The sequence below is a fragment of the Balaenoptera physalus genome (genome assembly GCF_965194825.1).
Source record: "Balaenoptera physalus genome assembly, chromosome: 5".
In the NCBI taxonomy this organism is placed as follows: Eukaryota; Metazoa; Chordata; class Mammalia; order Artiodactyla; family Balaenopteridae; genus Balaenoptera; species Balaenoptera physalus.
In genome coordinates, this window is record NC_138884.1 from 150243462 (window position 1) to 150314072 (window position 70611).

Consider the following 70611-nt stretch of genomic DNA (forward strand, 5'->3'; position numbering starts at 1 on the left):
ACAGTGGAAAGGATGCGCTGCCCCTGCCCGTGGGCGAGCCACCCGGGGAGCCGACAGTAGGGTTGTTTTCACCGAGTCTGAGAACCGCTGAGCCACTCTCACCAAGAACCACCGCTGCTGGAGCACTCGCCTGGGAAGGACCTGGGGGCAGCCCTGAGGGCCCGCTGGCCCTCGGGCCACACGCACGAGCACGCGTGCAGAAACTCATCCTCGTGCGTGTGCTCAGTTAAGACCTACTTCTACAGAAAGGAAAGGGCAGGAAGGCAGGCAGAGAGGATGGGGATGGGGCCAGCAGAGACCCCCGCTGCCCCCTCCCTGGGTGCAGGCGGCGGCAAGGAGCCCATCGTCCCGCGGACAGCTCTGCCCCGCACCCCTGCAGAGCCGGGAGCCCACGTGTGCGCCGGGCCTGACTGGTGGCAGACGGGCACGGGGAGACCCCACTCAGACGGCGCTGCCATCCTTGGCCCCCACTAAGCAGAGCACACAGCGACGACCTGGAGACCGTGGTCTCTGGGATGTGGACCCAGGGCACAGGGGTCGGCGTGGGCTCCTGGCAGAAGAGCAGAGAGCTGGGACCAAGGCGGAAGCCACAGCGGCCAGCACCCAGCAAGAAGCCCGGGCGGGCCAAGGGTCGGGGAAGCACAGCAGTGAGGCCAGGAAGGAGGCCAAGGAACCCAGAGGGCTCGGCCGACATGGCAGAGAACAGGCGTGAGGGAGTGGTTAGCAGGGGCCACAGAACCCAGCGTCGGTCCTAGCAGGAAATGTCTGCAGGAGCGACAGGGGACAGATTCGCAGCACAGAGCACGCCTGCGGCCAGGCGCTGGGGACCTGGGGGAGCAGATGGCCCTGCCCCGACCAAGCCGGAGTGGCCTCCAGCTGCTTCTGAGCCCCGTTTGGCCACAGTGACAGAAGGTGTGCGAATTAAGAAGAGGAATTTGCCAAAGGGAACTGGGCAGCTCCTGGACCGCAGGGGGCCGAAGCAGTGGGCAGGGGGAGGCCCCTCCACCAAGGCACGACCTGCTAGGCAGAGAGGCTCACGTGGTCGCCCGCATCCTAACCCTGAGCCCCTTTGCCGCGCCATCCCTGCCGAAGTTCAGCGGGGAGATCTGAGCAGTGGCCCCTCCTCCCAGCCTGGCACCTTCTCAGCAGGAGACACGCTCTGCTTCAGGTGCCTCAAATGACCCCCGAGGGACCCCCAGTTACCTGGTGCTGCTCGGGGGGCAGCGGTGAGGCTGAAGGGGCCCTGGGGCAGGACTCTGGGATGGAGCTCACGTGGGTGCAGCTCTCCACCAACCCAGGCCCCACCCTGGACCAGCGGCCAGGTGGCAGACACCGCTGGCGGGGTGGGATGTGCACGCGGAACAAGAAGTAGAAACGCTTTTATTCGCGTGTCTTACATTTACATTTTATTAGCTAATCAACATCAACATGCAAAAATAAGCGTTGAATACAAACCTCTACGATACGGTTTCATGTAAACTACAATGGTTCATTTGATTTGAAAAGTCATCGGTGGTTACTTCAACTGAACTATTGGCTTCTGTAATGAATAGTGTTTAGAGCTAAAGTTACGGAGCCGTCGGCAAGGCCTCTGCAGACCCCGGTCCAGTGGATTTCCACGGATACATTCTCAGGCAGGAGATAAGGCGGCACGAGTGACATGACACTGAGCCTACACACATCCTAACACAGCCCCGTGGGCGCGGCTGCAGGCAGGCGGCGGTCCTGGAGGCCGGCCCCACCCGCGGCGCTGGCGTTTTGGCAGCAGCTCTACAGAGGAGTGACAGGGTCCCTCGTGGCACCGAGTCGCCGCAGGTCAGTCTGGCATGGCCACCAACGCTCCCGGGCCACGGCCGAGGACTAGCCCGTCCCCGGGGTTGCTCGTTAGCAAAAGGGAGGGAACTGTGAGAACACGGGGAAGGAATCAGTTCCTATGGTGAAAGGTTCTAGCCTCCCTCCGCGTGGTCAGTCTTTAAAGAAGTTTCTCTGAAAGGTGAAAGCGCTTCCGAAGCGTCGAAGAGCTGACTTGTTACAAAATCAAGTACGAGCTTGTTAAATCTTATTTCTTCTCTTCCCAAGAGTGTTTGTCGTTGCTCACTGATCTTTGGTCGCAAGAAACAGAAAGGCAGGCAGGCAGGGGCCCGCAGCCGCCCGGGCGCGGCGACCCGCCTACATGATGTACACCTTCTCGGCCTGGGAGAAGTGGAAGACCTCTTTGGTTCTCGGGCAGACGACTTTATCATCCTGCCGGATAGAGAGCAGGGACTGAAAAGAAAGACCAAGCGCATTAAGACGGGCCAATATGGTTTAAATCAACGTTTCCGTGAGAGAAACCCACACAACCAAGTCTCGGGAAACAAGTCACTGCATTTCGCAAAAGCTACTTCCGGCAGGTACCCCTGCCACGAAGCCCTAAGCCTTCAGGGCCCAGCCCTGCTAGCCCCGCCCCACCCTCTGACCCCGCCCACTCTGCCTACAGGCCCCGCCCTCACGTTGTAGCCGTAGACGTAGCCGTTGGGCAGCATCATGGGCGGGTTGTTCTCGTTCATGACGTCCCCCGAGATCTTGCAGACCAGGCGCGAGTTGGCGCAGTGCGCCATGGGCAGGGGCTGCGCCAGCTTGTTCAGGGAGCGGCTGCACACTGGGCAGTCGGGGCTCCGCGAGCTGCCGTCCTCCTTGTAGCACTGCCTGCGCGCGGGTTAAGGAGGGCGGGGGCCGGCCGAGGTTCTGGGGGGTCCCCCGGGCACCACGGGGAGGCTGTTCCAGATGGCTCGATCCCTGGAGTTTGGGCAGGACCTGGAGACGGCCCGGCTCAGGGCAGGTTTCCACTGGGCACCCCCTCCCCCAGTCTCAACACCGTGGGGCTGCAGCCCAATTAAGGCACGGCTCTGAAGTCGGGGGATGCAGCGCCCGTTCCAAGGTGGAGGACGAGCGTGCTAAGGAGCGGGGTCTTGGACGCCAGCCCCACACTAAGAGGGGCACACGGGGAGCCGCTCCCAGCGCGAAGGATACGGTGTCTTTATGGCCGAGAGGCCGGCCTGCAGGGTGAGGGTGAACACGGAGTTGTTCCCCAGCTGGTGCAGCCGGTAGTTGTCGTACCGGAACTGCTGGATCAGCATCCGCCACCGGGCCGGGTCCAGCAGGTCCTGGAAGAAGCGGGGCAGAGTTGGGGTGACCACGGCAAACAAACGCGAATCTTCTTCCCTACAGATGAAGGTGACGGGAGGAAGTCCCCCCACTAAGCCGCAGGCGGGCGGCTGGAGGGCAGCCTCGACTTCCGGCCCGCGGCGAGCCCACTGCCGACTCGCTTCCTGGGACACCGACTTGTTGGGAGGGGACTCGGACGCCCTGGAGCATGTGTCCTGTGGCCTCGAGACACGTCAAGGGCGTGGGGCTGAAAGGACAGCTCGGCACGGCGCGAGCTCCAGAGCCTCTTGCTAAGAGCGTTAAGGGCTGAAAGGAGAAGCCTTATTCCAGGAAACCACTTATTAGAAGAGAAGATTAAACCATGTCCATCCCTAAAACCACCCAGGTTTAGACTCAAGAAGAGAGCGCAGGGAGGGAGGGAGAGACACACAAACAAAAGCACAGTCAGAGGTTCTGTGTGAGCTCCTCAAGGGTCCTGGCGTACGGTACACATCACACTCCAACGTTTAAGAGATGCTTTTAATATTTCTTTTATCAAAGTCCACGGAGAATGAGGTCCACACCCAGGGGCTGGCACTGCCCAGTGCCAACTATGAGGCCCTGCGCAGCCTCTGCTACAGCCGCCTCTCAAAGCACTTCGTGCCGTTCCCGCCGTGACCCGTAGGGACACGCCTGTGACTTCCCACCACGAGGGACAAGGGTTTCGCTCCCTTAACCAGGCTGCTCTAGCACGTTTCAGGAGTATCTGGCCCCCTGCTCCTGCTTCCAGGACACTCCACTGTCCCAACTCTGTTTCTGAGTTTCCCGCACCCAAGATCCCCCGCTTGCTCTGAGCCGAGGTTCTCCTGTGTCATCTCGGTCTTCTCTGTTGTGCTGCTCAATCTGTCTGACCGACCTTCAGAGGTGGGAGGCTGTGTCGGCGCCAGGTGGAGAGCTCTGCCCCAGGGAGGGGTGGCCCGCCCTGGCGGCTGTGGCTTCCGCCCTGGCCCGGAGCCCATTCTGAGGCTCGGCCCCTCCTGTTCCACAAGGCCATGATGGCAGCACTCGCCTGGCTCTTTACAGCCCCTGCAAGGCCGCATCAGGAAGGGAAGGGATGCACGCCACGCCCTCCTGAGCTGGACATCTTGCCCCCAAGGGCAGGCGGGCCTTTCTTGCACTTCTAACAAATCTCCAGAGCAGGAAGAGCAAACACTGTGACTTAAAACCTGAGTTTAGACCTGAAGATCTCTGTGACCTGCTGACTTACATTCCCAAACACTTTAGAAGGTGTGAGTTCAGTCAGGGGGAGAAGCTTCCAGCCACCTCCCGAAGGCCTGCGCCACACACTCTGGGCGGCAGGGGCCGGGTCTGCCAGGGGCCCCACAGAACTCTGCGGGGCAGGCAGGGCTGCAGGGCAAACACTCAGGGCCTTGGACAGAGACAAGCTTCGAGGCCCGGAGCACAGGGCTGGTTCACCACACAAAGAAGGGGTTTTACCCTCTCCCTGCACACGCTGAAATGCTGAGGCCCAAGGTGATGGTCAGGGAGGCCCTCTGGGAGGGAATGAGGTCACGAGGGTGGAGCCTCATGAACGGGATTAGTGCCCGTCTAAGAAGAGCTTCCAAGGGGCTCCCGACCCTTCCGCCACTGGAGGACACAGCAGAAGTCGGGAATTGGATGAGGGCCTCACCAGACCCCGCTGGCACCTGATCTTGGACTTCTAGCCTCCAGAACCGTTAGCAATACATTCTGCTGTTCACAAGCCCCCATCTGTGGTGTGTTGTTGCAGCCGCCAGAAGGGACTAAGACACAAACCGGCTACCGGAAGTGGATGCCTTAGGTAACAAATACCTAAACACGGGGGCGTGGGTTTGGAACTGAGCAGTGGGCAGCAGCTAAAAGCTTGGAGGAGATGCCAGACTGAACGGACCATTAAAAGGTGGGCCCAGGAGGAGAAGGGGAGAGCGGCAGGGAGCGCCCCAGGCTCCGCAGAGAGACCTAGGAGCTGTGGACCGTCAAGGCCACTGTGATGAGGCCTCAGACGGAACGAGGATCATGTTAGTGGGAACTGGAGGGGGGGGCTCCTTGTTACGAGGTGTGCCGAGCCCGGCCGAACTGTGCTCGTGGGCGTGGAGCTGTGGGTGACGAGCTGCCTCTGAGCAAAGTGCTGAAGGTGTAGCTTGTCTTCTCTTGAGTGTTTATAACAAAAACCAAGAAGAGAGGAATGACTTAAAGACAGAATCGTTCATCAAAAGGAAGCACAACTTCAGGATTTGCAAAACCCTGTTCACATTGTGAACACTGAGAAAGGCTGTTGAGGAGAGGAGACCAGTGGTGGGCGGCACCCAGAACTCAATGGGCCACCCCCAGGGAAAACAGCCAGTTTGAACCTCAGGGGAAGGAGACAGGAAGGAATGAAGGGGGGCTGTCAGACTTCTTAGGTTTTACAGGACGGGACTTGCGGTGTTTTTCCAAGAGAAGGGTCAAAGGTCATTAGGGCGGCCCCCAGGTTTCAAAAGGACCACAGCTGTGGGGGGTATGCCCCTGCCCAGACCCCACATGGACCCTCAAGGTCAAGGAGAGCCGCCCAAGGGGGAGGGACCGAGGGCAGATGTGCCCAGTGATCCTGGCGCAGGGAAGAGAAAGCAGATCAGGAACAAGCGAGGTCGGGAAAGACACTGGCAGAGCCGCGCAGAGGCCCCGGCCTGTCCAGCCCTGACCAGGCACTCCAGAGAGAGAGGCGCCCCCAGGGAGGGAAAGGGAGCGGTCAGGCACTTGGAGCTGCACTTTGCAGCTTTTCTGATTTAAGTTTTTTTTTTACCAGCATAATGGGAACAAGACGGGAAAAGTGACCCTGGGTCCCACGAACCAGGCCCAAGATGGGAAAGGAACAAGTCGTGCATGGGCCACGCTCGACTGTGGCAGTGACTGCAGACCAGACCTTACGAGCGCCCAGGGCCCCCAGGCGCACCCTACCTTGTAGGGGGAGATGTGCGTGTCCGGCGGGAACGCCAGCATGCCCATGACCTGGCGGACCTCGTCCAGCTGGCTCCCTTCGGCCTGACTGAAGTGCTTTCTCGCGTGTCTGGAAAAGGACAGCGCGGCCTGTTGAAGTCTGCGCTCCCAGCGCCGGGAAGCTCCCAGCGCCGGGAAGCTCGGCTCCGCGGGAGCTGCGGGATCCTGGGCCCCGCCCCCCACCCAGACACGCGGAAAGCCTCGGTACTCAGGCACCCCCTCCTCAAGGGGACAGGGACGGGCTGCGAGGCACCAAGTACAGAATCCCACCTAGAAAACACCCAGAGGCAGTGCCTGAACGCAAACGGTACCTGCCCGAGCCCTTCCAGGAGACCCTGGCTGCCACGAACCGGGCGCAACGACATCCATGGCACCTGGATCCGACCCGCCCCTCCTCCCGCACAGCCCCTGGGGCTCCAGAGAGGGTCCAGCCTCGCGGCTCTGCAGTGACCCCCATAACAGCCTCACTCGCGTCCACTGATCAGACCCCGGGCGCTGAGCCCTGGCTGTGCGGGTGGAAACAGGAGGGGGCGGGGACCCCTGCCGCCACGCCTGCACCCCAGCCTCCTTCCCTGAGGTTCCCCGTGGAGAGCAAAACTGGCCCCGCCCACCCTCTAACCACCACATCCTGGGCTGGGAGCCCCCCAGCCCGGCGCCCCATGCCTCCAGGAGACGGAGCTCGGGGCGCGAGGCTGAAGCTGCAGCCGCGGGAGGACCGACACAGCTGCCCAGGGCCCTCTTGCCCTGGGGACGCTGCGCTCCCTGCTGCCCACAGCCTGACCTGGGACGGCCATTTGCTCCAGGGGCCACGACGGGAAGAGTGCGGTAGAGGCCTGGCCCTGTCGGGGGCGCCCGCGGCCTCACCCCCGCTCAGCAATGGGAGAGAAGCGGCCGTGCGTCCCTGGGCAGGGCCCAGCCAGCCAGAGAAGACCTGCCAGACACCCGCCCTGCCTGCCCCAACCCAGACCGGGAGGGGACCCGAAACGCCCGCCCCGGGAGTCAGGAGGAAGGCCTACCTCACGGCATCCAGCCTCTTGTTCTGCCGGATGAGCTCAATGAACTCCTGGATCCTGAGGCTGAACTCCAGGCAGCTCTGAGGGTGAAGACAAGACAATGGACAGCTTAGACGGGGTCACCGGAGCCACGTGCCAGCTTGAGGCCACGCGCACAGCGACAGCCGCTCCGAGTCGCCAGGGAGGCAGGGCTGCCACTGAAACCGCGATCTCAATCCGCAGCCGTGGCTTTCTGGGCTCTGACGGGCTGGGGCCCGGCCCCTCCCAACGCAGCCTCGGCCAAATGTGCCCCCGAGTGCGTCCCTGGGGCCAGGCCGGGGAGGGCAGGGAGGGCCGGCAGGCGGCGCCGGGGGCGAGAAGCAGCGTGGGCCGTCGGCAGCGCAGGGGGCGGCGGGTAACCGCACAGACACAGCGGCCCGGTTCCTGTAAGTCAGCGAGCGCGCGCCCTCCTCTACCCCCAACCTCGCCGGCCGGCAGCCCTCAGTCACACGGGGCGCCTTCCACCGCCAGGCGGCTCTGGAGCCAGGCCGCGCTGAGGCCTGGGCGCCAGGTGGGTGGGAGGGAGCGCTGGGCGAGGACCCTCAGGGTGGGGGCTGTGAGAGCTCCGGGAGAACGCTCCAGGCAGAGGGATGCACCAGTTCAGAGGCCCTGGGGGGCGGGGCCGGGCGCCTGGCCAGGACCAGGGGAAGGAGGCAGAGGTAGTGAGAGCCGGTCGGGGGCCGGGTCCTGGAAGAGGCAGGAGCCCCAGGATTTGCCGAGGGTGCGGGGGGGCTGAGGCTGGGGCTGCTGTGCCAGGGGGTGGCCGTCTCCCAAAGGCGTCACCTGGGAGGCGTCAGTCCCAAAGCTCCACAGGAGACTCTGCGGGCGGCTAACAGGGCCCCAACCAGGGGGGTCGCTTGTATGGAAGCCCAGACTGACTTTGAAATCTTAGCGATGTCAATCCAATTGGGGCTAAAACCCCTGCGGTTGGGGGTAGAGGGCGAGCAGGCAAAATGAATTTCGTGACCTAAGGTGAAAAACCTGGATTATTTTACAAAAGAAGTAATTTAGATGATCACATCTTGAACATGGTTTCCACCAGAGACAGAATACGTGGAGTTAACAGAACAGGACGCAAACCTCACTGTCACTGCCACAGCGCCCAGGTTGCAAGATGGCGGGAACGGTGCTCTACGCCTGACGCTTCAACTCAAGTTTGCCTACCCCGCGACTCCCCACCCAAGCCCCGGCGTGCACACTGCGTTCTGGGGAAGCGCCTGGGTCGGACCCTGGGAGGACACCCTCCACAGAGCCCCCAGCCCCGCCCCCGGGACACAGGGTGGAGGCCGGGCTGACTTGACCGCCGGACCGCGCTGCCCAGGGCGTCCGAGGCACGGCAGAGATGCAGAGAGCCACTTACCTGGTGCCCACACATCCACCCCACAGGTGCTCAGGGAAGGCGGTCTCCCAGCCCGAGCCCCCCTCCCTGCCCTCTGCACGGGGGACTAAGCCCTGGGCAGCAGTCTGTCCTGACCCCCGACTGGGTGGGGCAGGGCGCGGGCGGCCTGGCAGGTGCCGCACAAACCAGTGAAGAGGACACGGCCCCTTCAGAGGCCAGACCCGCAGGGCCGAGAGGGGGAGCAGGGGGGAGAGGCCCCGCCTGCCTCCGGGGGCCCGGTGACTGCTTCTGCTTGGGGCCGCCGGTGGATATGCAGCCGAGGAGCGTTACGGGTAAACGCTGGGTCACAGCTTTACACAACTGACACGTGGAAATGTGTTTCGTTATTTACGGTGGCTCTTTGCTCTCCAGGTTAACCTTCAAACAGTCCGCTGAGAGGGAGGCACACACGCAGGCGTTCACACTCGCCAAGGACGGCTACGATCTGGGTGACGTCATGTGCTGCTGGCTGAACACGCCCCGTGCTGTCTGAGAAAGGCGTGGCGTTCTCCCATTTATGACCCCTTCCGAGTTGGCAGACACGCAGCACACACGCTGCTGCCTCTGTTAGCCTGACGTGTCCAGAGACCCAGGTCAACTCCGGAGACTTTCCTTGCTGCGCCTACCCTTGGAAGTATTTCTCAACTGCGGGAAACGTGGGTCTGAGTTTCTTTTCTCGTCTAGAATCTCATCACTGATCTGAGGGATCCCTGGCATCTGGCACGGGCACCCCTGACCCCCCGCCCCAGCTCCCTCCCCTCCGCGGCCTGCAAGTGTGATCAAGTGCAGGAGCTCATGTGTGCCCAACACGTGTACGAACTGTACACTGACCGCGTACTGACTTGTGTTCAGACGCTCTTTTGTACTGAGCACGTTCTGGTGTCGTCAGCTTGTCCTCCAAACGCACTTCTGGGCGACTACGTATGCTCCTTCAAGTTACATGGCGAGGTCACAGGCCTGTGCCATCCGTGGATTCGGTCCCTGCCAGCCCACCCCCTGGTAGCTGCAAGGCCCCCGCTGTGACCCGGCCCACGTGGTGTGCCCTGGCCAAGCAGCAGTGTTCTCTGGGAGGGAACAGGGCTTGCAGAAACCGCCTGTCGCGACCGAGGCCTATTTTCCTTCTGCCCGGGTTCCCAGCGAGCGCACAGCCGTGGGGGTGGAGCAGGAGAGCGGGCGCGTGTTACATACCAATTCTGGCTTTCCTTTTATGCTTTCCATACCAAGGTCCTCACTCTCTTTAGGGGAGCCACTGGCCACTCTACTTTTCCGTCCCGTCTTCGCGTCGTGCTCGCTTTGGCGGCCCTGAGTGGCAGAGAGTGTCACCCTTGGCTGGTGACTACGTGCACACGACAAGCTCAGCGGGGCGGGGTTAGCGGCACTCAGTTTAGAACACAGAAGACAACGTTTTTCTGACAGAGGCAGGAAAGGTTAATACAATCAAGCATTCCTGCAAGCCCTAAGGCAATGACACCTTTCAGTAAGCATGTTTAAATTCTGCAATTTATGTTTAAGTGCCTATTTTTGAAGCTGCTTGTGGGTCTCAAGAAAGGCTGTATTGGAGAATACCCCAGCCTGGAACTCTGCACCCTGGGAGGCGGGTACCCACTCCCACCGGCTTCCCCACGTGTGTGGGGGCCGACCCGGCGCCAACCCCCCGCAGCGGCCACGCGCAGCGCGAGCCCGGTCAACACCTCGTGCCTTTAGAACCTCGTGCTCAGAACTTCTGTCCAAACCATAATGCAGAGGGGGTGCACTTTTCAGGGATTTTACCTAAAACCCAAACGCCACCCCCAATAAAACCCCAAGACCCACACCAAACCCAATAACCCTCCACTATGAATCAGAACCCCAGAACTCTGAACCGACAGGTGAAAAAGCACTTTGGCTCTACTGCAGGTGGTGAAGCTGCCTCCCCACCCTGCAAGCTCTGCCCAGGCGCGCCTTGCCCCCTCCAAGAGCCCTGTCAGGTGCAGCCCCGCCCCTCCAGGAGCCCCGCCCAGGCGCAGCCCCGCACACCGCACACCGCACACCTTCATCTTTCGCAGCCGGGACTTGTTGTCGTGGCACCAGGCCAGGCAGGTGGCCGTTTCGCGCCTCTCCAGGGACTCCTCCACCTCTTTGGCTGTCAGGAACATCTCAATGTTCACTAAGTCCTGCAGGGAAGGAAGCACTGGCTCAGAGCACGGGACCCCGGACCGGCCCAAGGCCGGCCCGACACAGCACCCGCTGCCCAGCAGCCTCACCTTATAGGAGCACCCCCGCCCCTGCCAGGGCAGCCCCTCCGCGGGCCGGGTCTGCACAGCAGGCAGGCCTGCGCCCCAGTTAGATGCTGGCTCCCAGGCCCCCCGAGAGCCCGGGCCCTGAAGGGCAGAGGTCTGCCCCCCGTCACCTCTCAGGGCAGACACGGAGACCCCAGCAGTCCATACTCTCATTTTCTGTGTTTTGCTCTGCAGATTGATTTCAAGTTTAGATTTTTGAGAAGGGGCAGCAGGGTGGTTAGGGGCTGCAACTCTCTGCCCTCCGTTGTCTGCTCCCCTCTCTCCGTCCCTGAGGCCTGGCAATCTGGGAGGGCAGGCCAAGTGCAGCTGCATCTGCTGGGCTGGAGGATCCCAGTAGGGCCAGGGACCCGCGGTAATGAACCCACCAACTCAAGTGCACACCTGCTGCAGTCAAGGGGGCTCTGTGTGGTGCCAGGAAGTGCAAGGCCCCCAGCAAGAGGCTGGGTTACAGCCAGCAAGAAGGACCTCCCTGGTCACACACGGCAAGGTGAAGAATGCTCAGACATCACAAAAGGAGGGGGGTCATTAGAAGAAAACGAAAATTTCAAAAGGTAAATTTCTCTTCCATCTGGAACAGACTGGAGCAGAAAACGTCAGTGAAGATCGTTTTCTCAGTTACCAGGTGAAACACCCAACACAAACATCCCTGGAACCCCGTGTCTCCAGAGTCCCCACTCAGGCCTCACGGGCTGCTGGGCACTGCAGAGCACAGGACAAGAGAGCTTTCTCGCCCACACTCTCTCGACCAAGGTCTACCACGGCAAAGCAAGCCAAGAGCTTGCCACCGAACTTCCGTACCCAGGCACCAGGGCCACGTCAAGCTCCCTGCGGGAGCTGTGCTGCAAAAGGACAGAGTCCTACTGGTGGATGCAGCGTTAAGGTGCAAGCTTTTAAGTAAGAGACACCTATTCTATTTCAAGAGAGTCACTGAATGCATACAGCTAATGATGCTGCAGTGAAAACCAGGCACTTACAGCAAAATTAACAAGAAGAAATAATCGAGTACAGTTACTTGGCAACAAGGCGGCGCCCATGGACCAGCTAGTTCCAGAAGCATCTCCTGCGGAACCAAATGGGTCAAGGGCAGAAGAGCAGCTGACCAGAGGGCCCGGGGTGCGCTCCTGTTGCGGGGGGGGGGGGCACACTGGAGATGCCCTGTCAGCTTTCCAGCTCCTGCACAGCCGCTCCAGACAGTGGGCAGGTCAGGGCGGCCACGCAAGGGCGGCTCTACTCGCGTCCTCAGTAGGGACGGCGGCTGGGCCCGCAGGAAGCGCCCCCAACCTCCCCGTCCTGACTGCCGATTACGGAACAGGACCCGGTCAGACAGGGCTGGGAGTGTGGCGGGCCGAGCGCCACGGCCACTGCTCCTCCCGGCTGCCACCTGGCGTTGCCCTCCTGCGGGGAGCTCTGACGAGGAGATGCCCCGTGGCTGCTGCAACCAGGACTCACTAATCCAGTTCTCTGCTCACCGCCCTCACTGGAGAGGTGGGCTGCTTTCTCGTGCCGCTTCCTTGGCCATTTCTCCACTGTCTTCTTTCTCCTGAACCCTTCCGACTGGGCAAAGGCCAGGCCCCCAGACGACAGTCTAGTCTTTCTTCTCTCCCATTTCCCATCTTTTCCAGTTCTGCTCTAAATTCCAAGAAGTGGCCTCTCCTGCCTGCACCCCCCGGCATCCCGGGTCTTTCCAGGTCTTTCTTTTCCTGCTGACGGTCCTCTGACATCCTCGGGCCCTCAGTTATGGGAGCCACAGTGAAGATGTTAAACCAGCCGGCAGGAGGTGGGCCACAGTGAGCGCCACGCACAGTCTGCGCCCGGGAGGCGCAAGCATGGAAGCTGCTGACGCAGGGACCACAGCGGACCCCACCGGGCGATCCTCCCTTCTGGGCCGTCTGCGTAGCCCGCACGCCCCCTCCTCGTGGTGTCTTTTGATGAAAAGAAGTTCTTAACATTAAGGAGCCCCAGCTGCAGCCTCTTCCTTGGAGGCCTCGCCCAACCCCAAGGCTACGAGGATGTCCTCCTGCATCTGCTTCTGAAAGAGACTTGGATTTCTGCGCTCTGTGTGAAGCTGGGGGCTCCTGTGGCAACCCCCTTCCAGGACTGTCTCCTCGACGAGGTGCATGCCAACCTTCTGGGGCTGCGACCTTCCTCTGAGGACCGCCAGCCCCTCCCCCGCCGCCCTCCCATCCCTCTTGGCACCTCTGCAGACACGTCACCTTCACCAAATCTCGTCTGGCTTCGTGCTTCTCCCCTCTACGAGGCGCACGTTTGGGGGCCAGGAGGCATGGGGAGCTCGTGCCTCACCAGCCACCGCAGGTGTGTGTGGCCACGCCCTCGCAGGTGCAGGGGAGGGGGCGCGCGGGAGTGAAGCCTGACGCCCGCCGCAGATGGACGGGCCGGGCCAGGAATGTGAGGCTAGGAGAGCCCGGCGGTCAGAAGCTGGCCGTGCTGGGCCAGGGAGGAAGGGGTGGGGAGAGCAGGCACCAGGGACCACTGGGCACCGAGCTGAGACCGGTGGCCCTGCCGCCCACAGCAGGAGCCTGGGCACGTGGCACACGCAGCTCCAGGGAGCTGCCCGGGGCTGGGGTGCAAGAGTGAGGAGCCCCCGTCCCCAGCCCCGCTGCACGAGTGTGTCAGCCACGTCGAAGGAAAGGCCTGGGGCTGGAACTAGACAGGGATGTGGACACAGCAGGAAGTGGGGCCAGGGCGCACAGCCAGGACCTGTGGATGCCGGCGTGGGGGTGACAGCACGATGCTGTCAGGGACCCAAGGCCACCTGCCGGGACGGGGGGCATGGCTCAGGCTGGGGTTTCGAGCCGCCAGGGCTGAGCCCCTTGACCCAGCGTGGGAGCCACGCACACACGGGTGACATTTAAGCCATGCCAGGGGATGGGACTGGCGGGGGTGGGGGCAGGTGGGCCCCAGGTGGCCAGCAGTGCTCAGACTGAGAACTTAAGGGTGAGGAGGGGCGGAACCAGTGGGTCCCGAGCGTGTGGCAGAGGAGCAGGCTGAGACGGGACCCCATGTGGCGACGAGGGAGACACCGCCGTCCACACGGATTCTGCCGCCAGAGGCTCCGGTGAACACAGGACGCGGACAGGGTCGGGTGGCCACGCACTCTGGTCTGAGCAGCCCGAGCAACTGTTCCTTGCCCCCCTGCCCCCCCCCAGTGAAGGCTGCCCTCGGGACACCAGGGTACCACTTCCCCCAGCCACGCCGCCCCAAAGGCCAGAGAAAGGTGCAGGCCGGCCTGCAGAGGCCCGGCGGGGGGTGGTGACAGCCCCCTTCGCCACTGGCCAGCAGCCTAGGGTATCGAGCACTTCCACACGTGCACCCCCGGGGCCACCACACACGGACAGATGGAAAACGTGCCTGACCCCAGAGAAAGGCGTCACCCCCAGGAGAACGGTCACGGGACGCGCCTGGCGGCAGGAAAGCGGGCAGCGGTGGGGGGAGGGGTCCCTGTCCACACTCTTGCTCCTCGCAATGCGTGCAAACCACTGCGGCAGGTGCAACGCACCCCTAGAGCCGTCACGGGCGGGAGGGGCCCTCCCGGCTCAGGACGCACGAATGGCCGAGTGGAGCCTCCACGCAGGGCTGGGAAGCCCGTGGCCCTGGGAACCCGCAGCCCCGCGCCCACCTCGATGCCACTCTGGCGCGCCAGCTTCACAGCCGTGTTGTAGTAGCCGCAGCGCAGCAGGTGCTCCACCATCATGCGGTCCATGCGCTTCCTCTTCCACACGCTGGCCGCTGCTGGCTGGCCGCTGCTATGCTCCTTGAGGTGCTCGATCCTGCGCTTGCACAGCTTGGCGCTCTCATCCTCTGCCTGGAGGGACTCCACCGCCTGTGACACGTGAGCAGAGGGGGCGCTCGGGACGGGCGGCGACCGGGCACCCCACCCCGACCGCCGAGGACCAGCAGGCAGGGAGGTCGGAGGGGAGCTGGGGCCCAGGGCCACGAGCAGCAGGAGTGTGGGGGCTGCGGCTACCGAGGGGACGGCAGGGTCTGTCCACCTCCTCAGGGATGTTACTGCTTTACATACGCTGGGGCTGTGCTGCCAGAGGCGTAGAACTTTAAATTTGTCATAGCTTCCTGGTTACTGAAACTACTCATGCAACCCCAGCAGTGAATTCTTGATTTTATTCCATTTAAATGTTAATGGGCACAGGTGGCTGGTGGCTACACACTGGACAGCAGGTCCAGAATCCTGGTCGGCCCTTGTTTCCTTCCAGCACATTCCACTATGGTTTGGCTTCCAACTGCCATCAAGAAGTCAGCTGTCAGGATATTTGCTGCTCCTTGACAAGTGGATTTTCCACTACCTGCTTTTAAGATTTTTCTGTCTCTCTTTTCTTCAGTCTCACTATGTGAAAATCCTAGTTACGTTTACTTTTATTTAACCTGTTTAGGTCTCCCTGTCATTCTCCCTGCACATCTCTGCTTCCGCCCGCCTCTGCTGGACTCTGGCCCACTGCAGAGGCCCTGCTCTGTTCCCTAATCTCTCACCCTCTCATGTGTTCTCGTCTTTTCATCCCTGTGCTGTATTCTAGGTAATTTCCTCAGACCCACCTTCCAGCTCACTAACTCTCTCTTTAGCTTGGTCTGATTGTTAAGTGTTAAAATGTTTGTTGTAAGCAAACATTTGAGTTTTTCATTTGCTATTTTTCACTTCTTGTATTTTTACTTGGTTCTTTTTAACTTTAAATGACATACTTTCTATTCCCTGCAGATATTTTCAAGCTATTTTTTCATCCTTTAAGCACAGTAAAGTACGGTATTTGATAGTTTCTGTACCTGAAGTCTGTGCAGATCTCTTTCTAGTCCTGCGGTGTCGCAGTCGTGGTGTCTTGTGTACCTGTGCTGGTTACTGTAGTTGAACAATCTGATGCTCAGATGGAAGGCATCCTCCGCTCAAGAGAACTGCATTTACTCTACCTGGAGCCTGGAGGCAGCACCCACTGGGACCACTCAGACCAGGTTGAAGGAGGGGGTGGGCGGCAGTGCTTCGCCCGGCAAGTCCACTTCTGTGCACCCTCACCTGAGGTGTAGTGCTGCTGGGTCCTGCCATCAGGCCCCCCACTCTAATGGCCCTGAGTCACTGGCCGGAAAGGCCCTTGCTGGGGGCTCTCTCTAGGCAGCAGGGGTCCCTTGCCTTCTAGCCCCCCGACACCCTGCTCTCCAATTCTGATGAATAAAACGTTTTCAAATATTTTATCTCACTTTTTAGGGCCTATCAGTGGGCATACCTACCACTCCCAGAAACAAGATACCCTATGTGCTGTTTTGAGGTGAAATTGTGAAAATAATAAATCAATCTACTACCCATCCTGGCCTCCCCCACCTGGGCTCCCTGGGACATCTGGAGTCAGGATAAGCTGGCCCTACAGGAACAGGAATGTGGGCCGGGAAGCCGGCCTTACAGCTGACATAGACTCCAGAGCGCAGACAGCAGGGGAGGGGGGCCCCTCCACCGCAGCTCCCCCAGGAGGCAGCCCCTTCTCAGGACAGCTGGGTGAAGGGTGCGCCCATGGGGTGCGTGCAGCCTGGGGGCAGAGCAGGCAGCATGGCCCGGAAGCAGCACTGACCTTCCTCTTGAGGACACTGAGCTTCTCCACCACACCATCCAGGAGGCTGACCACAGAGTCCACGGCCGGACAGCTGCTCAGGGTCTTCTCCAGCTCAGCCACTACCATGGTGACGTGGCTCGTCTCCCGGTCGATGTTCTTCTGTGCGGCACGGAAGCGCTTGTTCAGTGTTTCGTAGGGCACCTGCAGAAGACAGAAGGCCACTGAGTCCACACTGTCGGCGGGTGGGTGCCACCCATCGTCCACGCGGGATGTGCGGGCCTCCTTCGTGGCACTTTTTGAGGCAAGAGGCTTCGGCTTCTCATTCTCTAAAAATGCATCTCCTCTAAAACCTGCCCGAGCTCCACAAAAGGCCCATGTGAGCGAGGGTCACCTGTGTTCCTAGACAAGGACACAAAGGCTGAGATGCACCCTGACCCACATCTAAGATGTAGTGCAGCCTCCACTCTTCCCAGAAGCCTCCACAAGTCAGCGGACAGAAAGATCACCAAGTTCATCTAGAATAACACAGTTAAGGAAATGACCAAAAAGGAGAGCAGTACTTTAATCGGTTGGACGTGAAAGCCCACGATGTGCAGCAGAGATGCTGATGAGCCCGGCGGGCACCAGGTTGAGGCCGGACAGAAAGCAGCACCGCAGGTGCACCTCAGGGTTAGGAAGGGGACGGCATCAGCACCCGTGGGAGATCACAGGCACACATTTAGCTGATCTCAACAAGAGGACGCCCATTCCCGAGTCATTAAAGACACACCCATTCCCTCCAGAGCACGGGAAGATAGAAAACCCACAAAGCGTCACTAAGAAGTCTGGAGAACTGCTGTTCACACACGCGTCGGCCCGTGAGGTCATCACAGCGCAGCAGGCAGGGTCCAGCACCGCACCCCGGGGACCCCTAGGGAAACCCACCGAAGACAGGGACTCCCTGCCAGCACTCCCTGCTCACACGGTGGGTCTCCGTGGAATTCTGCGATGGCTGCCACAAACCGCCCCTGTGAGCGCTTCGTCTTCAGACCTGCCCAGCAGGGAAGCACCCACTCCCGGGGCACTGCTGGCTCCACCGACACTTGCTAAGCACCAGCCGTGTGCCAGGTACCGTGCCTGGCAGGGAGGAGACCTGGGCCTGGCTCAGAGCCTGGGCTTCCCAGCAGCAGACACCCCGGGGTGATGGCAGAGATGGGCAGGGCCAGGCCGGAGGGGCCGCCACAGCAGGACTCTTCGCCGGAGACCCAGCAAGGCCAGCACTGTCCTTGCCCTCAGCTACCACTCCCACTCGGCAGTGCGTAAACATGCCTGTCCACGCCTTGGGTCTCATCAGTAGTCTGAGGGGCAGAATGCCACGAGCCGAGCCACATCTGCCATGCGTGATGGGATGCGCTCGGCGAGGGGTGGTCACCCCGCTGGGACTCGGGCTCGCTGATGACCTGCTGTGGGGTGGCTATCAAAGCACAACCGAGCTAAGAGACCAAGCCCAGCAGGACACGGGAGACGGCCTCACAAGGACGTTCGGGGCCACCTGCTGCTGGTGGGCGGCGTGGGTTCCCCTGCACGGGCCACCGGACTGGTCTCCGTGGTCCACCCCCCACACTGGCCACCTCCTCTGGACTCAGTACTTCCTGTAAGAAAAAACGGAGGGACTCCTTCGGTGTCCACTTGGTCAGAAAGTGACCACTGCATACAGCACCCAACACGGTGCCAGGCTTGTGGCAGACAGCAAACCACATGTGGTGAAGGATCCCCCCCAGCTCCTGTGGAGGGTGTGTCCTGCCACAGGATGGGATTTCTGGAGGGTGGAGGCACGACCCAGCCTTCAACCACCACCCGTGGTCTCCACGACCAGGACTGGGGGGGATGGGTCTCTGTAATGGGAGCGGCACGTAGAGCAACCCCAAGATTGTGTGACACCGGCACCGGGCAAGATGCCCCAGGGTCCTCAGCTGCCGTCGGTCTGCCCCCCAACGCCACCGTCCTGACCCGACGACCCCCCCAGGCAGCCTCCATGGTGCGCAGACAGGGAGAGACACCCGCAGGGGGCTGAGGTCAGGGCTGGTGGGGTGTCACTGATGACTGCAAACTCCCTTCCAGGCTGTTGGTTAAATCCCAGTGAGTGCAGGCGTTAATTTTACTGCTTGGAAGAGTGAGCACTCAGTTCCACAACGACTGGGAAGTGGGTCACCGGCTGTGCCCTCAGGACCCAGGGCCAGGAGCGGAGGCGGCCTGCCCGGGTCCCACAGGCCGTCTGCGTGAACACACTGTGTATTTGTAATCTGAGCTGGACCGATACATTCATACAAGAAGACAAAGTGGAATTACTAGAAAACAAATTGAACAAATCCCACGATGCACAATAAACAAAAGCTCCTAAGTTGTTTTTTATTATCACATCCAGACGTTAAAATTCTATTCCAATAAATGTAATCAAAACAACCACGACACAGAAGAAAAGAGTCACATGCCTGCACAGGCACGGGTGCGATCACGGGCCAGGAGTCCGCGGGTCCCTGTCCCAGGCCAGAGAGCCCGCACGGGCCGGGCACACACCGGTACACCCGTGCGCGTCACCGAGGCAGGGGGATTCCAAAGAAAGCTCCGTGGGCTGGGGATCCGACTTTTAACTCTTATCCAAAAAAGATGCCGGTGACGCTCTCACACTCATCCTCAGTCCACTGTCAGGATCCAGTCCCAACAATTTATACTGTAAGGTGATAGTTCAAGCTTACCTATTTCTCTTCTGAGGAAAGAAGCCGACTCAGGATCTGGCATACGTCCACAGTGCGGGAACGGAACCATGGCACAGCCCGGCCGGTGGTGGTGGTGGTGGCGGCGGCGAGGGTGCCGCCCCCGCCCATGGCCCACACCCGGCCCCACCCGCTCTCCTGATGGCTCTGGACCCTCCCGTCCCCCAGAGGCGTCCCCTGCACCTGCACCAGCCCCACGCCTCTCCTGGCCCTGGCCATCCTCCCACGTCACAGACCGCCGGCCCACATGCTCGGGGCCCACGCCAGCTGGGCCACGCGTTCTGCAGGGCTGAGCTTTCAGGTCCCACCCTCTGCTGCCCGTGCCCCCCTCCCCCTGTACGAGCACCTGGAATCGACGGCCTTCCCGGGGCCGCCGGGCCGCCCAGGCCTTGCCTCTCCCGCCTTTCCCCAACTGTCCCCTGCTGTTCTGTCACCCACAGCTCCTCAGCCTCCTTCCCAAGGGGCTTTTGCCAAAAGAAGGGGTGGAATTTCAGAAATGCTGAAGACTCTACACCATGCCAAGGTATCACTGAGAATGAGGCAAAATTGAGATGCTTTCAGATAGGCAAGGCTCCAAACCCCTTAGCAGCCAAACCCCTTCTGGGAGGAAAACTACTCAGAGACAGTCCTTGGTGAGACAACAAAATCACAGAGATATGAGAAATGGCAGTGAGGGGGGAAACCAACAAAGAGCCAGACCAAGAGAAAAAATATGTGTTCTTTAATACATTCCTAAAAGCACAGGCAATGAAAACAAGAGTAACAAATGGGACTACATTAAAGTTTAAAACTTCTGCAAAGCAAAGGGAGCAATCATCAGAGCGCAACGGCAACCCGGGAACGGGAAGAGATGTTTGCAGACCACACGCCTGGTAAAGGGTTACTATCCAGGCTTCATAAGGAGCCCCGACAGCTCCACGATGGAGAGACAGATAACCCAACTGAGAAACGGGCCACGGACCTCAACTGACATTTCTCCGAAGAAGAGCGACGCGGCCCCGACACGTGTGGGCAGGCGCTCAGCACCACTAACACTCGGGGAGACGCCAGTCACAACCACGAGGAGAGCAGCGCACACCGTGGGACGCTCCCAGCGGGAACAGGAAGCGGCTGTACTGGGGGGTGCCGGCCCCTCCTCTGGGACTCCGCCTCCAGGACCGGGAGGAACAGTGTGTGCTGTGGGGCGTTCTGTCAGAGTGGCCCAAGCTGACTTAAGAGAGTCCTAGGGATCTGAGCGCGACTCAGCACTGCTGGACACTTAGAAATGATGGAGACGGCTCATTTGTTTTCTACCTGGATAAAAAAATATCCTGAATGATACTGGTAACATACGGGCAATGGTGCCTGATTCAAAGCACTGGTCCAGGAAGGCACGGAGACCAAGGAGGGTGGGGGACCCGGGGGTGGACCCACGTGCACGGTCAGTGTGGCCAGCCAGAGAGACAGGGCAATTCAGGGCCGAGAGGACCAGCCGTCTCCCAACAGAGGTGCCGGGACTGGACCGCACGTGGGAAAAGGACAAACCTCAACCTGTGTCCCATACAATCTGCACAGATTCCCTTGAAATGGACCACACACCTAAACATAAACGCTGAAACTGTAAAAATCCTCGACGTAAACATAGGAGAGAATCTTCACAACCTTGAAATAGGCAAAGATTTCTTGCAGGTATACAAAATGCACTAACTGTAAAAGAGGAATCAGTAAATTAGTCTTTATCAAAACTAAAACCTTTGCCCTTTGAAAGATAATTTAAGGCAAGCTGCACCACTTTTTTTTTTTTAAACCACACCCCCCTTTTTAAATTTTATTTTTGGCTGCATTGGGTCTTCGTTGCTGCGTGTGGGCTTTTCTCTAGTTGCGGCGAGCGGGGGCTACTCTTCGTGGTGGTGCGCAGGCTTCTCACTGCGGTGGCTTCTCTTGTTGCGGAGCACGGGCTCTAGGCACGTGGGCTTCAGTAGTTGTGGCTCACAGGCTCTGGAGTGCAGGCTCAGTAGTTGTGGCGCACGGGCTTAGTTGCTCCATGGCATGTGGGATCTTCCCGGACCAGGGCTCAAACCCGTGTCCCCTGCATTGACAGGCAGATTCTTAACCACTGCGCCACCAGGGAAGTCCCCCTGTATCACTTTTTATTTTACCAATTTCTAATTGAGATATAATTCAGATACTATAAAATTCACCCTTTTAATTCAAGTAAACAACTTAGTGGTGTTTAGTACAATCACAAGGCTGTGCAACCATCAGCACCATCTACTTCCGGAACATTTTCATCACCCCAAAAAGAAACCCATTGCCTACAGAAGTACTCCCCATAGCCAAGCAACCAGCCACTAATCTACTGTCTACTTGAATGGACCTGCCTATTCTGGACATTTCATATCAATGGAATCATACATTCTGTGGCCTTTTGTGTGTGGCTTTTTTTTTAAACTTAGCATAATGCTTCCAAGGCTCATCCGTGATGTAGCGTGTACTTGATTCCTTTTTCTGGCTGAACAGTGTTCCATTATGCGAATACCACATTTGTTTATGCACTCATAAGTTGATGGACATTTTAGTTGCTTCCACTTTGGAGCTATTATGAATAATAAGGCTATAAGTTCCTGCACAGGTGTTTGTATGGGCACGTTTCCACTTCTCCTGGGTAGATTATCTAGGAGTGGAACTGCTGGGTCGTATGGTAACTGTGTGTAACTTTCTGAAGAACTACCAGACTGCTCTCCACCGCAGCGGCGCCGTTTTGCACTCCTCAGCGTCTGTCAGGATTGCAGCTTCTCCACACCCTCCTCCAGCACTGGTTACTGCCCATCTTTCTGCTCACAGTCATTCCCGTGGGCATAAGGCAGTGCCTCATCACGCTTTCGTTACTTCACTCATGACGAATGATGTCGTGCATCTCCTCTTACGCTCATTAGCCATTTGTAGCTCTTCTTCAGAGGAGTCTCCTCAAACCATTTGCTCGTTTTTACATTGGGTTATTTGTCTTTATATTATTGAACTGTAAGAGTTCTTTACATATTCTGGATACTAGATCCTTATCAAAAATGATCTGCAAATATTTTCTCTCTCTTCTGTTAGTCTTTTCACTTTCTTAACAGCATACCTTTGAAACACAAGCTTCTTCCCTTTAATGAAATCCAATTTATCAGTGTTATTGTAAATAAAACTCTTTTCTTCATTTCCCTTTTCACTGTTCATTTCTAGGATACAGAAATACAAATTATTTCTATTATATAAATTGATCTTGTATCCTGCAACCTTGCTGAACCAGATTATTAGTTCTAACAGGTTTGTGTGTGTGTGTTACGTACGTGTGTATTCCTTAGGACTTTCCATACACAAGATGATTTCATCTGCAAATTGAGTTTTACTTCTTCCTCTCCAATCTGAATGCCTGCTATTTATTTTTCTTGCCCAGCTGCCCCAATCGGAACCTCCAGGACAATGCTGAATGGAAATGGTGAGTGGACGTCCTTGTCTTTTTGCTGATCTTAGGGGAAAGCTTTTGGTGTTTCACCACGAAGCATGATGTCGGCTGTGGTTTTCTCAGAGATGCCCTTTATCAGGTAGAGGAAGTTCTCTCCTATTCCTAGTTTGTTGAGTGTTTTTATCATGAAAGGGTGATGGATTTTGTCAAGTGTTTTTATCTGTGTCTACTGAGGTGATCATGTGGTTTTTGTCCTTTATACTATTAGTATGGCATTACGTTGGCTTTTACACGTTGAACCAACCTTGCATTCCTGGGGTAAATCCCACTTAGTCATGGCACATAATCCTTTTCATATGTTGTCAGGTTCAATTTGCTGGCATGCTGTTGAGGATTTTAGCACCTATATTCACTCATAAGGACTGGTGTGTAGTTTTCTTGCGGTATTGTTTGTCTGGTTCTGGTATCAGGGTAAAACTGACCTCACAGAACAAGCTGGGAAACTTCCTTCTGCTTCCATTTTTTGGCTGTTCGTGAGGGAGCAATGTTAACTCTTTTTTAAACATTTAATAGCATTCACCAGTGAAGCCATCATGTCCTGGGTTTTTCTTTATGGGAAGTTTTTTTTTTTTTTTTAATCTTTTTACATGGTATACGCTACTCAGCCATCATTTTTACAAAAGAGTGATTTTATGCGGTTCAACTCAACACATTTTTCCTTCTACATATTTTCTGTTTGTATTCCTCACCCAATACTCAACAAGGAAGAGGGTATTGGAGCTTTCTCATCAATTTGAACCAGCTTTTTATGGTTCACATTTGGTGGATTTTTTTAAGGTTTGTTACTTGCTTTTAAATTCTGGTTTTATCTTATCTGGTTATACCAAAAAATTAAATTTGTATTAATCAAATCTACTTAATGTTTCCTTGGTAATTTGTTTCACTACAGCTTTTAAGATCATAGGATTTCTCCATTTAATTAGTTGAATGTTAAATTATATTTCCTCCAGTACCTCTATCCCCTTCAGTGACTCGCAAAAAGTAATCCTTCCTGTTTTCATGACTGAAACAGAATCTGGCAAACACCCTAATCGAGACCTGTATGAAACATCTGTACTCTCAGCCAGCTCCACAGCGGCCCTCCCACACCGTGCCATTTGCTTTGGTACGTGTTTCTTCAAACCTTCTCCAGTGTTTGCTGTGGGTTTTCTCACAGTATTTGCTGACAAAGAGATGCATTTTAGTTTGTTCTCATAATGTTTTCAGCCATTTTTACCAGCACAGGAAGGAAGTATTTCCCCAATGGCATGAGGCCTTTTATCTTTCACAATTAAGAAACCTCAGAAGAGGTTTCTAAATATTTATCACAAAGCTAACAACATCTTGTAAAGTGTTGGACTGAGCCCTGAATGGCAGCAGACGCCCCTGCCTGGCCTGGAGAGCTGCGCCTCGTGTTCCGGCGTGTGGCACGAGAGTCTCACGAGTCACAATGGCCCCACGCTCCGCTGGGCTGACCTCCCCGGGCACAGCACACACCTGAGGGAGGCTCACGAAGGACAGCAGTGCTTCAAGCCCCCTCTCTCAAATAGGCTTCTTGAAAAGTGACATGTCGCTGGTCCACCTCTAGGGGGATGTGATGAGATGGACTTTTCACTCCGTGAAGTGCGGACAAAGCTGGAGGCGGGAAGGGCACTGCCAGCACCTCCATATTCTCCCTCCTGGGGGCAGGGTCCTCTCACCCGCGACTGCTGGTTACTCACAGGCATCCTTTCGTGCCACTGGTCCATCTGAGCAAGGGCAGTGTGAGTAGAACAGTACACGCTGCAAATGCTGAGTTAGCCGGCGTGCACACAAGGCAGCCTGGCACCAGGCCTCCACATGAGCGTCTCCAGGCCCGGGACGGCTCACTGACCAAACACGACACACAGAGCCCGAGCAGGCACCAGTGCCGACTGTATGCATAACGCCAGGGAAACACTGTCTCACCCTTTCCATACAACATATAACCAAAGCCAGCAATTTTGCAACAAGGCTGTTACTTCCGCAGTTTCATAGCAGACCCTGGTGTCCCGCAGAGACACCCTTCTTGGAGCTTCCCTCGTGATAGATAAGAAAGGTCTGATCGAGCACACAGAGAAGTCAGATGGTGTCTTTACAGCTGCTGCTAGCGTCTGCAAACAGAAACCCAGCCCCTTCTGGCGCCCACTGCTGGCGTGCTGCAGTCACCCTAACGTTTTACTCCTCCTGGCATTTTCCCAGGAGATGTTCTACTGGTTATTGCTGGGATGCAGAAAAGTGACTGACTTTTGTCTATTTTTCATGTACCCAGTTACTGTGTTGACCTTTATAATTAATTGCAGTCATTTTCTGGTTAGTTTGCTTGTGTTTCTGGGTACATAAACATATTCTGTCTCATTCGTTCTAATAGCTACATTTACTTGTTTCAATCTTACTTCACTGGATAGAATTGCCAAAATAATATTTAATAATTCATCTGTTATTTGAAGAGTTATTTCTTCTATGCCCTCCAAAGAGCTTATAATCCCAGTGGTTAGAAACAAAGAAGCAAAACACAGTTAAGTCAAATGGCAGCGGCAGCTAAGGAGAAAAACAGAGCAGAAGAGGGGATGGTGGGCCTCCCAGTCTAAATAAGGTGGTCGCACTGAGAAGGTGGTTACCTGAGCAGAGACCAGGGAAGGTGAGGGAATAAGCCAGACTGACATCTGGGGGAAAGGATTCTGGACAAAGTAAACAAGAGCAAAGACCCTGAGGCCCCCCATGCTGGCACATCCTGTAGCAGCGGGGAGGCCACTGTGGCTCAGTGTCCAAAGGAGTGGAGGTGGCGGGGAGGCGGGGGAGGGGGAGGCGAGGATGGGGGGAGGAGGGGGAGGAGGACGATGCTGGGGAGGAGGAAGAGGGGCCAAGGCATGAGGCCCTGGGGGGCCACTCTAACAACCCTGGACTTTACCCCGAGTCAGACGGAGGCAGCCGGGAAGAAGCACGGGCAGGGCCGGGGACAGCCGGGGGCTCCTTCAACCACCCGGAGAGGGACTGGTTCAGGCCACGGTGGCAGAGTGAAAAGGATGTGAGGACAGGCTGGACGTGAGCTCTGAGAACGGCGGGGTTAAGGCTGCCTCCAAGGTTCCAGCCTGAGCCAAATGGGATGGAAGCGCTGTCCCCCAGTGAGACCGGGAAGATGGGGGAGCGGGTTTGCGAAGGAGCGGGGTAAGACAACGAGTTCAGACTTCCACATGCTAGGACACCTTACAGACCCAAGAGGGGACGTCTGACAGGCTCCCAGGTCCAAGGCTCTGGGGCTGGCGAGGGGATCCAGCTGGGAGTCACGGGTACACACGGGGGTCCTCAAACAAGGTCACCGAGGCAGCGAGCAGTCCCAACAAGGAGGATGCGGGGCGGCTGTGAGCCTGGGAGGAGCCAGGTGCGGGTGGCGTCACGGAAGCCGCCTGGGACCCTACACCGGCAAGGAAGGGCGGCCTGTGGCACACGTGGTGAGAGGTGGGGGCGAGCACCAGACGCTGTCAGGGGCTCAGGCAGCACCATGGGGTCACCTGGAGACCCTGGCCAGAGCCCTGCCAGGGAGTGATGGGGCAAAACCAGCCCGGAGGCCGCTCATGAGACCAGGAGGTGGCCATCTCGAAGGGGGTGCCCCGAGGGTGCTGTCCACTTGTCACCTAGAAGGCCACGGCATGCACACCGTGAGCGCATAGAGGGGCAGGGCGCAGACACTCCTCCCCGGCAGCTGAGCCTTGAAGGAAGGAGAGAGGGGTGCGGGCCGGGGTGGGGGGGTGAGAAAGGAAACTCCGAAGGCTGCCCCACCCGGAATGCCGCTCATGGACAAGAGTGAGATGTGACTGTTTAAGGGATTTCCCCCCAGACAGAGGAGACGCTCCCTCGGCCAACAGCTACCGCCGGTGCCCCCCACGGGCCAGGAGCTCTTCCAGGCGCTGGGAGGGCGACAACCGCCCAGACACGGCCCCTCACTGAGGACCAGCGTCCCAAGGGGGCATCTGACAGAAAAAGCGCCAGAGGGTGACCGAAGCCAGAAAGAAAACACCAGGGTGAGGGCCAGAGTGCAGGGGCCGCAGGGCCGGATCCGGCTCAGGGCGGTGGCCTGGGGCCACGTGGGCAACGTCACGTCGGCAGAGCCCTGGCCCAGCCGGCTGGTGGAGCGCTAGGACGCCGGCTCCCACGTGCAGATACCTGGGCGGGACACAGGATGGGGCGGGGAGCCGGGGGAGGTCTGGCTCAGATGGGGCAGGGCAGGGGGGCCGCTGTCATGACGGGAAAGGGGACGAGGCCAGGCCCCAGGGGCTGCGCGTGGTGGCAGGGGGAGGCTGGCTCTGTGGACAGCGAGGCCATCGGCCCAGCTGGGGCTTTTCTCCCCTCGGCCATATTCTGCGCCATAGTCCAGTTATCAAACTACTCAGCAATATTTAGTTGTTAACTATTGGTTAGTAGTGATTGAAACAGTGCATAATTCTGGTTTTCAAAAGGTTGTAAAAAACGTACACCTGAAAATAACCAACTGTTACCCCGGCGGGAGCTGCTTGGCCAGGTTCAGGTCAGCATCAAACATCCCGCCTCAGCCCGCCCGCCTCTTCCTGGCCCGTCTTCCCGCCCCGTCCCCGCCCCCGGGCCCGTGTCGCCAGCCAGGCGCTCAGTGGCCCCTGCCCCCTTTGCAGGGCTCTGGGGACGTCCGAGCTGCCTCGCTCCAGTGGGACCGTGAGCCTTTGGTGTCAGGGTTGCCAAGACTTAAACTCAGCGCACATGGCTCCTCCCCAAAACACGCCTCCCCGGCCACCCCCGAACCAGTGCGCTGAAACCCTGTGTCCCTCGTTTAATGCCTCCTGCCACCAAGCGTGTGACCAGGACGGGGCCTCACCCGTCTCTCCCTGAGGCCGCCCCGCTGTCGTGCACCATCGGGTCCCCCTCTCCCAGGTTTGTTCCGAGAGTTCCAAGAGCGCAGATGTCACGTGCTCAGGGATCATGGCTGTTACAGACCCGGCCGGAAGCCAGGCGCCCGAGGCGTGTGTGGCCACACGGCTCCCCCAACAGCTCTGCCACCACCTGCCCAGGGCTGGGGGTCAGCACCGGCTCCAACAGCCCACTCCTTACAGAGAAATGGAGATTAGAAAGCCCTTTCTTTTCCAGACTTGAAATCTGTTTAAAACACTAACAACACTTAAAAACACAAGCAGCGAGCAGGGACCCCTCACGTCAACCCACGTCTCTCCGGGAGGGCCCGGCGCGGAGGACGCAAGGACAGGACACGCCACCAGGTCGCCTTCGTGTGGTCAAACATCCCGCCAGCGACAGTGAGAGACAGGGGAGCGCGAAGCCAGGAGGACGCGCGGGGCAGGCACACGCTTCAGAGAGGGGCACGCAGCCGAGCTCTGGGTGTGGGGCTCTGGAAGCCAAGGCTCCTTCAGCTGAGAACAAACACTGCCCTGAAGGTGTGACGAGGCTGCAGCCTGAGAAGAAGGCAATCATGACGCAAGCAGCTGCGGACCAGGGAGGGACTGGCTCACTCGGGAAATCACAACCCTAAAGTAAAAAGAGGTCAGGCCCCAGCCACGGCCACCACCTGCGACACAGCATAATCAGATACTTGTTTCAAAAGTCTGAACACTTTATGCTACCAGCGTTTCTCAAACTTGAGGACACGTGATCCCCCAAGCCCGGCTGAGACCAAGTTTGGAAAACCGCACTGAAAGTTATAACTTTAGCATGTAATTGGCACACAAACTTTCTACAAGTACAAAGCCAGGATTTGAAATTGCAGGGCAGTACTTGGTCAACAAGACCGTCACCACATTAAAAGCAGCAGATTTTTTCAAAGACACAGGAGAATCTGCCTCCAGACCCAGCTGGGAGCAACGGCCACACTCCCAGCCTGTCACATGTGACGAGGAGGGGACAGCTGGGAGAGGGGCTGGGGAGCCAGCATGAGGCTCCAGGTGAGCCCAGAGGTGGGCCCAGGTGAACTCAAGGGGAGGAGTCAGGGTCCAAAGCAGGTTTCCAGAGACGATGCCAGGTCCCTCCCCTGGGCTGAGCGAACTCCCACCTGATCTGGACGGTGACAAAGAAGGCCTCCAAAATATGATTTTCCTTCAGCTATCCAAAGGAAAAAAACAGAAGTAAAAACTCCAAAAACTAATGGGATAATTAGCAAAGTAGTTTGGAGAATAAACACAAATTGCTTTTATAATCAGAAAAAACTTCTAAAAACATAATTAGAACAGGGTTTCCAGTTGACGATGGTGGGTCATGCCCTGGAGTTTCCACTTCTCCTTCCCTGAGGCCTGAGGGGCACGACCCACAACCCGACACACTGCAGGGAAAGGTGCCAGCCAGGGCCGGAGCACAGGGCGCCCGGGAACGCCCGCTGCGGTAAGAACAAGTTCCCCACAGCAAGGTCCAGACCAGTGGTTCTCATGGGGACCACCCGCGCCCCCGGCCCAGGACAGGCGGCAAAGCTAGAGGCATCCCAGAGGCGTGCTCCTCACATCTGGGGGCCAAGGCCAAGGCGCACCCAAACGTCCACAGGCTTGGGCCGCCCCGCCCCGGGGGGAGCAGGGGCTCCGGGAGGGGAGGGCCGCTGTGCCAGGAGCGAAGAGCAGAAGAGCTGACCAGCCCTGAGGCCGCGAGGAGGCTGCCCAGCCCTCCAGCAGGGAGGAAGCCCCGTCCTGTCCGAAGGGCACTCGCCCGCTGCACGCTCGGCCCTGCCACCCTGCGCGAGAAGCTGCCTTTGGGCTAGAGAAGCACAACCGACGCCTTCCAGAACGCCCACCCTCAGCCGTCACCCCTGCCCCCTGCCCTGTCCCCCCGCCCCCTCTCCCCGCACCCCCTGCCTCTGGACTCTCTCCAGACCATGAACAGCACAGCTCCCGAGCCAACAGCCCTTCCCATGTTCCTCGTGAAACCTCCTCATTATCCAGTAGGAATTACTCCTGACAAAAATGTTAACTCAGCAGTGACACACATGTCAAGAGAACAGAGGAATTATCCTGTGGGATCTAAATAATCTGAGGGAAAATGGAGAGAGTACCTTGCAAAAATTCTACTTTTTAAAATCATTCCAGAAAAGAAATGAAATGTCTTTATTTGGCAAGCTCACTTGAAATGATACTATAATATTTCTTGGGACTTCCCTGGTGGTGCAGTGGTTAAGAATCCGCCTGCCAATGCAGGGGACACGGGTTCGAGCCCTGGTCCGGGAAGATCCCACATGCCGCAGAGCAACTAAGCCCGTGCGCCACAACTACTGAGCCTGCGCTCTAGAGCCCACGAGCCACAACTACTGAGCCCGCGTGCCTAGAGCCCGTGCTGTGCAACAAGAGAAGCCACCGCAATAAAGAGTAGCCCCCACTCGCCGCAACTAGAGAAAGCCCACGTGCAGCAACGAAGACCCAATGCAGCCAAAAAAGAACCAAAAACAAAATCCTTTACCTCTAGGAGTATCTGCCTAACTACGTTAATCAAAGCCTGTCTGATAAGTCTGCAACTCAGACTCCGTTCACGATTATGAAACGAGAGAGGAGGACTTGGAGGAGGAATCCTGCCTGCCTGGTGTTCCCCACATTCACCACCACGGTTTTCATCTCTGAACCTTCTTGTCTGTCAGTCAAGCGGCAGGCCTGGCAGGGGCTGAGTGAGACCAAAGCTCACAGTCAGCGGTTCCCACTCACGCCCCTTGGTTTTGGTTGGGTGCCCCGGGCAGCAGAGAATCGTGGCCTACGAGCCGCAGGGTCTTGCGGGAGTGGAATGTCAAAACAGCACGCCCTACACCTGCGGTCCAGCAAACAGGCATCTGGCTCAGGCCAGCAGCGCTTCCCTTCCTTCCCTTCAGCTACCTTCCCACAGCCAGAGCCCTCTCTTCACCCTGAGCCGACCCAGGCGTGCTCGTCTGACAGGAGTAAACAACCTCAGAGGCGGTGAGGACCCTCCCGAGGTCTCCGAGGAAGTGAACACAGGGCTCACAGCAAGCTGGCCACACCGCACCCACCCTCTGCCACCACTGACGTGGACAGGCATGCTGGGTCCTCCGGGAGCAGAGATGCGACGTGGCCCCCGGGAAAGGAATTCAGACGCACGCAGGCTCGGCCGCAGCTCTCCTGGGAATGTTATAACCTTGAGCGTCGAAGGAATTTATTCCCAGGTGCTTCACTGTAGTCAATCACCATCGAATCCTCTACTAACTAGGTAAGAACTAGCACCGACCCCTCTCCCAGGAACACCGATTTCATCCCAGCGTAAGTCGACTTGCCTCAGCGACCATCCAAGGTCACCCAACTGGCGACCGAGTGGCAAGGGCTGTATTTCAGGTTTGGTGACGCCCCGCAAATAGGTTCCCATTGGGTCGTGAAGTCTCTCCTCACAGGTTCCCTAATTAGAGGCTGGAAGCCATCCATCAACACCGTCTGACACGAGCTTCCGGGAGGAGAGCTGGACACCAACCGCCAGTCACGGTGGGCACTCTGGCTGGGCGCCCGCGACCCCACAGCCCTGAGATCCCAGCCTCCAAAGTCACCAGCCTGTCTACGACCAGGACTGTCGCTGATGCAGTTCACGGTATTATAGAACGAAGGGGCCACAATCGGGCTCCGGAGGGAGAAGCGGGGCGCCAGGCAGACGCGCTCCCCGCCCTGTCACGAAGGCAGGCGGGAGCATGGATGGCCACACGCCACACCCGCCCGGCCCTCAGGTCCCCTGCCCCCGGGAAGCCCGGCCGCCAGCCCCGGCCCCCAGAGAGACGGGCCCCCAGCCCCTGGGGAGCCCGGCCCCCAGAATTCGGCCCCCGGGGAGCCCAGCCCCCAGACCCCCGGCCCCGGGGAAGTCCGGCCCCCAGACCCCCGGCCTCCGCCCGGCGCCCCATGCCGCGCCCTGGCCTTCGCCCCGCCCCTCCCCCTCCCCCCCGACGCCGCCCGGCCAGGCGCGGGCGCCCCCCGGCCGCAGACCCCACCTTGAGGGTCGGGTACTCCTGCACCTTCAGGGTCATGGAGAGCTGAGCCGCGGACTCTTGCACCGCCATCTTGGACCGGCCAAAACATTAGCGGGCGGAGCGGAAGCGCGGCGCGCGGCACGCCGGGTAGTGACGCCGCGGGGCGGGGCGCGCCGATGCCTGCACCAATCACGTCCGCCCCCACCCCGTGGCGGAGAATGGGCGCCGAGGGGCGTCCGCTCCACCCAATCATCGCCGGCCTTTCTCTCGTTCAGCCAATCAGAGGGAAGCACGGCTGGGCGCGGTCTCTCCTTGAACTTGAGGCGGGGCGGGGCGGCTTCTCTCCACCCGTCGCTCGCTTGCTGCCCTAGCCCCAGTGCTGGCTTCCCAGAGCGCCCCCGGGGGTGGGGGTGGGGGGGGTCGGGGTCCCGCGAGGAGCGCGGCTATGGGGGTGACTGGGCTCGCGTGGGGGCCCCTGGAGGCAATGACCCCTCCCTCCTGATTAGGACCCCTCCTTGCAGTGACCCCGCGTGGTAGTCGTGGCCAGAATGTCTGCAGGCCACGGGTGCCTGTCAGCCGGCTACTTTCCATGGGCCTCTCTCCGCAGAGGAATGCGTCTGGAGCCTGACACGGAGCCGCAGGTTCCCGCTGGGGAGGAGGAGAACTGAAATGGTTAAGGAAAGAGGCTCCCACAGTGTAACAAGGACCCGGTGCGGGGAGAGCATCCAGCATCCCTGGCATCCACACCGACTCTAGTTTCCTTTCAACCACTTCACATTCTTATTCCCTTTTATTCCTTTTAAAAATAGAAATTAAATTAGGTTTCACTAGTTAAGAGAAGACTTTCAAATTAAGCCACATCTCACACTCATTTCTGAAACGATTTTTTAAAGAAATATTAAGTTTAGCATTGAAAAAAAAACCTAACGCGACACAAGAAAGCCACTGTCGCAATGGGAGCCACTCGACTCTCTACCCTCACCTCCACCAGCCCCCATGCCCTGCGATAACAGAACCACGGGAGGATGAGAAGCTTCCTGTCCTGGATAAAACCAAGTTCCTGGAACCTGATCACATCAACCAGAGTAACAGCATCAAGGCAATCAGAATCTGTGCAGCTCAAGGCTAAGCTCAAGCCTCTGTCAACTGTAATAATGACAGCCAGTTATTTCACCAACAAAAGTGAGTTTACTCAGGATTAGTGGAGGAACTGTGATTCGGAATATGCAAACAAGGACAGACCACAGGCAAACCCAGAGAATAAGAAATGGAGACTTGCTTTTATAGGGAAAAGGAGGAGTTGGGAGGGGCTGTGATAACGGAAGAGTCCATTGGAGGAGCTGGGGGGGGGGGGGCAAAGCATGGAGGCTTCCCATTGGCTGAGCTGCTGCAGTCTCTGATTGGCTGGACTGCTGGGGGGGGTGGGGTTGGAGGGAAGTTTTCTTCTTCCTGCTGGATAGTAGGTAGAGGCATTTTCCTGTTCGGGGTAATTGACATGCATGGTGGGGGTGAGAGCACCCCCTACGGGCCTGTCCTGACTCCGAAGGTTAGTGGACTGCTCCTTAATTAATTCTACATTTTCCCCTTTTGCTCAAGATCTTTCCTTGAAAGCATCACTGATCAAGAGTCAGGATCTCCTCACCTAGTGGTTTGCCCCAGTTAACTTAAAAGCAGTAATTAGGGTCAGCATTTGGATCTTCAGAGGCTCTCATTTTAAAGAGGCAGGTTTTCATGCAGGAGGAGAGAGGAAGGTGGTGTTGGGGGCAGGGCCTGAGCACAAGATGGTTTCTAGGGGCAGAGTCTGAGGCAAAGGGAGTGGGAAGACACACAAGACCCTACCTGAGACAAAGAAATTGGGGGCAGGGGGGGACACAAGAAGCACAAGGCTTTGGAAGCCATTTTGTTCTCCTTTTTTTCTTTACTTTCTTTTTTTTTTTTTTTTTTTTTTTTGGTTGTTTGAGCCAATTTAGAAATGGTATCTTGCAAAGAGGCAATTTTACAGTTTCGTGCATGTTTGGAAGCTTCCAGTTACCAGTGAAAACAAATATGCCATTCATTTTGTTTAATTTTAGAACCACAGTCCTCCAATTTAATCTTAAGGAAAACAAGTTTAGGGAGACTGAACGTTCCCCATAATGGCCACTGTAATTCCAGATTACTTTTGGTTTGTTCAGCCCACTTAGCTAAAAATGTGCATGTGGGGGATCCATAGTTTTTTTTTTAATTATTTATTAATTAATTAATTTTTGGCTGCGTTGGGTCTTTGTTGCTGTGTGCGGGCTTTCACTAGTTGCAGGGAGCAGGGGCTACTCTTCATCGTGGTGCACAGGCTTCTCATTGTGGCGGCTTCTCTTGTTGCGGAGCACAGACTCTAGGGCACGCGGGCTTCAGTAGTTGTGGCATGTGAGCTCAGTGGTTGTGGCTTGCTGGCTCTAGAGCGCAGGCTCAGTAGTTGTGACGCATGGGCTTAGTTGCTCCGTGGCATGTGGGATCTTCCTAGACCAGGGCTCGAACCCATGTACCCTGCATTGGCAGGTGAATTCTTAACCACTGTGCCACCAGGGAAGCCCGGATCCATAGTTTTTAAACATGAAACTGGCTGGAGTTCCTGAAGGAGGACTGCCCTCAAAACATTTAGATGACTGGGATCCCATTTCCCTTAGTTCTCCTGGAAACCCAATAAAGTTGCTAGAGTCCTAGCCCAGATTCCAAAAGGAATAAAACGAATTCCTAGATCACAGCTCAATCCCCCAAAAAGAATCTTGTCACTCCATGCTCCAGACAACAACTGAGTACTCACCAAAAATAAAGTCTTGAACTGGAATGGACAAAACTTTCCCCCTGAAACGACAAAGACTTTCCAGATCCCAAATAAAGTTGGAGAGCTCAAAACGCAAAAAGAGCAAAACTTGAAGTCTAAGAAGAGATTCACCAAAACAAAAGCAGGTGGCAATTCATGGAAGTGATGAGCACAAGGGGCTCAGTGTGAGTACCTTGCTCAATTCTGGGGGCCATTGCCTCTCGGGATTTGATGCCTTCAGATCCCACTTCTGACACCCTGTTCCTGCTGGTGAACAGACACAGAATGGTGAGCTTGTCCATACTAATTTCTGGAGTGTGTGAAAGTGAGAAGGATAGAGATGGATTCCTGTGTATGGTACGTGCCTCTCAGGAGACATTTGGAATGAAATTGTTGGTGTAAGCCTAGAAAAATGCATCTGTTCTAGAATTTGTTAAACACTTGCCAAGGGAAAAAAGGGATGTTACCAACTGAAATTGATCAGTTCATCTAATCACAGATCATAAGAACAGTAGTGTTCCTGCTTAGGAGCTTTAGGAAATTATTTTTGTACTTCAAGCAGAAAAACTCTTCACATCAACAGTATGAAATGAGCACATGCAGCTTTGGAAAACTGTATTGTTTAACCTAGGCTGTCTTGTTTACAAATTTCAGAAGTATAAAAATAAAATACTCCAGGGACTTCCCTGGTGGCACTGTGGTTAAGAATCCGCCTGCCAATGAAGGGGACACAGGTTCGATCCCTGGTCTGGGAAGATCCCACATGCCGCAAAGCAACTAAGCCCATGAACCACAACTACTGAGCCTGCGCTCTAGAGCCCATGTGCCACAACTACGGAAGCCCACGCCCCTAGAGCCCATGCTCTGCAACAAGAGAAGCCACTGCAATGAGAAGCCCACGCACCACAACAAAGAGTAGCCCCTGCTCGATGCAACTAGAGGAAGCCTGTTGCACAAGGTTTCCCTTTTCTCCACATCCTCACCAACAATTGTGATCTTTTATCTTTTTCATAAGAGCCATTGTAACAGGTGTGAGGTGGTATCTAATTGTGCTTTTGATTTGCATTTCCATGATAATTAGTGATGTTGAGCATCTTTTCATGTATCTGTTGGTCATTTGGGTGTCTTTGCAAAAATGCCTGTTTAGTCTTTCTGCCCATTTTAAAATGGGTTTTTTTGTTTTGTTATTGAGTGGTATTAATTTTTTTAAATAGATTTTGGATATTAACCCCTTATCTATGTTTTGCAAACATTTCCTCCCAGTCCATAGGTTGCCTTTTCATTTTGTTGATGGTTCCTTTGCTGTGCAGAAACTTTAAGTTTGATATAGTCCCACTTGTTGGTTTTTGTCCTCTGTTGTCTGTGGTTTGGTGCCATACCAAAAAAAAAAAAAAATCATTGCCAAAACCAATGTCAAGGAGCTTCTTCCCTATGTTTTCTACTAAGAATTTTAGGGTTTTGGGTCTTACGTTTACATCTGATGCATCTTGAGTTAACTTTTTTGAGTGGTGTAAGACAGGAGTCCAATATCATGGTCCGCATGTAGTTTTCCAGTTTTCCCAGCACTGTTTGTTGAGGAGACTATCCTTTCCCCACTGGATGTTCCTGGCTCCTTATCAAATATTAGTTGACTGTATAAGCAGGGGTTTAATTCTGGGCTCTCTATTCTGTTCCGTTGGTCTATGTGTCTATTTTTATGCCAGGACCATGTTGTTTTAATTACTATAGCTTTATAGTATAGCTTCAAATCACAGCCAACTCTTTCTAGAAGGGTTTCTACTCAACCAGAGAAGGTCTTTAAGCCTAATTTGTTGAACATGCCTGCCCCCCAAACACACTGGCCATAATAGTTGGCAAAAAAGCAGGGTGAATGGGGGTGTATAAGAACACTCTGAACTGCTGTTCAAGGTTCCTGATTCCTAATGAGTGAAGGCGGGGTCAACACTGTCACAACATTAGGGGGTTCTTTTGGGTTTGTTCTCTAGACAGTTACACACAGAAAAACACCACTGCTCAACATGAACCTTGAATAATTTATAAATTTGGCCTACTTTCTTAAAAGGCCCAGAGAAAAAATTGAGTGACATTTCTTCTGTTTTGGATTTTCTCTGATCTAAGAGTTCAAACTAGTTCCTGCTTTGATAAAGTTGTCTTAGTTTCATTCCTTAGGACAATGGTAGGAACTACAGAACACTGAACCTAAAAGCACTGATGTTCAGATGCACTCCCTCTACCTTTTGATCTAAAGTTATAGATGATCCACGTTTTATGTTAACTGGGTGACTAAAATATGTTATTAAAATTCTTATGTGTTTAAGAGTATTTCAGTTATCACCTTTAGGTCAAACAACCATCAACTGGTTGTCAATTGTGCATGTCAATAGTGAAGAAGACAGAGCAAAAGGAGAAATAGGCTCTTTACAAGTATTAATGTTCAGGTAAACACCCTCCAAGTCCAACCTGGGATAAATGATTGATGCTTCCTACTACCTGCACGGGGTTCACTATTTACTATTTTTGTGGGAGTATCACAGAAACAGCACAGTGAGAACACTTTGCACATGTGGCAGGTCATACTTTACTCCTGTGTATTCAGATGTTTGTGGAATATCTATGTGTTAATGGAAGGTATTTACTATGATGGAGGGGAAGCAATCTTACTGCACACGGTCCTTCAACCCTAACCTCCCGTCACCTACTCTTGCTGCAGGCATCTGTCTATACACATGGCTAAGTTTCAATATGTATATTTTCCCACTATGGAAAATTTGAATCGGTCTGTCTTGTTTAGATTGCATAGGTCATTATGTCTGACATTCTTGTAATTACCGTGTGATCAATAAGAAATAATGCTTTTAAACATACACACACACACAGAGGTGTGACACATCCCGCATTTCAGTGGATGTTCATGTTATTTATAGGGTCCTTATAACAAGTACTTTTTAAAGAGAGGATTCAGGGAAGATGGCAGAGTAGGAAGCACCTGTGAGGTGAGACTCCATCTCCCACCTGGACAATAAATGCAGGGGCAGAATCTTCCCCGTAACCATCTGGGTACTCTGGAGTCTGTTGAAGGCTTGAAATATCCAGGAAAAGCCTTGGATGGTAAATTGTGGTTAATCTTGGTCAATTTTAGTTTTTAACACAGTAGCAGCTACCTACACTGGACCCCCCATGCTCATGGAAGACAGCTGTGCATGTGTTTCTGGAGCAGCCTACACACAGCTTGGGGAAACCAGGGTGGGGAAAAAAGACCCTGTGCAGATATTGGGGATCTGTGCTCTGATCACTGATTGCTGTTTCTGATCACAGAGGTGCAGATGAACAGGCTGGTGGCCCTTGTTGCACCTCCCCCATTGTTGCAAGACCCTCCCCCTCCAGCTGAAGTGACTTCCAGGGGCTTTAAAAGGCTGGCAGCCTTCATCCCTGTTCACTTTTTTCTTTTTCCTCTTTTGGGAGCCAGACATTCAAAAACAAATGCAGATATGGGGAAATCAGAAAGTGACCATGCATGCCCAGGGAAAGGATCAGAAATGATCTGAGAAGACCTTAAGTTTATACCTTAGGCTTATCCTCAGCACAGAGACAGCCTATAACGATAAACAACAACAATAACACAAAGTAGCAAACCCAAGGGAAGGGGGATAATCTGATTTCCAGAGTTATCTCATTATTAGATTCAAATGTCCAGTGTTAAATGTTCAACAACAACAACAAATCACAAGGCACACAGAGAAACAGGAAAGTATTGCTTATTCAAAGGAAAAAATAAATCAACATAAACTACCAATGAAAAGACCTGATGGTAGATCTTCTAGATGAAGACTTTAAAACAACCACCTTAAAGATCCTCAAAGAACTGAAAGAAGCTGTGGAGAAAGTCAAGACAGCAATGTACAAATAAAATAGAAATATGAATAAAGAGATAGAAAACCTAAAAAAGAAACCAAAAAGATATTCTGGAGCTGAAAAATACAATAACTAAAATAAAAATTCAACACATGGATTCAAAGGCAGATTTGAGCTGGCAGAAGAAAGAATCAGTGAACTTGAAGATAAGACAATGGAAATTAGTGAGTATGTGGGACAGAAAGAAAAAGATTGAAGAAAAGTGAACAGAGCCTAAGGGACATGTGGGACACCATCAAGCAGAGCAACATTCACACTGTGGGAGTCCCAGGAGGAGACGAGAGAGAAAAAAGGTCAGGGAGAATATCTGAAGAAATCATCGCTGAACACGTCCCAAATTTGATGAAAGACATGAATATAAATATCCAAGAAGCTCAACAAAATCCACGTAAGATGAACTCAAAGAAACCCACACCGAGACACACTGTAATCAAACTTTCAAAAGACAAAGACAGAGAATCTTGGAAGCAACAAGTGAGAAGCAAATCATCATACACAATCCTGAATGAGATTATCGACAGATTTCTTATCAGAAATTTTAGACGCCAGAAAACATTCTCTAACATAAATCAGAGAATTTTTGTTTTCTTAGGTCAGTCTCCCAAGGCAATAGAAATAAAAGCAAAAATAACAAATGGGACCTAATCAAACCTAGAAGCATTTGCACAGCAAAGGAAACCATAAACAAACTGAAAAGGCAACCTACAGAATGGGAGAAAATATTTGCAAAGGATGCAACCAATAAGGGCTTAATTTCCAAAATATACAAACAGCTCATACAACTCAATAACAAAAAGCCAAACAACCCAATCAAAAAATGGGCGTAAGACCTAAATAGACATTTCTCCAAAAAAGATATACAGATGGCCAAGAGGCACATGAAATGATGCTCAACACTGCTAATTATCAGAGAAATGCAAATCAAAACTACCATGAGGTATCACCTCACACCTCACAGTCAGAATGGCCATCCTCAAAAAGTCTACAACTAATAAATTGCTGGAGAGGGTGTGGAGAAAAGGGAACCCTTCTCCACTGTTTGTGGGAAAGTAAATTGGTTCAGTCACTATGGAAAACAGTATGGAAGTTCCTTAAAAGCTAAAAGTAGAGTTGCCATATGATCCAGCAATCCCACTCCTGGGCATGTATCCAGAGAAAACTATAACTTGAAAAAAATACATGGACCCCAGTGTTCATAGCAGCACTATTTACAGTAGCCAAGATACGGAAACAACCTAAATGTCCATCTACAGATGAATGGATAAAGAAGATGTGGTGTATATATACACAATGGACTACTACTCAGTGATAAAAAAAAGAATGAAATAATGCCATTTGCAGCAACATGATTGGACTCAGATTATCATACTAAGTGAAGTAAGTTGGAAAGAGAAAGACAAACGCCATATGATATCACTTATATGTGGAATCTAAAATATGACACAAGTGAACTTATTTAGGAAACAGAAACAGACTCACAGATATAGAAAACAAACTTATGGTTACCAAATAGGAAAGGCAGTGAGGGAGGGATAAATTAGGAGTTTAGGATTAGCAGATACAAACTACTATATATAAAGTAGGTAAACAACAAGGACCTACTGTATAGCATAGGGAACTATATTCAATATCCTGTAATAAACTATAATGAAAATGAATATGAAAAGGAGTATGTATATACGTATAACTGACTCACTTTGCTGTACACCAGAAACTAACACAACATTGTAAATCAACTATACTTCAATTTAAAAAAGGTAAATGTGGAGAAATAAACATTTGTGTGTAAAGTGGAAAAAAAAAAAAAAAGAAATTAGAGGCCAGAAAGCAGTGGGCTGACATGTTAAAAGTGATAAAGGAAAAAAAAAAAAAAAAAGCCAACCAAGAACACTATACCTGCCAAAACTCCTTCAAAAGTGAGGGAGAAATAAGACCTTCCCAGATGAACAAGCTGTGGAAGGTCATGACCACTAGAAATGCTCAAGGGAGTCATGCAAGTGAAATGAAAGGACACTAGACAAAAAACATATGGAGAAATAAAGATCTCAGGAAAGGTAAATACATGGGCAATTATAAAAGCTAGTGTTATTGAAACAATGGCCTGTTTTTGCACTTTTTGTTTTCTATATTATTTAACACACGAATACATTTAAAAAATTATTAGTTTAAAGGCTAGTATTATTGTAATTTTGATTTATAATTCCAAATCTTGTTTTCTACATAATTTAAGAGAATGATGCATTTAAAAGAATGTTTAGTTTATGTTTTGTGCACACAATGTGCAAAGATGTCATTTTGTGACATCAACAACCAAAAGGGGTGGATATGGAGCTGTAAAGGAGCAGAGGTCTTGTTGTCCTTGAAGTTAACCTGGTAGAAATTCAAATTAGAGTGTTATAGCTTTAGGGTATTAAATGTAACCCCCATGGGAACCACAAATAAAACAGCTATAGAATATATACAAAAGGAAATGAGAAAGGAATTTAAACATTTCACTACAAAAAAATCAACTAAACACAAAAAAAGACAGTAATGCAGGAAATGAGGAGGGAAAGCTATAAGAAAACAAATAGCACAATGACAGATGTAAGTCCCTCCCTATCAGTAATTACTTTATATGTAAATGGATTAATTTTTCTAATAAAAAGACAGATTGACAGAATGGATAAAAACACATGCTCCAACTATACACTGTCTGCAAGAGACTTGCTATAAATCCAAAGACTCAAATAGATTGAAATTGAAAGGATAGAAAAGATATTCCTTGCAAACAGTAACCAAAAGAGAGCTGGGATGGCTATATTAATATCAGAAAAAAATAGACTTCAAATCAAAAAAGGACATTAAATATTAATAAAAGGATCAATACAGCAAGAACTTATAACAAAAATAAACATTTACACACCTAATGACAGAACATCAAAATATATGAGGCAAAAACTGGACAACTACATGTAAAAGAATGAAATTAGAACACTACCTAACACCATACACAAAAATAAACTCAAAATGGATTAAGGACCTAAATGTAAGGCTGGACACTATAAAATTCTCAGAGGTAAACATAGGAAAAACACTCTTTGACATAAACCACAGCAAGATCTTTTTTGACCCACCTCCTAGAGTAATGAAAATAAAAACAAAAATAAACAAATGTGACCTAATTAAACAAAAAGCTTTTGCACAACAAAGGAAACCATAAACAAGACAAAAAGACAACCCTCAGAATGGGAGAAAATATTTGCAAATGAAGCAACTGACAAAGGATTAAATCTCCAAAATATATAAACAGCTCATGGAGCTCAATATCAAAAAAACAAACAACCCAATTAAAAAATGGGAGGAAGACCTAAATAAGCATTTCACCAAAGAAGACATACAGATGGTCAAGAGGCACATGAAAAGATGCTCAACAGCACTAATTATTAGAGAAATGCTAATCAAAACTATAATAAGGCGTCACCTCACACCAGAGTGGCCGTCATCAAAAAATCTACAAACAATAAATGCTGGAGAGGGTGTGGAGAGAAGGGAACCCTTTTGCACAGTTGGTGGGAATGTAAACTGATACAGCCACTGTAGAGAACAGTATGGAGGTTCCTTACAAAACTAAAAATAGAGCTACCATATGGCCCAGCAATCCCACTACTGGGCATATACCTTGAGAAAACCATAATTCAAAATTACACATGTACCCCAATGTTCATTGCAGCACTATTTACAATAGCCAGGACATGGAAACAACCTAAATGTCCAACAACAGATGAATGGATAAAGAAGATGTGGTATGTATATACAATGGAATATTACTCAGCCATAAAAAGGAATGAAATTGGGTCATTTGTAGAGATGTGGATGGGACTAAAGTCTGTCATACAGAGTGAAGTAAGCCAGAAAGAGAAAAACAAGTATCATATATTAATGCATATATGTGGCATCTAGAAAAATGGTACAGATGAACTTATTTGCAGGGCAGGAATAGAGATGTAGAGAATGGGCATGTGGACACGGGGGGAAGGGGAGGCTGGGACAAACTGGGAGATTAGGATTGACATATATACACTACCATGCGTAAAATAGATAGCTAGCAAGAACATGCTATAAAGCACAGGAAGCTCAGCTCGGTGCTCTGTGACAACCTAGATGCGTGGGATGGGGGGTGAGAGGGAGGTCCGAGAGGGAGGGGATATAGGTATACATTTAGCTGATTCACTTCTTTGTACAGCAGAAACGAACACAACATTGTAAAGCAACTATACTCCAATAAAAAATATATATGAGGCAAAAACTGACAACATTGATGGGAGAAATAGAGAGTTCTAAAATAATAGTTGCAGAACCCCACTCATAATATTGGCCAGAACAACCAGACAGAAGACACATAAGGAAATAGAGGACATAAGCGACCAACCAGATCTAACAGATGTGCACAGAACACTCCACCCAATGACAACAACATATACATCCTTCTCAAGTGCACATGAGGCACTTCCCAGGATAGATCATATGTTAAGCCACAAATTAAGTCTCAATAGATTTAAAAAGCTAGATACCATAAAAAAGTATCTCCTCCAACCACAACAGGATGATGTTAGAAATCAATAACACAAGGAAAATTGGAATATTCCTAAATTTGTGGAAATTAAAGAACCAGTGGATCAAAGAACAAATCAAACGGGAAATTAGAAAATAATTCGAAATGAATAAAAAAGAAAACACAACTTACCAAAAGTAATAGACTCATCAACAGTGGTGTTTAGGGGAAATGTACAGCTATAAACACATTAAAAAACAAGAAAAATCTCAAATCCGCACACTAACTTAAGGAACTAGAGAAAGAAGAACAAACTAGACCAAAGCTAGCAGAAGGGAAGAAAAAAATAAAGATTAGGGCTTCCCTGGTAGCACAGTGGTTAAGAACCCGCCTGCCAGTGCAGGGGACACAGGTTCGAGCCCTGGTCCGGGAAGATACCACATGCCGTGGAGCAACTAAGCCCGTGCACCACAACTACTGAGCCTGCGCTCTAGAACCCGCGAGCCACAACTGCTGAAGCCCGCACGCCTAGAGGCTGTGCTCCGCAATAAGAGAAGCCACCGCAATGAGAAGCCTGCGCACCGCAACGAAGAGTAGCCCCCACTCGCCGCAACTAGAGAAAGGCCGCGCCCAGCAACAAAGACCCAACACAGCCAACAATAAATAAATAAATAAATTCATATATAAAAAAAGATTAGAGCAGAAATAAATGAAATAAGGAATAGGAAAACAATAGAGAAAATCAGTAAAGCCAAAAGTTGGTGATTTGGAAACATCAACATAATTAATCTTATCTAGATGGACAAAGAAAAATAGAGAGACAGCTCAAATTACTAAAATCAGAAATGAAAGTGGAAACATTAAAACTAATGCTACAGAAATAAAAAGGATTATAAGAGAGCACTATGAACAACTGTACACCAACAAAGTTGATAATTTAGGTGAAATGGACAAATTCCTGGAAATACAATACCTACCAGGACTGGATCATGAAGAAATAGAAAATAAGAATAGAAATATGACTAGTAAGGAGGTTGAATCAGTTATAACAACAATAATAAACCTCTCAACAAAGAAACTGGACCCGATGGCTTCACTGGTGAATTCTACCAAACATTTAAAGAGGAACTAACAGCAATCCTTCTCAAACTTTTCAAAAAATTTTAAGAGGGGGGAACACTTCCTAACACATTCTTTGAGGCCAGCATTACCCTAAACCAAAGCTGCACAAAGATACTACAAGGAAACTACAGACCAGTATCCTTTATGCACTCACTGGGCACACACCAGGCTCACAAGGGCACACAGGGAGTATTGGCTCCCTGCCCCTTCCCAGTCTGTGCCCCCGAGGGCTGCCCTCCTCCCGACCCTTCACCCCATAAATCAGCTTCCTCAAGCTTCATGGAAGTGGACTTGCACAGACCTGACCTTGCGTGTTGGCACGATAATGTGGATAGACTTCCTCCCACGCTCGTCCCCTCCTTTCTTTTCTTTTTTCAGCTTGTGGGATCTTAGTACCCCAACCAGGCATTGAACCCGGGCCCCCTGCGGTGTCTTAGCCACTGGACCCCCAGGGAAGTCCCAACTCGCTCCCTCTTCTTGAGACGGCACTGGTCTGGCCTCGGGGGGCGCTGCCCGCAGCACCCAAGCGCTTCCCAGGGGCCCCACCTCCAATTACCTCCAGATACAGGAGGTAGGATGTCAACATAAGAGTTTGGGGACGCAAACACTCAGCCCAGAGTTTTGCATGTCACAGAAGCGCGTAAACCTTCAGTTCATCTGCGGCATTCATTCTCGGAATCCACGTATTTGAAGATAAAACTGCATTTGAATTACTCGGTCCTTTCTGAATAACCTTCATTAGTATAAGAACGTTATTTGCTCTGTGTCCCTTGCCGTAAAGGCGACTCATGCCCCAGCCCCAGCTTCTGGAACCGCGCTGGTCACGTGGCCGTGTGGATGGCTGGCCGGCCTTGTGGCTGGTGCTCTGGCCGGTCAGCTCCGTGGGAATGGCCACCCCTTCATCTCTGAGGGCCCCGGGGCTGCACAACCCCATTCTTTGAGGCAACCAAGTTACTGCCTCTTTTAAACGCTTTTCACTTACCGTCTGTTTTGCGAGCGCCCTGGACTTGAGGGACGTTCTTACCCCTTTCGCTTTAGCAGAGTGCGTGGCGCTCATGTAACACAGACGTCGGGGCTGGGGGGCTGGGGGGGGCCTCCTCTGTTCTTGCCCCAGGACCAGGCGTCGCTGTGCTGCCCTCGGATGCAGCTTCCCCGGCAGATCTTCCCTCTGGGACGCCGGCGGTGCCCGGCGCCCGGGGGGCCCACAGCACACAGCCCACAGCGTCCCGCCCGTGGCGCCCCTGACTCGGGGGCACAGCCATGCTTTTGGAAGTTGGTTCTGGAAGGTTTAGCCTCAACAAAAGTAGAATCAAAGTGGAAAGTCTGTGTCACAGGCGGAGGCTGGGTGACGGGGACCGTTGTCTGCGGGCGAGCCTGGCTCACCTTGCGGGGTTGCACTGGGGTCAGAGTGAGGAGGGTGCCTGATCTTGGCGGGGTTAAGGTCAAGTTGAAAGGCCGCACTTTCCCACTAACCCAGATGCTATGAGCCAGCAAGACCCGGCATCTGGGCCCTGGATACAGAGACGAGTGGGTTCCCGGCCGCCACTGCGCCCTGTCCCCACCTCCCGCCGGGTCCCCGCGTGGCCCTGGCATCAAGTGACCCGAGGGCCCAGCCACGCGGAGTCGCTCGGGCATCGGGGATCACAGGTCAGGGAACCGTCTCGTGGGAGGCGGCTTGTCTCTGGCCCGTCTGTGTTCACCAGACGCTCTGGAGCCTGTGGGAACCCGTGGGCACGTGTGGCTGAAGAGCTTTTCATAAGACGTGTATCTTTCTGTGTTTTACACCTCTTATTAAAATCTATGTGTTTGTACACTTACCTTTGTCGACGTGGGAGCAGCGTTCGCACGCCCAGTTTTCTCTCTGACGCTTCCTTGCGGGCCGTGCAAAGCCTCTGCCCCCTCTGTGTTCTGGAAGCACATCTGGGACAAACATCCCGAGCAGTGTTTTCGGCGGATGCCCGCCCGCTGTGGGGGGGCGGGGCTGGGGGGCGGGTCCTCCTGCTCAGGTGAGTCCCACCTTCGCATCCTGGAAACGCCTCGGGCTGCTGGGCCGAGGGCTGCACCCAGGGTCCCTCCTGCCTGCGGGGGGCTGCCTGCGGGTCCCCTCACTCTGCAGCTCCTGAGGGCACGGTCGGCAGGGCCCGGCACAGGACCGGGCACGGGGCGGGGGCTCTGGGGGCGGGGCAGGCTGGGGCCTGACCAAGCCGCAAAGCAAGACGCGCTCGAGCTCCAGAGCAGGGGGGTAAAAAGGACCCTAGTCCTGAGTAATGGGAGTTAATTCAAGCCCCCTGTGAAAGGGAGAGACAGGACAGAGGGAGAGACACAGAGAGAGACAGAGAGAGAGATGGAAAGAGGCTGCGAGAGACACAGAGAGAGGTGGAGACGGGGCGTGGAGGCTGGGCATCGCTTGGGGGAGACCAGGGGCTCCCGGAAGGCGGGCTTCCCTCCCAGACCCCACCAGTCACGTGCCCGGCGCGTCCTCCACCATCTGGATGCCCCTCCCCCCGAGTCAGCGCCGCCCACAGCAGGGCTGAGTCCCGCGGGGCTGCCCCCTCCAGCGCCACCTGTACGTGGGCCCCCGCTACCACGTGGGACTTCTTCCTGGCAGTGACAAATTCGGTGGTTCCCACCGTTCCTCTGGTTCACCGATTCACTAACCGATTCACAGATCTCAGGAAAATGTATTTACCTGCTAATGATAAAGGACGCAGCTCAGGACCAGTGGAAGAGCCCAGTATGGGGCGGGGGTTGCCGGGGAGGGGTGGAGGGGCTTCCTTCCACTCTCTCTCGGCCGTGACCCTCCCAGCGTCCCCTCGCGTTCACCAACCTGGTGCTCTCCCGTCTCACCATTCAAGAGCTCTGACCCTGTCTCCAGCCCCGTCCCCTCCCCGGAGGTCCGGGGGTGGGGGGCTGAGGGTTCCCACCCTGGTCACTTGGCTTTTCTAGTGACCGACCCCTGTCCTGACGCTATCACAGGCCCCAGTGGCGTCGCCTCATTGGCATAAACTCAGCTGTGCTCGGAAGGAGCTGGTTACGAGTCACAGAAGACACTCATCACCCAAGAAATCCCGGGGGTTTGAGGAGCAAAGGCCAAATCTGTTTTTGTTATTACATAGCGCCCACCAGCTGCCAGGTCCTCTCCATTCAAACTTCCAGCATCTTAGGATCCGAACTCATCAGCTGTGCTGGGGGCGGAGGGTGGGTCATGCGTGAGTACCAAGACCCCCTTCCCGGTGGATCAGGGGGATCTAGAGAAGAGAGGCTGGCGGCTCCCGGACAGGTCAGTGGGAGGACGTCCCGGCGGGGCTGTGCAGATGAGGGTGGGAGGCTGTTTGTTACAGGATGGGGGCTGCCCTGTCCGGCCCCGGGGCCCTTCTTTCATCTCAGCCGCCCACAGGACAGCCAGGGCGTCAGTAACCCCCCAGGGCTCAGGGACGCTGCCCAGGCCACTGTCCAATGAGAACTGACCTCCGGTGATTTTGATCTGCATTTTGATCTCGCAGGACGCGGCTGACACCTGCCAATTCTGTTTAAAATACCGATCGTGAAATAAAACACGTGCCCCACACAGGATGATAAGACTTTACACACAGTTAGCTGGCTTATTGGTAAGAAAATAACATTTTTTGGTTTTCCCCTGAAATCATTTAGTAAAACAACCTATAATTAGTTTCTATGATCAGCCGTAGAGATTGAATCCACCCAGACTACATGACTGTCATTTCACAACACCCGCCGATAAACTCTCTTACAATGCTGGGCCCTCCCTGGTCCTGAGTGGGGCTCAAACGTGTGCTCAGTGTTCAAGAGCGCTCCCGTCAGGGCCCAGCGTTGTAAGCGTTCCTTCAGAAAGGTGCTATGAGCCTGAAAATAAGAAGGCTGGGACACAGGACAGAGTTAAAACCTAGCTGGTGTGTGTCGCTGGTAGAGGTGCAGCCCTGCAGGGACTCAAGACCTGAGGAAGCTACAGGGAGAGGGGCCGGCCGCCTGGGTCCAGGTGTCCCTGTGACTCTCGCTAAAGCAATCAGGCACCCGTGTGCACGTGCGTGTGTGCACGTTTGTGTGTGTGTACGGCCCCTCCTCCCCAATGTGAGGCCCCCCCTGAAAGGACGCAGTTGGTGTCTTGGGAGATCTGCCTGGAGACACTCCTACCCCCATGGTTTAATTTTGGAAATGGGTGCTGGGAAGGAGAAAACAGTAACCGGGGCGGAGAGTAGATCGTCTGTGGCATGAGGCCGCCCAGGCAGCGTAAGGAGTTTTCTTCTTACTTGGGGTCACGTTAGTGAAATGGACCCACCCTGTTCCTAACTTAGCAAGTTGAGTAAGGCAAAAAAAAAAAAACAAAAATAAACCGAGCCCAGAAGATAATCAACAACCGAGCCCAGAAGATAATCCAGGCACTCACAGGAGAGGTGCTAAAAAGGCCTACCCAGCAGGCCGCAAAGGAGACAGCAGGGCACTGCAGAGCAGAAACAGGACGAGTGACTTTCTTGATCACATTGCACCCAAACTAGGAGAAAAAAGTGTTTCCGCCCAGAAATGGCAAAGCCTCTCTCTGGAGCCAAAGAGAAGCTAGGTACAGAGCACAGAATTTCTAGAGAACAGTAAAAATAGAAGAGTGCAGTAAAATTCACAGCTTTAAAAAGTTACATTAAAATCAAAACCACAATGAGATATCACAGCACACCTGTCAGAATGGCTGTTATGAAAAAGAACACAGACATTGGTGAGGATGTGGAGAAAAGGGAACCCTTGTGCACTGTTGGTGGGAATGTAAATTGGTGCAGCCACTGTGGAAAACAGTATGGAGGGTCCTTAAGAAACTAAAAATAGAACTACCATAGGACCCAGCAATCCCACTCCTGAGTATATATCTGAAAAAAACAAACACACTTAAGTCGAAAAGATGTGTGCACCCCAATGTCCACAGCAGCATTATTCACAATAGCCAAGGCATGGAAGCAACCTAAGTGTCGATCAACAGATGAAGAGATAAAGAAGATGTGGTATATATACACAATGGAATATTACTCAGCCATAAAAAAGAATGAAATTTTGCCGTTTGCAGCAACATGGATGGACTTGGAGGGCATTATGCTGATAAGTCAGACAGAGAAAGACAAATACTATGATATCACTTATATGTGGGATCTACAAAATAGAATAAGCAAATATATATAACAAAACAGAAACAGACACACAGATATGGAGAACAAACTAGCTGTTACCAGTGGGGAGAGGGAAGGGGGAGGGGCAAGATAGGGGTGGGGGAAAAAAGGGTTATTATGGGATTATATGAAATCATGTGTGGGGAAATTGTGAAAATTGTGAAGTACTATAGAATTTAAAGAATCTTTCATTCAATAAAAAAGTTGCATTAATTACAGAAGAAAGAAATAATGACCTACATACTCTGTTACAGAGATAACAGTAAAAGGAAGCAGAAAGAAGAAATAATAAAGATAAAAATTAAAAATTAAAAGGTTAGAAAATTTTACAATGGTAGAAGAAATATATAAATGCAGAATATGGTTGTTCAAAAAATAAAATAGATAATCCCACTAGCTGATCAATTTTTTCTTAAAAAGCAAGATGACAGAAGTAAGGAAAGTAACAAATTACAACTGCTAATTGCAATTTACAATTACAAGGGAAACCGCTAAGAAATAAAAGGAGTTGCAGGACCATAAAAGAGAAGAAGCTTCCGGAAATGAGCAGAGCCCTGCCTTGTACCCGGTCGGTCCATTAGATGGGCTCACACGACACGTGGACTTTCTCACCCAGCTTCTCCCATTAAACAAGCCAGTGAGGTCCACCCCGTTTATCAGTCAGCACGTCATTCTTTTCCACTGCGAGTGGGCGGCTCGTGCCGATGCCCTGGTTTGTCCGTCCGTCCTGGCGGGGCGGGTGTTTGGGCCGTTTCCAGTTGGACATCCCTGCCGAGCACTGCTGTGGCCCAGCCCTCTGTTCTCTGGGAATGTGTCTGGGATGGAACTGCTGGGTGATGGCTGGGGTTGTGGGGGGGGGGGGGCGGTTAACTTTATCTGAAACTGCTAAACTGCTTTCCAAAGCGGCTGTCCTGACGTCCACTCCCACCAGCCGGAGACAGTTCCCATTCCCAACATCCTGCCTTTTCAATTTTAGCTGTTTTAGTGCATGTGGTTTCAATTTACATTTCACCTGACTAGTGATATTGAGCATCTGTCCATGTGATGATTGGTTATTCATATAGGTACTTCTGTGAATTGTCTGCTTATATGGTTTGCTTCTGTTTAAATTGTGCTGTTCGGCTTTTCCTCGTTGATTTCACGAGTTCTTTTGAGCTCTTCCTATATTCTGGATACAAGTCTTTTCCCAGATACATGTTTTGTGATATTTTCCTCCCAATCTGCTTAGCTTTTTATTTACTGAATTTGCCTTTCGGTGAGCAGATAATGTTAATTTTAATGAAGTCTAATGTATCCATTTTTTTCTAGTATGGGGCGTGGTTTTTGTTTCTTATCTAGAAACCTTTGACTACCTGGGAGATAAAACTCTCTCCCTCTGGAAGTTCGATAACTTTAGTTTTGACATCAAGGCCTATGTTCCACCTTGAATTAATTTGCAAACTGTGAGGTGGCAGCCAGGGCTCATTTCCATACAGATCCCAGTGGGTCCTGCACTGTGTTTAAAATGTTTCCCTTTCCCCATTGAATTGCGTTGGCAGCTTATGTAATATCAATTGATTTGCTTTTGCGTTGGTCTATTTCTGGACTCTTGATTGAGTTCCCTGCAGCAAACCACGCTGTCCTGATTTCTGTAGCTTTATAATAAATAAGTCCTGAAAGCACAGAGTGTAGGCCCTCCGACTTTCCTCCTTTTTTCTTTAAGATTGACTTGGCTATTTTAGATCCTTTTCTTTTCCATTTAAATTTTAGAGTCAGTTTGTCAATTTCTAAAAAAAAAAAATGGTCCTGTCGGGGGTTTGATTTAGATGGCATTGAATTTATAGATCAGTTTGGGGGATAATTGACATCTTAACAATACCGAGTCTTCTAAACCATGAATATGATATAGCTTTCCCAATTTTCAGGTCTTCTTTAATTTCTCTCCGAAGTTTTGCGGGTGCTATAGACTCAGTGTTCGTGTCCTGGGCTGGCAGTGGGGGCGGGGTTGGGGGGGAGGGGCCGGGTCCCACATCCGTCTCCAGAAATCTCCTGACCTGCCACTCCTGCCTCAGGTCAGTCCGCCTCAGGGCCACAGAACATCACCCCTGCCCCTGCGCGTGGCCTGCTGGTGTCTCGCTGCCCCGGGGCGGGTGGCCTTGCTGTGCCCAGCCCAGGTGGAGACTCAGAGTCTCTCGGGCACACTCCATCCCAGAGGCCTGCTTTCCTAGACAGTCACTCCCTTAATCTGCTTCCAGAACAAGACGGACACAAGTGCTCACAGAACCCCTCGCGATCCGTAACTACTGTTAACGCCCTTCTCATTCCAAATAGTTATTGTTCGCGTTTTTCATTAAGACAAACAAACAAACAGAAATGGACAGACTTGCCAGAAGCTTGTGTATTTTTTTTAAAGACCAAACTCTATTTTAATCGGCTAAATTATATGAATCTACTGCTTTTATAGATCAAAAACTGAAAAATATTAATAATTTCTTTGGGAGTTCAACCTAACATCACTTTTACTTAAAAAAAATACTTGGGCTTCCCTGGTGGCGCAGTGGTTGAGAATCTGCCTGCCAATGCAGGGGACACGGGATCAAGCCCTGGTCTGGGAAGATCCCACATGCCGCGGAGCAACTAGGCCCGTGAGCCACAATTGCTGAGCCTGAGTGTCTGAAGCCTGTGCTCCGCAACAGGAGAGGCCGCGATAGTGAGAGGCCCGCGCACCGCGATGAAGAGTGGCCCCCGCTTGCTGCAATTAGAGAAAGCCCTCGCACAGAAACGAAGACCCAACACAGCCATAAATAAATAAATAAATAATTTTTAAAAATACTTATTTTTTTTTTTTAGAGCAGCTTTAGGTTCACAGCAAAATTGAGAGGAAGGAAGAGGCTCTTCCATCTACGCCCTGTCTTCCCCGCCGTCAACACCCCGCACCAGGGGGTACGTTTGTTACAACTCACGAGCCTCCGCTGACACGTCCTCACCACCCCAAGGTTATACTGCGGTTCAGTCTCGGTGCTGTACGTTCTGTGGGTCTGGATGAATGTATGAGGACGTGTGTCCTCCATTATAGCGTCAACACAGAGTAGTTTCGCTGCCCTAACAATCCTCTGTGTTCCACCTGTTCATCCCTTCCTACCCTCCAACCACTGATCTTTTTCTGTCTCCATAGTTTTTCCTTTTCCAGAATGTCATATAGTTGGAATCACACAATCTGCAGCCTTTGCACATCGGCCTCTTTCACTCAGTGATATGCATTTAAGGTTCTTCCATGTCTTTTCATGGCTTGATAGCTCATTTCTTTTTAGGGCTGAGTAATATTCCATTGTCTGGAGGTACACAGTTTATTTATCCATTCACTTTCTGAAGGACACCTTGGTTGCTTCCAAGCTCTGGAAATTATGAATAAAGCTGCTCTAAGTCTCTGCACGCAGGACATAAGTTTCAAACTCCTTTGCACGATTACCAAGGAGCATGATTGCTGGGTTGTGTGGTGAGAGCATGTTTAGTTTTGTGAGAAGCCACCAACCTGTCTTCCGGCGTGGCTGCAGCATTCTGCGTTCCCAGCGGCAGCGATGCGAGTTCCCGCTGCTTCGCATCCTCGCCAGCACGTGGCGCTGTCAGCGTTGTGGATTCCGGCCGTTCTGACAGGTGTGGAGTGGGATCTTGTGTTACTTTGCATTTCTCTGATGACCTATGATGTAGAGCATCTTTTCATGTGCTTATTTGCCGTCCGTATGTCTTCTTCAGTGAGGTGTCTGTTAAGGTCTTTGGCCCATTGTTTAATTGGGTTGTTTCTTATCGTTGAGTTTTAAGAGTTCTTTCTGTGTTTTGGATAACAGTCCTTTATCAGTTGTGTGATTTGCAAATATTTCCTCCCAGTCTGTAGCTTGTCTTTTCATCCTCTTGACAGTGTCTTTCAAAGAAATGAAATGTTTAATTTTCAAAAAAGCAATCTGATTAAAAATGCGCAGAGGAACTGAACGGACATTTTTCTAAAGAAGATATACAGATGGTCAACAGTTACATGAAAAGGTGCTCAACATCACTGATCATCAGGGAAATGCAAATCAAAACCGCAATGAGGGACTTCCCTGGCGGTCCAGTGGTTAAGACTCTGCACTTCCACTGTAGGGGACACGGATTCAATCCCTGGTCGGGGAACTAAGATCCCACGTACTGCACAGCACGGCACCCCCCCCGCCAAAAAAGGGATTGGTGAGGATATGGAGAAATTGGAATCCTTGTACCCCATTGGTGTGAATGTAAATTAGTGCAGCCACTATGGAGAACAGTATGGAGGTTCCTCAAAAAATTAAAAATAGAACTATCATATGATCCAGCAATTCTACCTCTGGGTATTTATCTGAAGAAAATGAAAACACTAATTTGAAAAGACACATGGACCCTTATGTTCACTGCAGCATTATTTATAATAGCCGAGACATGGAAACAACCTAAATGCCCATCAATAGATAAACGGGAAAAGAACATGTGGTGTGTACACACACACATACACACACACACACACTGGAATATTATTCAGCCATGAAAAATGAAACCCTTCCATTTGGAGCAACATGGATGGACTTTGAGGGCATTATGCTAAAGGGAAATAAGTCAGACAGGGAAAGACAAGTGCTGTGTGATCTCACTTATGTGTGGAATCTAAAACACTGAACTCTTAGAAACAGAACAGATTGGTGGTTGCCAGAGGTTGGGGGGAGGAGTTGGGGGAAACAGGTGAAAATGGTCAAAAGAAAAAAAAGTGTGATTTTAATGAAGTCCAACCATCGATTCTTTCTTTCATGGCTGGTGCCTTTAGTTTTACTTTTTCACTTTCCAGTTACTCTATTGGATATTATCTATAGTAACTATTCCTTCCTACTTTACCAGTAACGGCTGAACCTGTAGGCGTCGATACCCTTTGCCCCACGGACACGCTTTCCGGCTCTTTCCGCAGCTGTGCCCCACGCGTTCACAGAGAAACGTGGACAAGAGCGCCGACTGCGGGGTCGCCGGTCACCCTGCCACTCGCGTGAAGGGGGTGCCCAAATTGGGGGTGGTGTTCAGAACCTGCAGAGAAATATGGTAGAGATGCAGGTGCTGGCGCAAAAAACTATCCAAAATATATTAGCAGGTGGGAGGAAGGTGCTTGTCATTGTGCCCAGTGTGTGCAGTGGGCTGAACGGGTCCCCAGAAGGACTCGTTCAGCCCGGACCCCCTACACCTGTGGAGACGCGGCCCTGCTTGGAAATAAGGTGGAAGCGAGTGGCCGGAGCCCGGGAGGCCGGGCTGCAGGGACCCCGGGCTTGGGGGTGCCAGACGTGACACACCCTTCATGACGTGGGGGCTCAGAGGAGAGAATAACCACGGCGGTGGCCGCTGGGAGGACATGGGACCAGGCGAGGGACGGCGCAGAGACCCAGCCTGCCGGAAGGCGTCCACAGCGAGTGGGGCGAAGGGCAGGGCGGCGGGTGGCCCGGGGTCCCCGGAGGCAGGCGGAGGGGCGGCCCTTCCCTCGCGAGGGGACCTGGGCTTCTCCCACCCTCAGCAGAAGCAGATGGGCCAGGGGCGCGGGTCCCCGGAGACATCTGGCAGGGACGACACGCCGGGAAGCCTCGTCCCCCGCAGGACGCGGGAGCCGGGCCCAGGCCTCGCGGCCACTCCCCTCCAAAAGGCTGTCCCTCCGCCCGCCATCCGTGTCCTTCGCAGACGCCAGCGGCCCTGGAAAGCGGGGGTCGCGGGAGGTCACGCGGAGGTGGCGGGGCTCCTGGAACGATGCCACTTCCCCGGGGCCAGGACGGACCTGACACGAGCGCCTCTGTCACACTGTCAATGCTCCCGGACACGACCTCCCCGCCGGCTGCTTCTCATATGACTCAGCTCCAGGACATGCCAAGTCCAAGAAGGATGTTGCCCGAAGCTGCAGTTCTTGCGAAAAACGCCCGGAGGGAAATAAAAGGGAAGACTTTCCCTTGCAGTCAGGACAAAGTCGCAGACTCAGCGACACCTCCCGGGAGATGAAGAAAGTCAGAAAACGGGGCCAAATCTCTGAGCCGCAGCCAGTCCTGGCTGTGCTGAGGGCCGGGGCGGGGCTCAGCTCGGGGCCAGGGGCCTGGCTGCAGACGTCCCCGATGTCCCCGTCCCCCGTCGGAGGCCTGCAATGCAGACGGCTGACCAGGTCATCTTCTGTGGCCGAGCCCAGGCGGGCAGTTCTGACCGTCCTGCGGGGCCGCCGGACCCTTTACACGGGATCATTTTATTCTAGGTGCCTGGGCCGCTGAGGGGTGGGCAGGGCTGCTGCCCTTGGCCTGGCCTGGCTCAGGGGTCCCGTCGGTGACTGGGTGGGCCAGTGTCCGAGGACGTGCTGCCTCCAGAGCCTGGAGGCCACCCCTGTCTCAGGGCGGGGAGTATGAGGGGCACGTTACTCCTTCTCTCTGAAGGGGACTCCCCCGCTTGCCCCGGGCCCCGGGGACCTCTCTGACGCGGTAGCCCTGGTCTCCGTGAGTTTGTCTCTGCTCTGAAGCTCGTGTTTCTTACCAAGGCTCCCAATCCCTACCCTCACTTCCTCGTCCTAAATCACCTGCTGTGAGTTGGACTGTGTCCTCCCCAAACTCGCATGTTGGGGTCCTAACACCAAGTACCTCGTAACGACCTGATTTGGAAACAGAGCCTTTGCTGACGAGCAAGTTAAGTCGCGGTCATCAGGGCGGGCCCTCATCGACTACAGCTGGTGTCCTTATAAAGGGGACATTTGGACACAGCCCTGCACGTGTGAAGACAAAGGCAGGGACGGGGTGATGTGTCTACAAGCCAAGGAGTCCCAAGGAGGGCCGGCAACCCCGGAATCCGGGAGGCCTGGAGCAGCTCCTTGCTTGCAGCCCCCAGAGGAAACCAATCCCGCTGATGCCTGGCTCGCAGGCTTCTGGCCCCCAGAGCCGGGGTTTAAGCCCCCCAGTTTGTGGTATTTTGCTGGCAGCCCTAGAAAGCTAGCGCATCATCCGCAGAGGGCCAGCCTGAGGTTCCGGGGGGAGGGCAACAGCGTGCGCCCCGCCCCGGGCAAGACTCCCCCCGAACGGCAACTCTGTCCTCCTGGAGAGGCTCCAGGGCTGCACAGCGTCGTGTCCGCAGCAAACACACCCCAGCGGTGGGCGCGGCGCCGTTCAGTGACGCCTGTGGTAGTTTCACTGCCGCCCGCAGGACCCGCCGGCTCCATCAGGGGAACTTGAGGCATGGGCCGTGGCCTCCTGGGTCAGCACAACGGCGGGGACAGATCCCGATCTGAGCGGCTAGCACTCAAATCCCTCTTAGATGCTTGGAATGGCAGTGCATTTTGATACGCTGTAAAAATGAATACACATTCGGCATGTGGTTCACAAGTATGGATTCGCTACATTAAAATGTTTCCAATTCTGTAGATACTATAGAAAAAGCTACTTAAACCCACAATAATGTATCTTCAGGAAGTCAAAATGGGGGTTTAACTGTTGTGTAATAATTCCCTATGATATGAATTATAATAAAGATGAGATTCCAGCGTGGGCAGCAGACCCATTAGTGAAAATCGCTTCTTGCCCACAGAGGGTCTAAGAAGGCGGGGGTTTGGGTGAAGCCACAGATCCCGTTCGCGCCGCCGTCTCCACTACTTGGTGGCTCTAAAGCCCGGGACGCTCCGTCCTTGCGGTCCTTCACGGCGCCAGGGGGAAAAAGCCCAATTTCACAGTTGACCACAAAGGCGGATCTGCTCAGCGGCAGCTCCGTCTTACGCTTGGAGGCTTGCACGTTACTTGCTTATCACAAAACTTTTCTCCAATAAAAACATATGCTCTGTTTTCTTAATTTGGTACATCGTCTCACCGTCACCACGGATGCCAGGAATGTCATTTGCCACAGTTGTCGGCCAGCACCAGCATTTGGTCACCTCGTGGCACAGATCTTAGCCTGGACCTCACAGAAACGTGCGTCTTGGAATACAGAGGAAAATACCTGGAACTGCCAGTTAACGACGGTGTCATCAGCATGTTTCAATGTGTAAATAATTGTAATGAAACATCTTTGCAGACAAGTGCCTTCGGTCCTGGGATAATTCACAGGGGGTCATCTGGCCCCCAGCAGGGGCGCCCCCAGTGGGGAGACCCGCCGGGGAGCAGCGCCTGCCTCCCAGTGGAAGGGTGAGTCAGGGCTGTCTGAGCAAACTCGGTTTCCGTGTTCACCGGCTGGGGCTCCGCGTGTGCCGTCTCGAGGGCGGACCGAATTCTGCACGAGCTGAGCCCTGCGGTTCTGAAAGATCAGCTTCTACTTTTTTGGCTCAAAAGAGACGGTGGATTTGAAAGTGAAATTCTTTTGTTTGAATTTCTGGCCTTGTTTCTGTAATGCAATAAACGAGGGATCCTGGATGTTCCTGCAGCAGTAACGTAACTGTTTACCCGCCGAATTCATGGTGATGTGCCTTTAGCCACAGGACGGCCTGGAAAAGGCTGGGCGTGCACAGACCATTGCTCACGGCACAGGCGTCCTCGCGCTGGTGGCCAAACTGCCCACAGAGCAGGCTGTTTCTCCCTCGGCGTCGTATCCCAATTCCCTCCCCGCCACCCTGGTGGTTCCTGCGGTGGGCGGGCCCGGCGGGGGGTGGTGCAGAGGGGGCAGCAGGGGTGACAGTGGGCTCCTCCACCCACCCAGGTGAGGGGGTCCTGGGGAAAGTGGGGAGGCCTGGGCTGTGGCTCCTGTTCTCTGCACCCACTGGTGTGGCGACGGGGGCTCCAGACCCATTGAGACACCCGGGGGTGGTAGGAAGGGACCCCAACTCGTATCCCACGTCCCCAAGAAGAGGCTCTGCCTGGGACCTGGGCTCTGGCCACAGACAGTGACCCTGGGCCTGGCCTTGACATCTCTCCTCTCAGGGCGTCAGAAACTGAAGAATGATGCTCTGTTTGCGGGCCATTTGTAGTACAGCCAGAACGTGAAAATCGACTGTATTTCTTATATTTGAGCAACGGGTACTGGGACCAAAAACTTTAAAACGCCATCACAGTAGACGTGCAGGACCTCAACACTGAGAGCTCAAAACTTCCGGAGATTAATCACGACGTGGGCCGGGGGCTGCTGGAATTGGTGGGTTTGGTTTGGGTTTTAGTATTCACACTAAACACAACATAACACAACAAGAATTTATGGAGGAAGTTGCCTTTAATCCCTCCCCAACCTTCATGCTTGTCATCCTTTGTTTCCCCATTTTATTACACTATAAACCCAACAGAACATTGTTATTACCTGTGCTCTAAGCTGTCAGAGAAAAAAGTCTTTCTTGATAGAGATAATCTCTCGCCACCTGTAGAGAAAGATGTTATGACTATATATTCACCACATGTTTGGCCTTTCAGTCTCTCGTCCCTTCATACGAGTCCAGACTTCCAAGTACTGAGTTTCTTTCACTGAAGAGCTCCTTGTGGCATTTCTTGTGCTGCAGGTCAGCTGGGAATGAACACTTAGCTGAGTGTCCTTATTCAGCTGAAATTTCCCATCTGTTGATGCATACTATACTATCCACCTTTTCTTTTCTTTCTTTCTTTCTTTTTTTTGGCCGCGCTACGCAGCATGCAGGATCTTAGTTCCCCAACCAGGGATCGAACCCATTCTCCCTGCAGTGGAATCATGGAATCCTAACCACTGAACCACCAGGGAATTCCCTACCCACCTTTTCTACTACATTGTCTGACACATTCATCATAGTTTCTTGGATATGACACCAAAGGCACAGGCAACAAAAGAAAAAACAGTCAAATTGGACTTCATCAAAATTTTAAAAATTTGTGCATCAAAAGACACTATCAACAGAGTAAAAAGGCAACCCACAATGGGAGAAAATATTTGCAAACCATATACCCAATAAAGGATTAATATCCAGAATATACAGAGACCTCCTAAAACTCAACCACAGAAAAAAAACAACCCAATTCAAGAATGAGCAAAACTTGAATAGACATTTCTCTGAAGAAGATGTAAGAATAGCTAATACATCACTAATTATTAGAGAAACACAAAGCAAAACCACCATGAGATACCACCTCACCCCCATTAGGATGACTACTATCAAAAAACCTTGTTGACAGGGATGTGGGGAAATTAGAACCCTGTGCACTATTGGTGGGAATGTAAATTGGTGCAGCTACTATGGAAAACACTATGGAGGTTCCTCAAAAAATTAAAAATGGGGCTACCATATGATCCAGCAATCCCACCTCTCGGTATATTCTTAAATGAGTTGAAAGCAGGATCTCAAAGAGCTACTTGCGCACTTGTACTCACAGCACCATGTCCACAACAGCTAAAGCATGAGCAACCCAAGTGTCCCTTGACAAATGAATGGATAAGCAAAATGTGGTCCATCCGCGCAATGGCATACGATTCAGCCTTAACCAGGAAGGAGATTCTGACACCTGCTACGCCATGGATGAACCCTGAGGACATTATGCTGAGTGAACTAAGCCAGTCACAAAAGACAGATACTGCACGATTCCACTTATATGAGGTCCCAAGAGCCGTCAGAATCATGGAGACAGAAAGTAGAAGGGTGGGCGCCAGGGGCTGGGGGAGAGGGATAGGGAGCGAGTGTTTAATGGGACCGAGTTTCACTTTTACTGGACGAAAGCTTTCTGGAGATGGATGGTGGTCAAGGTAGCACAACTTTGTGAATGTATTTACTACCGCTTACCACTGAACTGTGCATTTAAAATGATGAAGATGGTAAAGTTTATGTTACGTGTATTTTCCGGTAAAGAAGGGCAGTCTCCCTCTTTGGTCAGGCCCTGTGCGGAGGGTGATCTAGTCTAATCCGCAGCTGAGCTGACTCTGAGTTCTCTCGTAACTTGAATCAGACTCAGTTCACAGCAGCTTTCAATATTTTGGAAGTGAGGACGTGGGTTGGCAGAAGGACCTGGGGTCTGAGCCCTGCTGAGCTTTTCCAGGTCCAGGCTTTACGCCTGGTGCCAGCTTTCCTGTCCGTGGGATGTCCCTCTCTGCCCTGCGTCCCGTCCCCAACTCCGGGAGCTGCCGCCTGCGCTCAGCAAAGATCACAGTCACCAGGCCACGAGCAGTGGTAAGCTCTCACCAAAGTCCCACCAGTGTCGTCCTCCCTGGGGGGCGGCGTGTCCCTCCTCTCGCCTCTGTGGGAGAGAAAGCAGCAGTGCTCTCTTTTCTCCAGGGAAGGCCCATTATTTTCTGGAATTTGGTTTATCCCTCCCATCCTTAGCGCTCTGACGAAGTGGAAAAAAACAAACAAAACAAGGATGATGTCACGGCAAACCCAGTGACCTCTCAGTGACAGGCTGAGCGATGGTGCCCGTCCGCGGCAGCAGGAGCCCCGCCCCCCCGGCCCCACCGAAGGTCAATGTGAATGCCAAGGAGACGCACAGGGTGAAGGGCTCGGACCCGGGATTCCCTCCACTGGGAGCTGTGATGCCGGAGCCCTGCCCCGTCCGACACATTTAGAAAGAATAATATTCTGCTTGGTTCTTTCAGAGAGTTTGGTTTTAATAATTTTTAATACAATAAAAAAGAATAGGTTTATCATCATCTGCAGTTGGGTGCCCCTTTTGCTTTCTAAGGATAATTATTCATTCTGGATTTTCCACATTTCACACTGTAACTCCTTGATTTCTTTTTTTTTTTAAAATTAATTTAATTAATTAATTTATTTATTTTTGGCTGTGTTGGGTCTTTGTCTCTGCGCGAGGGCTTTCTCTAGTTGCGGCAAGCGGGGGCCACTCTTCATCGCGGTGCGCGGGCCTCTCACTATCGCGGCCTCTCTTGTTGTGGAGCACAGGCTCCAGACGCACAGGCTCAGTAATTGTGGTTCACGGGCCTAGTTGCTCCGCGGCATGTGGGATCTTCCCAGACCAGGGCTCGAACCCGTGTCCCCTGCATTGGCAGGCAGACTCTCAACCACTGCGCCACCAGGGAAGCCCAACTCCTTGATTTCTGATGACACTTTCATGCTAAATCGCCAATGCCCTCTGACACAGGTTTGTTTTATTTTATTCACTTAAGCTCACAGGAAGAATTTTACTGAGAAAATCCCTTTAGAGCACTAATAGTAGTTTTAAATTCCTTTGTAGAAAATATAATGTAACAAAGTAGGAAAGAGTTGAGTTGACGAACTAAGTCTCCCAGGACTCCCTCTCCCGCGGAGGTGTAAGCCCTCCTATACTCGTGGTTAATTTCCGCAAATAAAGCCCTTTTCCTAAGGGGAGGGCGACACTGTGTCCAGCGTGGTTTGCACATCAGAAGCAGCGCTGTGCTTGGTGTCCAGCTCAGGCCGCACCCACCCCTGCCCCTTCCCCCTCTCTGGACCCTACAAGCTGCAGGGACGGCTGAGAGGCAGGCGGTGGAGGAGGAGTGCAGGGGTGGCCATGTAACCGGAACCAGGAAGAAAGGATGCAGGGGCGCGGTTGCCGGGCATCAGGGTGTCCGCCGCATGGCAGCGCACATAGGCACCAGGGTGCAGCACGAGCAGGGAGAGGAGGGGACGGAGGCCAGGGCAGAACTGCCCTCAAGAAACCTAGGGCTCAGTTTGGTAATGGCTTCTGAGATATGACACCAAAAGCACAAGCAGCAAAATTTAAGAATATGAAGGTTGCACTTCATCAAAATTAAAAATTTTTGTGCATCAAAGGACACCATCAAGAAAGCGAGAAGAAGGACGTCCCTGCTGGTCCAGTGGCTAAGACTCTGCGCTTCCACTGCAGGGGGCGCAGGTTCCATCCCTGCTCGGGGAACTAAGATCCCGCGTGCCTCTCAGCGTGGCCAAAAAAAGAAAGAAAGAAAGTGAGAAAACAACCAATAGGATGGGAGAAGATATCTGCAAATCATGTATCGGATAAGGATCTAGTATCTAGAATACAAAAGAACTCTTGCAACTCTACAACAAAAAGACAGACGACCCTATTTAAAAATGGACAAAGGGCTTCCCTGGTGGCGCAGTGGTTGAGAATCTGCCTGCCAATGCAGGGGACACGGGTTCGAGCCCTGGTCTGGGAAGATCCCACATGCCGCGGAGCAACTAGGCCCGTGAACCACAATTACTGAGCCTGCGCGTCTGGAGCCTGTGCTCCACAACAAGAGAGGCCGCGATGGTGAGAGGCCCGCGCACCGCGATGAAGAGTGGCCCCCGCTTGCCACAACTAGAGAAAGCCCTCGCACAGAAACGAAGACTCAACACAGCCATAAGTAAGTAAATAAATAAATAAATAAATAAATAAAGTAGCTAAAAAAAAAAAAATGGACAAAGCACTTGAACAGACATTTCCCCACAGAACACACGAATGGCGATAAGCTCGTGGAAGGATGCTCAGCTTTGCTAGGGCAGGGGCTCAGGACGTGCCGCTCCGTGCTGTGCTGCTTTGGCATATTGGTTATTTTGTGTTAAAGGCGCTTGAAAAACAGCAGGTGCAGGAAGGGTGCTCTGACCTCCCCTTTTCCTCCTGACAGCAGAGGTGAGACTCGACGTGGAGGACATTCTCCTGCACCAAGAAGAAACACTTGTCACCAGAGGCGGGTTGCCAGGCGAGGACCCTGCGGGCAGACCTCGTTAAATCTCTCGTATTTTCCTTCCATCCCCCCAGATATTCCCCCTTCTGTCCCACAATTGCCACTCTTTGTTCAACCTACTTTATAAACACCTGGTCCTCACCACGTCTCGGGGCGTCCTTGTCCTGTGAGGACTCCCACGTACACATAAAATTTTATTAAATAAAATGTGTCTGCTTTTCTCCCGCTGAAGAAGGAGAAGGGGATAAAGGAGAAGTCTTACCTCCCACCTCAGTCACTAGGAAAACGCAAATCAAAACCACAGTGAGATGCCACTTCAAACAAGAAAATAATCCCCAAACAGAAAATAGCAAGTGTTAGTGAGGGTGTGGAGAAGCGGGGACCCTCCCACTTTGCAAGTAGGGATGAAAACGGTGACACTGCTGTGGACACCATGCTGGTGGCTCCTGGGAAAGTGACACCCGGGACCCAGAGTCCCACTCCTAGGGAGAAACCCCGGAGAACTTACAGCAGGCGTTCAGACGAACGCTTCCTGGAGAACGTGCTTCAGCTTGGTCCCGGTGAGCCGTGTTGTAGCAGATGAGACCTGGAGGGTTGCCGGGCCGGACGGTGGGGTAACCAGACCTCCCGGCCCCTTCTCGGCAAGTCGGAACCTGGTGCACAAAATGACAATTCAACACGTCAAGACGCTTTGCTGTTGCTGCCAAGATGGTCACAGTCATAACTCATTTGTTCTGGAAAATAAATGGAAGCCACAGGCATGCAGGCCCTGCGCCTCCAGCACAGAGACCCCTCGGCGGAGCGCGAGCCCTCAGGCCGAGCAGCGCCATGCTCCTTCTCCACGTGGACGCCAGGCCTGGGGCTCTGCTCCAGCTGCGCTCCGAGGGCGCCACAGGCTCCTGGGCACCTTCGAGCCCAGGCATGGAGGCTCCGGGCCAAGTGGACGGGTCAGCTGCTGCCACCACCCTCCATCTCCAAACCCGCTCTGAGGGCCGGACACCCCCAGCTGCTGTGCCCGAGTCCCGGCCGCGCTGACGCGGAGGCCCTGGGGCTCCAGGGGTCCCACAGCTCTGCTCAGGGGCGGGAAGGTGGAGGGGCGCTGAGGGCCAGGGCAGCCGGGCCCTCGGTGTGTGAGCCTCTGACTTTGCTCTCGGCACTGCCGAGACCCCGTCCTTCCAGCAGCGGGACAAGTAGGGGTGCAGAGGCAGCAGTGGGACCCCACGGCAGGGCGGTGGAAGAGGTCAGTGATCCCCCCGAAGGCAGACACACACCACAGTCAAGATGTCTCGTCTCCCAGACTGATCTCCTGGTTTAACACATTCCTACAGAAATCTCAGAAAGTTTTATTTTATAGACACTGACAAGATTATTCTAAAGTTTATATGGAAATGCAGGCGCTGGCTTTGAGTGTTGGTGGGTCTGCAGTTCAGACCCAGTTGGGACCCAACCAGCTGGAGGCTGTGAGCACGCGTGCAGGCGGAGCGACCACGACCCCTGGTGTCCCAATCACCAGGGACACTTGCGTCACCTTCCAACACGATTTGCTCAAAATTCCTATACATGGTGAAGCACCTCTGCCCCCCTTCTAGGCCCCCTCCCAGGGTGGGGTGCACAGGGGTGCCAGGCCTTCGTGCCGTGAAATCGCCCCTGGTGCGAAAGCTTCCAGGAAGCCCTGCATCTTGAGGAAGAAGCTCTCCAGCTCTCGGACCTCGGCCTCCTTCCGACCCCAACGCTCGGCCTGTTCTTGTAATGCCTCCCTCTCCCCTTCCAGGCGGGAGAACCTGTCCTGGACCTGGAGGAGCTCAGCCAAGGACCCCTCTGCGCTCAGGGCCCGGGGCGCCCCCTGGGACATGCTCGCAGGCTCCCTCATCTCCAGCCACGTCCAGGGACGCCTGTTCTTCTGGCGAGTTCTTTAAATGGTGTCCTTCTGTGACAAGTGAAATAGATTTTTCCTCCTTTGGTTTTCTTCAGACATTCCGAGCAATTCCTTCAGTTCAGACACTTTCTTGGATAGATTTTTATTAATTTCCCTCTTTCTGTGAAAAACTGTCTTCATAAAGTTAAGCTTTCTGTCAAATTCCTCCAAAGCTTTATCCACGAGTTTCCTGCCTGTGGACAGCAATCCTGTCCTTGTCCTGTTCTAAGCCCTCCCCAGAAGACGAAGACTCCCCAGGTGATATACCACCAGAACAGTGGCTTGAATCTGGTTCCAGGCCAGGGGCCCATCAGCACCTCGGCACAGTGACCCTTCCGGGGAACCACGCCATGCACGGCTCCAAGCGCCACCACCTCTGGGAGACCACGGCCGCGCCGGGCTTTTATAACAGCCCCGCGCGTCACAATGCCTCCCTGTGACGTCCCGCCGCGCCCCCGGCCAATCGCCAGGCGTCTCTCACGGTATCCTTCGTGACCTCCGGCCCAGACGCCATCCCTCATCCGGGAGCAGGCTGATCGCAGAGCCAGTAAGTGGCGGGTATTCCTTCCGCGGTGCGGGTCCGCCCGCCCCGCCCCTCGAGTAAGCTCCGCCCAGGGGTTTCCATGGTGACAGTAAGCCTGCCTGGATCCTGACGCTGCAACTGCTCGCTTTTGTTCCTCAGCTTCTGCCGTCTGATCGCTGGTTCAGAAGACAGGCCCTCAGAGAAAGGGAGATGGAGTACGGGGCGGATGGGCTGCAGGTGGCGTGGGGCAAGGACAGGGGAGGCGAGACTCTAAGAAGAAGAAGGGCCTTCATACCGCAGGGTCCAGGACAACAGAGGGAGTGGGCCACCCATGTGGTAAGGTGGATGTATCCTTCCTAGGTAGCACCCCATCACTCCTGTGCAGTTGTTACCAAACACAAGTCCATGTGCCTGATGCACAGTGAGGCCAGACAACACCAAAACGTCAGAGTTTGGAACAGAGAGAGGTTCATTGCAGGGCCATGCAAGGAGACGGGTGGCTCATGCCTTAAAAACCCCAAACTCCCCGAAAGCTTTCAGTAAAGCCCTTTTATGGGAAAGAGGAGGGAGAGGCGTGGTTAGTTGCTACAAACTTCTTGGTGTCAGAGCCTTTGTTCTTGAGGTCAGGTCATGGTCAGGTCACAATGTTCCTGTAAACCTCCACCAAATAAATGTTATTCTCTCTTCTGACAGGAAAGGGCAAGGTCCCAAGGCACAACTGTCACCCTCTGAGGTCCAGGTCCGGGCTAAGAGGAGGGGGTCCCTGCGGGGGGCCAGTTACCCTGCTTGGGGGTGTTCATCCAGCACCCAGTCTGCGTCCTCCCGCCAGTGCCCAGGCCCAGCTAAAGAGGCAGATCTCAGCTGGTGGTGCCCTCAGGGCCAGGTTCCCAGACCCTGCCCAGCCGTCATCACTGAGGGAGCCAGGCACCAAGGACCCACCTGGTCCTCAGGCTCCTCAGGCCACCTAAGCAGTGGGGGCCAGGTCCCATGGACTGCCACACTTGCAGACTGCCACTGCCATTAGGTCACAGAGGTGGGGACAGGGGAGAGGTTCACTACTGCCTCAGGGCCTGGGCCTGGCCAGTGGGCAGCCTTGGTGAGGGTTCTGGAGTCCTGCAGGACACAGCCCCCCAGCCTGTTTCCTGGGCACCCCCAGCTCACCCGCTGGCCCGAGGCTGGGTGAGCTGGAGGGCCCTGGGGAGAAGGCCGGGATCCACCTCTTATCTCACTCTCCACCTGACGACCACCACTCCCCCGACCGTTAGCCTAATGGGACCCTTAACTGCCTAGTGGTCTCGCTCTAACTGTCGGGTATTAGCGGTCTCGTATAATAGTTGCCTCATAACGGTTGCCTAGTACACAGTTGTTTGTCCCTTCTCTGTCATTGTGTTCATCATTGAAGACTTAGCCCCACTTGCTGCTGGTACCACTATACCCCTGTCTTTTTTTTTAAATTAATTTATTTATTTTTGGCTGCATTGGGTCTTCGTTGCTGCACGTGGGCTTTCTCTAGTTGTGGCGAACGGGGGCTACTCTTTGTTGCTGTGCACAGGTTTCTCATTACGGTGGCTTCTCTTGTTGCAGAGCACGGGCTCTAGGCACGTGGGCTCAGTAGTTGTGGCACACAGGCTTGGTTGCTCCGTGGCGCCTGGGGTCTTCCTGCACCAGGGCTCAAACCCATGTCTCCTGCATTGGCAGGTGGATTCTTAGCCACTGCACCACCAGGGAAGTCCTACACCCCTGTCTTTATTTTTGGTAACTTCTACATCCACAAGGACCATCTGTTCTATACCTGGACTTCTGGTCCTTGACCTCCTTGCCTCCTGTTGTGAACATTGTTGGTATTTTCCCTAGCAGCCATTTCTTCTGTGCCAAATACAATAAATACTAATAAATAAAATGTAAGTTGTTCTGGTCTCCTGATGCAATGGGCTCACAGAAAGTAGGCCCATTCCCAGGGAATGAATCATGACTGGAGGAAACCAATCATGCTCCTCCCCTTCCTCTTTGCTAGGATTGGTTGGGGGTGGGGAGGGCATTTGACACAGTTCTGGCCACTAGGGCCCAAGAGGGTGCCTGTTTAGGAGGCAGGTGGTGTTTGGGAAAGTCTTATTTCTTTAACTAAAGAAAGGCAGGTGGTAGACACCAGTCATCACATTTTGCCTTTGACCTGGTAGGGTGAATGTGTGATGTTAGGAGCTGTAGTAGTCAAAGTGAGACCATGAGGAAAGAGGTGAAGAGAATCCCAGAGGAGCTGATGCAAAGGCCTGCCCTTGGGACCAGATGAATTAATCAACCCTGGAGCTTCCTGACTCTGGACTCCTCGTTGGTGAGATCATAACCACCTGCACTGAAGCTAAAAATTCTGTTATATGAAATTGAAGGCACTCTAGCTGAGCCATCTCATTCCCAGAATTATCTAAATATCTTATCAAATATTTCTTGTGCTGATTCCACTTTCTAATCAGCAAAATCTGATGTGGGCCGAGATGACTGAGGGCACGTGGAGAGGATGAAGTGGCAAGGAAGAGGTTCCCGAGTGGACAAGCCATAGGCAGAGCCCAAGGGTAGGCAGACCCAGGGGACCATGAGGGGCCTGAGGTCTACCCCAGTTGGCTTGCCCACAGCTAGCCAGTGGGTGGGGGAGACAGCAGGGGTCGGTAGGTGGCCTCAAATGCTGCTGGCGTGGGTGCACCCTAGGAGACAGACTGGCGAGGGTCACTGGGCAGCGCTGGAGGGGCTGGGTACAAGCCCTGGGATTCAGCTGGGACCAGCCAAAGGCAGAAGAGGGGCAGCCTCAAGGGCCAAGCATTCAGGGCATAGGTGAGGCTCTCCTCGGTATTAAGCCCTTTCCAAGTCTGCCCTGTAAATACTCCTGCTGATATTTCACACCCCAATGCAGGTAGCCCTCCTCCCTGTCCTCCCAATGCTGTGCCTTCTGAGTACGTCAATCCGGTCCTGTGTAGACCCCACTTCGGGCCTTGTGGGGTCAACTCACCACATTCTGTTCATTACTGCCACCCCCTGGCTGTGTGGGGAGAGGCAGGGGTCATAACCTCCATTTTCCATCAACAATTTCACCCAGCCCCCCTGGGGAAGAGTTTGTGAGGTGCTCCATTTCCCATCAACCCACTTTAACCTTCCAACCAACCAAAAGAAGCCCTTGTCAAATACCCATATTCTCTCAACCCTCTTTATCCTCCCAACAAACATTGAAGAGGAGATGTCCCTGGCGGTCCAGTGGTTAGGACTCCGCGCTTCCACTGCAGGGGGCGCGGGTTCCATCCCTGGTCGGGGAACTAAGATCCCGCATGCTGTGCGTAGCGTAGAGCAGCCAAAAACAAACAAACAAACAACAACAAAAACCCTCGAAGAGGCATGTCATAATCTCCACTTTCCATCCACATGTCATCTTCCCAACCTCCCAGACAGCGAGTTATAATTCCATCATCCCATCCATCTAGTTTAACCTGCCAACCTCACACAGGGCAGGTATACCACAATCTCAGTTACCCATCAACCTATTTCTTCCACCCAAGCACTCACAGAAAATACACGTAATAATCTCAACTTTCCATCAACCATTTCCTCCTCCCGTTCCCCCATGGGAAGCCATGGTAATCATCTCATTTTCCATCAATCCGCTTTACTCTCCCAATTATCTGTGGGAAAGAGATTGTCATAATCTCCATTTCTCATCAACTGATTTCACCCTCCCAATCACCCATGAAGAAGGCATATCATAATCTCAGTTTAAATCAACACTATCCCACCTCTCAAAATCCCTGAGGAAGGCAGAGCATGGTCTCCAGTTTACATCAATTTGCTTCATTTCCAGCTGCCCATGCGGAAGGTGCTATCCAGTCTACATTTGCCAAGTGAGGAAAAGCAGGCTCAGAGAAGATGAACTCCTGGCCATGGGAGCCCTGCTGGTGAGTAGCGGCTCAAGGACCAAACCTGGCATTGAGCCCTGGGATCCATGTTCCACAGCCTCGTGATGACAGCAGTTCTCCGTGTGGCTCAAGGAAATGGACATCTGGGGACTTCGCTGGTGGTCCAGTGGTTAAGAATCGGTCTTGCAATGCAGGGGATGCCGGTTCGATCCCTGGTCGGGGAACCAAGATCCCACATGCTGTGGGGCAACTAAATCCATGAGCCACAACTAGAGAGCCCACGTGCCACAACTACAGAGCCCACGTGCTCTGGAGCCCATGTACCACAACTAGAGAGAAGCCCGCGCACTGCAACGAAAGATCCTGCATGCCACAACTAAGACCCAATGCAGCCAATAAATAAGTAAATAAATAAAGTTGAAAAAAAAAAAGAAAACAGACTTCAATGTGCTGTCAAAAATATCTAATGATAATCTGGACAAGAAAGTGGAAGTTTATCTGAGGAAAACCTAGGAGTTGGGAGCAGAAATCGGAAGTAACAGTTTAAAGACCTCATGGCCAAGTGGGGAACATACAGAGGAGAGTGCTTTCCAAGGGTTTCATTTGATGTGGGCTCTGGTGTGAGAGGCTCGTGGACCCTGGCTCATCTATTGAAGGTGGGACCCGGGGTTGGCTACGTCCCCATCATCCCTGGACCCTTAAGTCCACCCAAGGCAGATACCCTCTCCTAAGCCCCACTGCTCAATGGTGGCCACACCCCTCCAGGGTCTTTCCTTGGAGATTTTGGCATCATCAGCGCTCCCTGTATTTAAGTATCCTTTTTGGTGACCTTGGTACCATTGGTACTCACTACTGCACAGAAGGCTCAGATATTATCTCGCTTAACAATCTAAGCTTGAAATGGGAAAGTGAGGATTTAAGCGGCCTGGGGAAGCTTCTTCAACACTTCCAGCAGGTTTTTATGTGCTGGAGACATCGTCTCTCCTGAGTCTGTGGATTCACTTCTTTGCCTGACGTCGGGGAACCCAGGGCTGTCTGCTCCCTGTTCAGACCGGTAACCATGGCCACAGCCATTCGCACGCACTGCTTCCCCACACTTCTTGTTGGAGGGTGAGCAGCGATTTTTGCTCAGTGAGAAAGGGCTTCCCCGACCCCCTTATCCTCCACCAGCACAACCTCAGTGGCACCCAGAGGTCCTGGAGGCCCCCTCCACCCTCTTCTATTTCAGCCAAATCCTGATCTGCCATCCACCAGGCTCCAGAAGTTGGCTCTCCACTGGGCAGTGCCACTGTGTCCTCAACCCTGTGCTTCTCAGCCCGTCTGGGCCCCCGCTCTGAAAGGACTGTATCAGGAAACAGGATGGGCCATTTTCTGTGAAGCGCCAACTCCAAGGAAGACCAGGAAGCCAACAGAAACTGCAGAGGGAGACCACTATAAGGAGGCAAAGCCCAGAATCGTATGAGTCAGCCAAGAGGGTGGGGGCAGCTCAGAGGGTGTCTGTGCCAGGGGTGGGCGAAGGTTGGAGCCTGGAGCAGGAAGGGCCTGCGGAAGGTCAGGGTCACTGACCAAGAGCCAGGTCAGCTGATCTCTGTGTGCCTTCCCCCAGCTGAGACCAGCAGTGAGGGATCTCCCTTCAAGGGGCCAGAAGGAGCCAGGGT

General features: G+C 53.1%; 1 protein-coding gene and 1 long non-coding RNA gene across 5 annotated transcripts; both read right to left on the reverse strand.

The window, feature by feature from the left end:
- Window positions 1–1393: 1393 nt before the first annotated feature.
- Window positions 1394–31728, reverse strand: MAEA (macrophage erythroblast attacher, E3 ubiquitin ligase). 4 transcript variants are annotated; one of them, XM_082462385.1, is made up of 10 exons: window positions 31578–31728; window positions 16433–16615; window positions 14488–14691; window positions 10602–10724; window positions 9760–9873; window positions 7158–7234; window positions 6103–6211; window positions 3013–3146; window positions 2493–2688; window positions 1394–2265 (listed from the first exon to the last, which is right to left on the reverse strand). In XM_082462385.1, exons 1-10 carry the CDS (start codon window positions 31644–31646, stop codon window positions 2170–2172), a joined length of 1305 nt encoding a protein of 434 aa, XP_082318511.1. In that variant the 5' UTR covers window positions 31647–31728; the 3' UTR covers window positions 1394–2169. The 4 variants fall into 4 exon arrangements, with proteins under 4 accessions (XP_082318511.1, XP_082318513.1, XP_082318512.1 ...); XM_082462387.1 differs by lacking the exon at window positions 31578–31728 and adding an exon at window positions 30621–30678; XM_082462386.1 differs by lacking the exon at window positions 9760–9873.
- Window positions 31729–51924: 20196 nt separating this feature from the next.
- LOC309661103 lies at window positions 51925–61385 on the reverse strand. The gene is made up of 3 exons (XR_014263861.1): window positions 61234–61385; window positions 58348–61182; window positions 51925–58179 (listed from the first exon to the last, which is right to left on the reverse strand). It is a non-coding gene; the product is annotated as an uncharacterized lncRNA (long non-coding RNA).
- Between the last annotated feature and the right edge of the window lie 9226 nt (window positions 61386–70611).

What these genes read in the sequence shown, in the direction of transcription:
- MAEA (XM_082462385.1), bottom strand. Translation starts at nt 31,646, where the DNA reads ATGGCGGTGCAAGAGTCCGCGGCTCAGCTCTCCATGACCCTGAAGGTG. An exon ending in CGCACATCTCCCCCTACAAG is followed by an intron (nt 3,147 to 6,102) that starts GTAGGGTGCGCC and finishes CGCTTCTTCCAG; the next exon opens with GACCTGCTGGACCCGGCCCG. An exon ending in CTCTCGGCCATAAAGACACC is followed by an intron (nt 2,689 to 3,012) that starts GTATCCTTCGCG and finishes ACCCGCGCGCAG; the next exon opens with GCAGTGCTACAAGGAGGACG.